Below are 72,089 nucleotides of genomic sequence, written 5' to 3' on the forward strand. Positions count from 1 at the left end.
CCCTAATCGTGTTGTGAAGATCTAAAGGCCTTTTTGGCGATTCTTGGTGGTTTGTGGTGGCAAGAAGGAAGGAAAAGCTTGAGGAACCAAGAGGTTGTCCAGAGGATTCAAGCTTGTGCATCATCTACAGTTCTTGAAAGGTATAAAGTAGACACCTTGCTCATTCTTGTATTAGATCCCCTTTTGGGGAGATTTAGGGCTTTTATAAGCCATTCTTGGTGACCAACCATGATTGCAAGCATGGTTGGGGGTTGAGGCTTCAGATCTAGGATCCTTAAGGAGTTAGAAGGCAGAAAGGGACCGCCTTTGCACCTATGGAAAGCCTCATGCAACTCAAGAGCTTCTTTTAGGGTCTTTTTAACTCTTAGTCCCATGCATGCACGTAAAGTTCATAACTTTACGTGCTAGATCGATCTTAGGAGCCTAGATCTATCATTTGGACAAGTGTTGTACATTAGAAATCGAGAAATGAGACTTGGACAACTTCGACTCGACGAGTTGTTCTTGGGACTTGGCGAGTCCGAGGCTCGACTCCCCTTTTCTTTTAGGGTTCAAAGGAACCCAGTTGAGTGTTAGAAGGGTTTTAGAGGGTCCAAGGGAGTGACCCAACGTATTGGACTTAGCCATAGACCTAGAGTTCATAGGACTCGACGAGTGCATGAGCAGACTCGGCGAGTGCAATGTAATCTACCAATTTTTGAAGACGAACTCGATGACTTGTTCATACAACTCTGTGAGTCAAGGACAGGACTTGTTTGTAGGACGAGGATGAACTCTACGAGTTGTCCGTACAACTTGGCGAGTCGGATGAAGGTTCATTCGAGGTTGTTTTAGAAGGAGAACTCATCGAGTCATTGCTAAACTCGACGACTGGAAGCGTGAAGAAGGGCATATGAAGGGTAAGGACTCGACGAGTTAGAGGCCTAACTCGACGAGTCAGGTCAACTGGAAGTTAACTTTGACTTTGACTTTAACTTTAACTTGGTTAGGGGGTAAAATAGTCATTTTACCCTAAGAACAGTTATCCATGTCTGACTAAGTGTTTTATGGGAATTATAGCCGGAGGATCACCGGAGTAGCAGTCGGACATCTGTCGATTAGCGTTTCAGCAGCCAACCTTACAAGGTGAGTTACCTTCCAGTAGTGGTGGGTCTACGACCACAATGTCGGCCCACCAGTAAGAGTTATATGTTAGATGATTGTCTTTGTGATATTCATCTAGGTTTGCTACTAGCTGATATGTTTATATGCTGGCATGATATGTTATATGTTACAACGGTAGTAGGAGGGGAATAGTCCCCAAGTTTGGTTGTTAGGACCGAAGGGTAGGTCGGACACCCCAGATATGTCTAACAGTATGTTTATGTTATGATATATGTGATAGTAGTAGCAGGGGGATGAATAGCCCCCCCCCCTCGGAATTCAGTTGTTAGGACCGAAGGGTAGGTCAGCACCCCAAAATGGTTGACATGGGTAGGTAAGCACCCCAGAATGGCTTGACATGGGTAGGTCAGCACCCCAAAATGGTTGACATGGGTAGGTCGGCACCCCAGAATGGTCGTACCGGGTAGGTCGGGCACCCTATAATTACCCGACAATATGTATGCTACGTGATTGTATGGTATGTGGTACGACGGGGGAGCTCACTAAGCTTCGTGCTTACAGTTTTTAGTTTTGTTTCAGGTACCTCTTCAGCGAAGGGGAAGGAGTCGGCGCGGTAGCTGCACATCATACACACATTGGATTCCACACTATGAGATGTCTTGGGATTGTACTCTGACATTATTACTACTTTTATGATATGATTTTCAGACATGAGTTTATGGTTTTATTAAATGATATGACATGGTGATATTTTCATATAAATGTTTTTCTGAATCGTTATATATAAAAATTGAAAATTTTGAATGTGAAAATTGGGTTGTTACAATTTCTCATCATCATCATTTGTGAATAAAACAAAAAACATCTCATTGCCACAAAGGTGACCCATGGTTCACTACGGGATCACCCACTAGTATTATATTAATAAACATGGTCACTAGTAATATTATATTTTATATGTTTTAAATTTTTGCCACAATGCTTTTTATACATATTTTATATGTTTCATGATTTTGCCACAATACTTTGTATAATTTGATAATTTAGTCCCTAACATGTTGTAATTAGAGATTGACCCATGTCTTTTAATATTTTCCACTTTAAGTCCCATTATTTTGTATGTTTCAAGACTTTGCCACAATATTTTCTATAGTTTGACAATTTTAATCTTTGGTATGTTGTAATTAGAAACTGGCTACATATCTATTAATATTTGTCACTTTTAGTCACTTTGGCCTTCTTTTTGTCCATTTTTTCGTCTTGCTACTAATATTTCATTACGAATTTGCCACACGTGTTTTAATATTTCCCACTTTCAATCGCTTTGACCATTTTTATCTTCATTTTGTCCATTTTCCATCTATCGATTTGTGCTTCTGTTTTGGGCTTCATTTTGTCATCTTTTTCTCATCGACATCATTTCTGAATAAAACAAAACTTATCTCATTACCACAAAGATGACCTGTGAATAAAACAAAACGTATCTCATTGGCACAAATGTGACTCGTGATTCACCACAGGCTTACCCACTAGTTTGGATTATGTAACTACTGATCCCAAAGTATTTTACATCTTTTACGCCTATTAAAAATCCATAAAAAAGAAATTAGAAACTATAATTCCACACGATCCAAAAAGTCGTGATGACCATTGCAATCCGCATCAGACATCTTTTTATTAGACTGCGGCAACGAGCTCCTTTCAGCTTATTATTATTATTATTATTATTATTATTATTATTATTATTATTATTATTATTATTATTATTATTACTACTATTATTGTTGTTATTATTATTATTATTAGTAGTAGTAGTAGTAATAGGCGAATGTACGCGTATTGCGCAGAAACACAAATATAGTCGAAGTATTTACAAATATATATATATATATATATATATATATATATATATATATATATATATATATACCAATAGCATTGTTGTAAAATCTGATATAATAATTCGTATACTAAACTGATATAATATATTGATTATTTTGAATTATATGATAATATATACATCTATTATAACTACATAATCTCAATCGCTTGAATTACTTCTATCCGCGAGTTACACATGAATAAAATTAAATATAATATATGATTTAATGTTATTTATAGTTGTTGTTATTGTTAATTATTATTTTTTAAATTTATTTGCTTAAAGTTTTTATTTTTATCATTATAATTATTTAAAACATCAAACATTTGTTTTTTGATTTTAAAAGAAATAATATAATCATTTATATAGAGTTAGTTTTAACTATTGTTATTATAATTTATTTTAAGCTACTTATTTGAAAACTTTTAATGATTATAAAAATATCTTTATGAAATGTTTTAGTTAAATTGAGATTACAATTTAGTTTTTGCATTTATCACTTTTAACTATTTACATAATATTCTTTGGTTTTTTAAGAGGAACTGAAATTTATATTCAAGTTGATATTGTAATGTTATATTTAAATTAGCAATTTTAAATATTTTGTCCAAACTGTTCAAAAATTGTAGCTTTAATTGGTAATGGTTTACATAGAACAACACATTAAATGTAATAAATTAAGTATAATATGTTAAAAGTTAAAGACATAACTTTATAAGTAGAGGTAAATATATTATTTTAAAACTGAAATTTAGTATATTTATAATTACACTTTAGGTTTGATATTGCACGTAGTTTGATGCATCATACATACTTATAAAGTTAACATTTTTTCTTGAATTTTATGCATTTGAAATCCTATTTTTTAACTTCCTCAAACAATATTCATTTGAAACTCCATTTTTTAATTAATGCAACTCAAAAGTTTTCTTAATTATGATTTAACACTGATAAGTTTTATAACTTATATTATGTTTAATTAACATTTGGTGAAAAGTTTACTATAAAAGACCAATCTTTAGTGTCTTTTGAGTTATATAAAATCTTACATGTATAAAGGATTTGAAGATATTGTGATTCAAAAGTTTTCATATAATTGAGACATTTATGATCAAAATATGATGATTTGAAAAAATGGTTTATGTCGCATCGATGATAATTGTAATACGATTTTTTCTTTCAACCAAAACAAATGAATCTTTTATATTCTTTCTTTATATTCAGGTTCTCATTTAATCTTTATATGTCATTTATGTGTATTACTCAATCTTAAATGTTTTGTTTGAAATATCTTTTTGATTCTTGTTTTTCAAAGAAAATATTTTGATTGCAGGTTAGTGAAGAATTATCATCAAGTTTTTATGGTTGAATGGTGCTAAATGAAGAAAGAAGATTCATAAAATGGATATAGTTTTTTTTTTTTTTTTTTTTTTTTTTTTTGAACAAAGTTAACGAATGTTAGTTTTTTTATTTTGATTTAGATGTATGCATATGTAACATCTTTATATTCAACCACCTAATTCTCTTATTTATTTATTTGTAGTTTTTCTATTTGATTATGTTTATTTTATATTTTTTTTGTTGGGTTATCCTACACAACATATTTAAAAGATAACATAATTTTGAACATTTGATATGTAATTATGATAGACTTATCATGATATGTTCTTTATATAAAAGTAACTTATCCATATTACTACGACAAGAATTACATATGACATTTACGAATATATATATATATATATATATATATATATATATATATATATATATATATATATATATATATATATTATATGTGATTTGTTTAACATGTATATGCACCTATGTATGTTATAAATTTATAATTAAATACTTTTATGTTTAATAACTGAAAGGATTACAATGATGCATCAAAACCAATTATTTAAACGAATATAATAATAATAATAATAATAATAATAATAATAATAATAATAATAATAATAATAATAATAATAATAATACATTTCCAAGTACAACATTCATTTGAAACTCACGCTATAACTCAAGAATTTTCTAATTTATGTATATTTATTAGTTACAACTCAAGAGTTTTTAACTTATGATTATTAATTAGTAATGACTAATAACTTTTTATTTTCCTTTCTTTTATAAGGTTGTAAAGTTTTGTTCTCTAAAAACATTAATGTATTTGAAGATATTTGTGATTCAAATATGAAGAGTTAATATAAATGCTATAATAGATGTTTTAGTGTTTTTATGTTATTAAAAGTTATAGTGTTTATTTTTCATATTTTTTTATTATTCGTTGTATATATATCTTTTTTAATACAAATGTTATAATAAATGTTTTTCTATTTTTATGTTATTAAAAATTGCAGTTTATATATTTTTTTCATACGTTTTGTTACCCGTTATATTATCATTCATTTGATATATAATTAAACAATTTTAAACGGTTTATAAAATTATCATATAATTGTATATATCACAACGACTTAAAAATAAAACTATAATGTTTAATAAAATTAATATGTTAACTATATGTTTGCTTTACTACTAACATTTTATTTCAAAGTAGAAATATTAAATAATAATTTGGTAAAAATTATTATTTTAACTATATAATTTTATTCTCGTGGAACGCGTGAGAATTCGCCTAGTCAATATAAATGTGTCTGGTCATACAAGTTATTCGTAACGACAAGAGGGATCAATAATTTTATCTAATTTTAGATGGCCAAATTATTGTCAGGAGAGTACATAAGATTTAAGACAAGGCTTATATAATAATAGAAAAAATAAAAATATTGAAAATTTTCAAAAAAATTTTCATTGCGAAAATCAGAGGTTGCCGGTGACACCCGACTCCCTAAATTCGCCCCTGATTATTGTACTTGACTCGTTTTGTCATTGTTCATATTACAAGCAACTATTTTATAAATGCATGTAGTTAAAACTTCACTTTCTCATCGCTTGTCCACAAGTATCAATATACATTTTTAATTATAACAATTATCATTTGTAAGTAACATTAGGTTATCTGCATTTGTGTAATTGTACTTTTTCTTTACGAAAGCCACACATATTATTTTCTTTAAATTTACCTTTTACATCTGTATCCTCTCTTTTAGTTTGATTGGCCCAAAATTTGAACTCTGACTCATATATGTTTTATAATATAAGTTTTATAGACTTGTATATAGTCTAATATAAGTTTATGTTGGATATATATATATATATATATATATATATATATATATATATATATATATATATATATATATATATATATATATATATATATATATATATATATATATGACGACTTAGTTCTCATAAATTTCTTTTATTAATAAAAAAAGGAAATCCAATATATTTACCAATTTGACTAGATTCTAACCCTTAATACACATCATATATTAAGAACACGTGAAATTATCAAATTGAAAGTGTGGATGCCTATAAATTTATGGTTGTTCACGGAATATATAAACTTATGGTCCCAACTCCCAAACAAACAGGATTAGGGAGGAAGACTTGAAATATAAGGATGTGGAGGTTGAGAATCGGGCAAGGGGACAAAGATGATCCGTATTTATTCAGCACAAACAATTTCTTAGGAAGACAAACATGGGAGTTTGATGAAAACTATGTTGCGACTCCTGAAGAGTTGGAACAGGTTAAGCAAGCTCGTTGTTTTTTCTTCAACAACCGTTACAAACAAAAACCATGCGGAGATTATCTTTGGCGCTTTCAGGTACTATGGTGTTACACATAGAAAAAAAAATTAAAAAGTATTTACAGTTTTACATATTGTGATTTAAGGTTTTTTATGACAGAATTTTAACATTTATAAACATATATTTCTTAATTCATTTCTTATTTGTTACCGTGAAATAATTAATATAATTATATAATATGATTAGAAAGCTATAGATGGGGTGATTTTAACAAGACTTCAAGTTTATAGCACTATGTTTTTAACAGCTTTGTAGCAATAGCGAGTTCGATGTTTTGTTTAAATCGGTCCTTGATCTGTTACACATGGTACGGCATCATAACATCCTATCTCATATTGTGCTTGATTTATGGTTATAAACTCATGTGTTCATAGGGTGTGTATATATATATATATATATATATATATATATATATATATATATATATATATATATATATATATATATATATATATATATATATATACACACACTCTGTTAATTTAACAACATAAAAATATAAAAATACAAAACCATAAATATATACCTAATTAATTAACAAAATTTTAAATATTTAGTGATTATAATTTGAGACTTAAGCACCTCCTATGTATACTTGTCCTAAATTCAAATCACACAAACCACCTAAATTCAAATCCAACGAAATTCAACATTTGGCTGATCCACAAAGTATTGATATAGGATTATTATCTTCATGGTAGTTTTTTAGAGTTCAAAATTGCTTCTTATGATTGAATATCACTGAATTGTTTTTTGATTCAATAGTAAAAAGTTACTACATTTTAACCCATTTTTTTTTAATAACGTTTCTTCTTATTTACTTATATTATTTAACCTTTAAACGTTTATTATTTTTTAACTATTTGTTATATTTCATTTTAAATTCAATATTAACTGCTAAATATTTCATTTTAAATTCAATATTAACTGCTAAATCATAATGATCGTACATATTTTTATAATTATAAACATAATAACTTTATCATGTTTTTTAGACAAAATTTCACAAATGATCTTTATTATTTTGATTTTGTCATCAAAACAGTCATTATGAAACATTTTTTTGCATTAGTGGTTCATTTGGACATCCATCTTAAAACACTTGCATATAGATGTTCGTTAAATGAATCTGTTAAATCGATTTTTTTTTAGATAAGGATAATTTCTGATATTTTGTGAAACTTTTTAAATGGACCATTTGTGAATAAAGATAATTAGTGAAATTCAAAATAAGTCTATTGAATCTTCTATTAATTACCATAAATCAAATAAAAATACAAAAAAACTAAAACATAGAAAAAATAATATTTATAATAAATAAAATAAAACTTACTAATTTTAATCATAATGCAAATATATTTTATTTAATATATAAATATTTTTTGTGTCTAAACATTATTTAAAATATTCAAACTATAATACATCATTAAAAAATTTCGTTTTTTTTAATATATTTTTTATCTAAAAAAATTGAAGTATAAAAACATCATTTTATCTATTTCTAATATATGTAATATTATTTTCGATATTTATCTTTATTTTTCTTAAATAAATATATTTATTTAAAAAAATATGATATGTTATTATTTTAAAAACACAAACCTTTTAAACATATAACATATTTTTATTTTCTTTTAAAAAAATAAATTGAATGGAATTAATGTCATATTATTCATATGGTTAATTATTTTAGTATGTGTAGTAGCATAGTTAAAAAGAGGATAAAGTAATTTTAAATATTTTATTATTTTATTATTAACTAACAAAAGTTTTTTTTTTTTATTTTTTTATTTTTAGTTTTGCTTTGAAAAATTCATGTATTTATTAAGAAATATGTTCAAATTTCGATAAAATAAAATAATATTTTTTAAATTAGATATCAAAAGTTTATATTGAACCAATATAAAATTTACCATATTTATATTTTGAAACTAAAATCGAAACATATTTTTACCTTTTGACTCGAAACCACATGCATATATATTTTGAAAGTAAAATCGAAACATATTTTTACCTTTTGACTCAAAACCACATTCTTATATTTTTAAAATAAAATAGCATCATATTATTATTTTTATAATAATATATTTTTTGATAATAACACATCATATTTTTTTGATAAAAATAAATATATTTGTATAAGAAAAATAAAGATAAATATCGAAATATAATATCACATAAAAATTAAAAATAGATAAAATGATATTTTTACACTTCAACATTTTTAGATAAAAAATAAAAATAAAAATATTTAATGATGTATTGTAATTTAAATATTTAGATAAAGTTTAGACAACAAAAATTAATTAGATATTAAATAAAATATATTTGCATTATGATTAAAATTAGTAAGTATATATTTTTTATTTATATTTTATGTGTTCTAGTTTTTTTGCCATATTTGATTTATGATAATCAAGACAAGGATTACTCGACTTATTTTAAATTTCACAAATGGCACTTAGGCAAAATTTTACAAATGTTCTTTAGGTAAAGTTTCAAAAACTATCAAAAATAGTTCTTATTGAAAATTCTTTAAACTTAACAGATACATTTAATAGACATCCATTGTAGGGACGAGTGGAATGCAATTTTTTCCAAAAGAACCATTCATGCAAAAAAAGATTTCACGAGGACTATTTTGGGGACAAAATCTAAACCATAATGACTATTTATGAAATTTTGTCTTTTTCTTATTTAAAAAAGGACTGGATATTATAATATATTGTTTTAATTTTATGTATTGTAATATATTGTTTTTATTTAATATTAATGTGAAATATTGTTTATTTTTATAAATATTATGTATGTTAATATGAAAAAATTAGATGAGGGATTTTATAAAATATTTCGTTAGATTGGGTAAATTAGTTGATTTCCTTAAAAAAATATTTAAAAATATTTAATGATTAGAGATGAATTAATTTAATAATATTATTGTTTAATACAGTTACTGAAAATATAATTTATAAAAAAACTATACAAGGGATCTATTACTATAGATGCTCAGATAGAATAAGGTTATTTTATTATGTTGTTGTATGTGTAATGGCATAGCATACACATATATACATGTGTATATGTGTATGTGTGTATTCAAATAAAAGCACTAAATATAATGAGAACTTGATAATATTATTTTTATATTATTATTCTACTATGAATTTTATATATATATATGTAATATTATAGTAATTTTAATATAAATCTTAAAATATGATTATCTATATATTCATTTTTATATTATTATTCTACTATAAATTTATGTATGTATAGCATTATAGTAAATTACAATGTTAATATTAACATATGATTATTCATATATTCATTATGTAATAATGACATAAAATTAATAACAAAATAATAACATAAAAAATAGTGTTCTCACGTTTTCATTGTATTTAGTGTTTATATATATATATATATATATATATATATATATATATATATATATATATATATATATATATATATATATATATATATATATATATATATATATTACATGTTAGACCTAGAAATTTGATACACCACGTGACTAACATGATACGAGTTTTTCATGTATATGTTTTAAAATTTTGTTTTTCATGTCTATTTGTGTCGATATGAATTCTAAATTTACGTTTTTTGTTTTTACACGTGTTAAACACGAATTTACATGTTAAACATGTATAAGAGACGAATTAAATTTGTATGACATGCGACACGATATACATGAGATGCGACACGTATATGCACAAATTTAAAGCATGTTTTCCTAGCTTAAAAATGTTATTAGACAATGCGTGTATATATTCTTTTAAATTTGTGTTTTCGTGTAACACAGTTAAAAACATGTGGATTATTTCATGTCACGTGTCACATATATTAATTACGTATCGTGTTCGTGTTTAATAACAATAACATTTTACAATTCTTGTCATGTAAATTCATGTTTCACATGTATACCCGACACTGAAGCAAGAATCGTGAGGTTTATATTTAGGTATTTCTAATTGATATTTTAAAATATAACTTAACATCTTAGATTGTAAACAAGTTTTATAAACATATATAATATTTGTTAACTCACCGATCATCATGGACAATTTAGTAATTTTAAACTTTAGTGGGGTCGTTTACCAGTGCTACTAAACGGACAATTTGGTTATAAACACAGGCAGCCTAAATAACTCATTAACTTGTATAATATGCAACTTGTTTGGTAGCGTTTCTATGTTTGTTGATTGCTTGTTTACGTTTAATAATAAAGCCAAAATCTTGTTACAGTTTAAAAGAAAAAAAAAAAACTATATTTTTTTGAACGGTAGCAAATTATTATTAAACCCTAAACAAAAATCTAGCAATGAGCAAGATAACAAAACATGTCAAGGCATGATAGGATTTTGAAACCATGTAAACGGAAAGAAGTTTCAACAATGGAATCAAATAAGAAATGTTTCTTAGGTTTAGAGTTACGAAAAAGAACTGCATTCCGATATGTCCAAAGGACCTAAATGACCACCAATGACACTGTCTCTACTATCACCCGCTCCATTCTCGCAGGAGGTCTAGCATCCATCCAATGCACCAACTTCACCATGAAATTAAACAATGGAAGGTCCAACTCGAGCCATAAAGAGACTCTTTTCAAAATTTGGGTTGCAATGGAACTCTACATAAACAAGTGAAAAACATTCTCTTAGGAATCCAAACAAACTGGACACAAAACCGAATCCAAATCAATGTCCCTCTCTTTGTTCTAAAGGGGATTCAATCTAACAAAACAAACCAAAAAAACATTAATCTTTATATAGGGGCAAAACGGTTCCACCTAGTCGGACGGATACCCGAAGGTAACCTGTAATCATCAATCCATCTCCTAGTCGAGCTGACAGGAAAAAACACCCGACAGATCCAAAATCAAGAAAAAAAGTGTATAACTTTGATTTTGACAAATACGAAATGTTTATCCTCTTTTAGTTTTTCATATTATTCTTTTGGAAGAGGAAATATTATACAACTTTAAAAATTATAAAAACACAACAATAATTACAAACAAGATAATTGTGCGACAACAAAAGAGTTATTTTTAACATCCATTTCCATTTTGTACTACTTCTATGAAATACTGTACACACATGTAGTCGTGCCATTTGACAAACATGGGGTGGCCTAAATGAAGTACTTACGTTTGCATAAATAACTAGGGTAATTATAATATGCCATTCTAGATCTTGTTAAGACAAAGTTTTTGTGTTTGTTGATTTATTGTTTAATGTTCTTAAAATAGTGCAACCACGATAGCGGTATATAATCTATTTTATCTTGTAGAGAAGTAGGATCAAAGTATCAAAAATATATTGGATAATTTTAAGGATCGTGTATCAAAACATTTTTCATAATTTTTAATTTCAACCATTTTGCTTGAGCTAACATGAAATCAGAGTTAGAATAAACCAAGAAAAATACAATATGGATTTTAGGCAAGATCCAAGATCAAAACACAAAATACATTGTGTGCTTGTTTTCCCAACAAACACAACCGTTAGGTTTTTGTAGAAAAGTAACGAACATATACATCCATTGCAACTAGATCTTTTTTCGGGTTAGGTAGATGCCCCATATCCCGCAATGGATCCCCAAGGGTTTTATCCATTGGACCCCTCCAGAGGAGATGACCCTTAGAACCTTACAAGGCGCGTTCCCCCACCCCCACCCCGATGTTCCCCAAGATCATATTACCTTATGTGTGGATTCACCACAAACATAACTTCAAATTGTCTCGACCAATCTCGGTTATACTAAAAGGCTTGATACCAAAATCACCAACATTTTTTCCACTTTTTAGTGTAATCCATGATTAACTTAAAATAACAAACATAAAACCAAATTCATGCGTAAATAAAAATGTCTAGAATATTGAATATCCATATTAGTATGATGCACATTTCAAATACTTGAAAATTTTGGTGTCCTAAAGTTTAAACTCATCACCTCGTTTGAGTAACTAAAACTATCATACACACAAGTTTATATAGAAAATCTAATGTTATACTTAACATTGTTATAAACCATGTACCCCATCCATGCATGAGTGCATAAAATCCAAGTCCAAACTTCCTAAACCAGAATAGTTTCACACTTACATAAGTAGTCATTTTAATTCGTTCTTTAAAAGAACCGTTAAGAAAATATATTCATCCTTACTTTAATATGCATGTCTAGGCACATACCATGGGATGATGTAAAAAAATATGCTTCAATCTCCAAGAGAATATTGGATTCCATATTATGATGGAATTAGGTATTTTACCATGAGATATAATAAACGAGCCTCTAGGTCCATCCTGATAGCTGACTTATTTACCAAATCTCTAGCTAACCCTTTCGTCAAGTGATTAGCTAGATTATGTTGATATTAAATAAACTCGATATAAATTATCCCATTAGCGATTTTGTGGGTTTTATTAGTATCAAAACACTATCTAAAGGCATCAGAAATAATCAAAATATATACCTAAGTGTATATGTACCATAGATCTAGGTACTACTAGTTATAGAAACAAACTTTAAAATCAACTAGAAATAACATACTAACCTCTTGATTATTTGCTTGAGATCTTATGAATGCTAGTGATTACAGTGGATAAAGGATCCAAAGTAGAATCCCTCTAATGAAGTTAGAACCACAAACTCCAAAAGCAAATAGGAAGAACCGTATTAGGGTTTAGTTGAAATTCTCTAACCCTTGAAGAGAGATTAGAAGTTTCGTGTGAAGGATAGAGAGACATGTATATATATATATATATACATATATATATATATATATATATATATATATATATATATATAGAGAGAGAGAGAGAGTATGGTCACAATTATGAGAAAAATCATCACCTAGGGTTTGAGCCCTAGTAGTCAATTTATAGGTTGCAGATAGAATCCTAAAAAGATTCAAACTCTTAAGGTCAATCATTATCTGATTCAAACATGCCTTATCCTTATTAGAGAGCTAGCCATAAATATAACTTTAACCCGTAAATATCCCTGATAACGTAGATGCAAAACAGTTACAAACAACTCATGGTTTTGCTTTCATATAGCCCAAGATGTATCGGGAAGAGTTTTGGGTTAAAGTCGAAAGGGTCAAAATTTTACCTTAGAACTCAAACGCAAGTAATATATCAACTTCATGATAGCAATTTAACACCTAAATATACCAACCTTCTTATCATGTATATGCAGAACAATCATAATTTGTGGGTTTGCATTTTCTGTAGCCCAAAATGTATTAGGAGTGCAACGTCAAAGTCATAATGGTCAAAATTCACCTTTGAACTTAAACTCTAGTAATGTATCACCTTTCTGGCAACACTTTAGTCCCTAAATATCCCAACCTTCTTATCACGTATATGCTGAATAGTCAAAAATAATTCATGGATTTACATTTTTTGTAGCCCAAGATGTATCAGGAGTGTAGAGTCAAAGTCAAAATGGTCAAAATTCACATTTAAACTCAAACTCCAGTAATATATTTGTTGGGTTTTGTACGCATAAATACACTCTAACAATGCAGCGGAAACAATACAAATTTACCTAAGTATACATGCACCCTGGGATCTAGGTTTACTAATTATAGCAACTTACTTTAATAAATTGTGAAACTAATAAGAAAGACGGAATTACTAAACTCTTGTGTAACTCAATATTGATCTTTTTAACCCATTCTTGAAGCTTCATAATCCCTTTTTAATCCAACTATGTTTCCTGGATGAGAGGACCCAAAGTAGAGTCACTCAAATGGAATCACACTTAATGACTCCAAAGAGAGAACCAATAGAAAAGATAGGAGATGGTTAAGAAATTCATCCGATAAAGAGAAATAGAAGAAATTGACAAAAATTCAAGACAAGGTGCAAAGGTGCAAAGAGGAATGAAACCACTAACACCCTATATATAGTCTTAAATCCCTTTCCAAGTTTATCTCATATCCCATGTGGGATAGAGACATAATTTGAAATATTCTCTCATCTAATATGGGATGTAAAATTTCAAATTCTTTCCTTATTCCCCAAGGATTCCAAAATATTCCAATTAATCAATTTGTTAAATGATTAATATTCAACCCCTTTGAATTAATTAATTCATAATTAATTTCAAAATAGTTTTAGATTAATTTATTAAACATAACAAATTAATAAACTTATTTTCTCCTTATGTCTATTTCTTTTAATTCCTCATTTTTTTTTATCTTGAATACAACCTAAAAGACCTTCTAATTATTTAGAATTATTACTAATAGGTAATCACTTTAGACTCTATTTCCAATAATATCACCTACCTAATAGTACCCACTGTGAAAAAAATAAAGAAAATAGGTTAAAACTTGTGATATGAAGTCAAATTTACCAACTAAAAACTTACATAGGATTAGTGGTTATTTGAGCATCAACAGGTTTATATTGGGAGAAAACCAAAAAACAAAAGCTTAATATCCCCATAATTAGGCAATGAAAAAGTCTTGCTTCATGTTTATATATTGTAAAGATGAGTATAATGTTTAATGATCAAAGTAAAATTGTGAGAAACATAAAAGTCGAGACTACAAAATTAGCTATGATGTGAAAACAACAAGTAGTAAACACATGGAAATTAAGGAGTGTGAACCTTTTTTTTTAATATTGAAATATAAAACTAGGTAAAGGGTAGTTGAAGACAAATTGAAAAAAATATAGCTTAGAGTAATATGGTCAAGTGTACATCGTAATTGTCTTTTCTTTGATAGGTATGATATGAAAACAAGTGGGAAACACATGGGGATTCAGGAGTGTGAACCTTTTGTTTGAATCCTAAAATATAAAATTAGGTAAAGGGTAATTAAAGACAAATTGACAAAAAAAAAGGTAATGGTATGGTCAAATATATATATATATATATATATATATATATATATATATATATATATATATATATATATATATATATATAAAGTTAGTATAAATTATTATTATTTTTTTAAAATAACATGGATAAATACGATATTTTAAATGTTACAAAAGATAAATATGATTTTAGATTTTAAATTAAACAAATACGATATTTTGAAACTTAACAAGGTATGTATGAAATTCACCTACTCATCCTTCTTATAAAATAAAATACTTTATAATATTTTCTTATATACTTTGTTATTGACTAAAAATATATGTAATACTTATAAAAACAAATAGTAAGTAACATTAATATGAAAAATCAATTTATTATGATATCAAAATTTTAATAAATACTATAAATCTAAAATAAAAAAAAAAATTAAATTTTCAAAGTTAGATATAAATAGGGGTTAAGCTCAAAGTTATCTATTTAATATCTATTTGACATTCAATTATCGCTACATTATGAGAGTGTTTGGCAAAAATAGTTGGTAGCATTTTGTTAAACGCTACTTGAAGTAACATTTGAATTTGTAGCGTTTTTGTTTAAAGTAACGCTAGAACCTTGTAGAGCCAAACAAGACTTCTTGTTCAAAACGAAACGTTTTGTCAAACACTAGAAGTTAAAAACTTTCAAACGCCTCAAACGTTCAGGGTCAAACACATCCTACATGTCATCTAGACATGATTCAACTATTCAATTCTATCATGCATGATTTTAGTAGAAGGGACCGCATTTTGAAAATTGGATGCATGACCCCATTTAAAAGTGGGTCCCAACTCAAAATTTTGGTAGAAAATGATTTTTTTTAAAAGTGTATAATTGGTCCTTATTTAATTATTTTTGGCACCTATATATACTAAAGGTACCCATAAAAACTTAAAATTCAGAACTTTAATATATGATGGACACTTGTTAGTTGTTGTGGCTCCACCATTGATTGCATTATGAATGTTATAAGGACAAAATGAGTTCACAAAGTTTCAAAATTTTGAATTCGTAAGCTTTACTTGAAGTAATTAATGTTCTAAAACTAAACCGTATGATGATTGTGTATTTGTCTAATTTCAAATATAGTTTTTGAGGGAGAAAAACTTCAAACAAACGATACCACGAGAGATAGTCGTGGAGGAGAGCGAGATAAGTTATGGCATTGTAACCAACACATTAAAAAGGGCCGTTCGTTACTGGGCAGCTCTACAAGCAAGCGACGGCCACTGGCCATCTGCAAACAATGGCTGCCATTATTTTATGCCACCTATCGTTAGTAATAATTTCTGTTTCCACATTACTTTTTGCTATTTGGATGCATTCTTATATTAATCGATATCTTGTTTTTGTAGATCATGTGTTTGTATATAACAGGCCATCTTGATACATTCTTCTTAGCAGAAGATCGAAAAGAAATCCTACGGTATATATATTATCACCAGGTATCTTATGTGCCAACTTAAGCTTTCTTTAGTGACCAGTTTCATAAAATTCCAAGAGATTGAACATAACCAAATTATACAATATGTGCATGTAGAATGAAGACGGGGGATGGGGATTTCACATAGAAGGTCACAGCATCATGTTTTGCACGACACTCAATTATATATGCATGCGAATGCTCGGAGAAGGACCTGATGGTGGCCATGATAATGCATGTTATAGAGCTCGTAAATGGATTATTGATCATGGAAGTGTCACTGCCATCCCTTCATGGGGAAAGACTTGGTTATCGGTGTGTTCCTCGTGAAACTAATTTGTCCAACATATTATGCCTTTTTGGCACGATCATCCCTTCTATTGTTGATAAACTGATGTTTTAACTTAATTTAGATACTTGGGCTATATGAGTGGTCAGGAAGCAATCCAATGCCTCCGGAGTTTTGGCTTCTCCCATCATTTCTTCCCTTCTCTCCAGGTTTCCCTCTTTCTAGTTTTCATGCCTTTGATTGTTCATGGTTCAATTCATTTATAACTGTTGGAATCTTTTTACTACTGAGAGTTTTACTTCTTTATTTGGCGATATATATATCCAGGAAACATATGGTGTTATTGTCGGATGGTTTATATGCCAATGTCTTATTTATATGGGAAGAGATTTATTGGTCCGATCACTCCTCTAATTCTGCAGTTGAGAAAAGAGCTTTATTCTATACCATATCATGAAGTCAAATGGACAAAAGTAAGACATGCTTGTGCAAAGGTATACATTTGATATATTGTTCTTATTAGATGGCTCGATAATAAATCAACACATGCATTGATATCCAATAAAAAGTGATAATGTATATCATCTTTATCCTTTGAATAATGAACATATACTTCACATATATACATACCAAGATGGACCTGGGTGGAAAACTAATAAAATTGGCTAAGCTAATATGCAATCTAACACCCCTTCATAATTTTAACATGAGTAGAAAAACGAACATTCGCTTGTGGTGACCTAATTTTTGGCGAAGTGAATGTCTATCTAGATCTTCGATCTTTGATGACAAAATGGATTTGAGGACATGTACATGCCATGATATTCACATTATACTAAAGTCACCTTGCCTGGTAGAGGACAAAGCTCACATGGTATGTTACAGACCCTACATGTTTTAGCAATAACATTAGTTAGACCCTAATATTTGGCCTCACCACTCAAACAAGAAATAACACATTGGCATTTAGACGAACAAGATACAAGGTTTTCCTTAAAAGTATATAGTAGCCTTATGTAGATCATCGGGTAAATGGAAACCCCCCGCTTGGCATTCGAATATGCAATAAGGCAAGTAGATGGTGAAGCATGTAAACATAACATGCGATCCATTAGTACCCCATATGCATCAAGAATATGTTTGAGATCATGTAAGTATGGCCCCATGGATCATGCATAAATAGATAGGTCTGTGGACAACAATATATATGCTAGGTCTCATGAATGTTAAGTACTTTAACGCCCGACTAGATTGAAAAATAGTGTAGGATGTGCTACCGGAGTACTACATGCATCAATTTTATGAATAACCTTAATGGTATTATCAATGGGTTGAAATTCATCAAGTTAGCACATTCCCAGAAATTCAGTGGCATATTTTGGTTGAGATAAGAAAAGGCCACATGGTAGGTGAACAACGTAGATACCCAAAATATAGCTCATATCCTCGATATTTATCATCTATAATTTTTGACCAATCTATGTGTTAAAGTAGATCAGTGGAGGAAAAAATAAGAATAATGACATACATGCATAAGAGCATGTAATTTGTAGCTTGAGGGCAGTGATAGATGAAGAGAGATGAGTGATTATGACTATGTTGAAACTCAAGTCGTGCATCATGCTCATCAAATTATGGGCACTGGAATGCGGGCCATGTTTAAGGCTATATAAGGAATGTTGAAGGTGACACACATGATTGGGAAATTATATGTCTAGATGCAAGGGGTTGATGCATGTAAACCTTTTCTTGATTGTGGTAGTCAGAAAGGAATTCATCACATCAATTTGATGGGTAGATGAATGTTGGGATACCACAAGAGCGAGAAGCATGCAAATGGTAACTAGTTTGACTATTTTACCGAAGGTCTCATCATAGTTGCCTTGTTGTTAAATTTGGATGTTCACAACAAGCCTTACTTTGTAGAGGGTAAGTGAACTATCTCTATTGATTATTATTATTATTTTTGAAAAACCACATTTATCTCACCATATCAGCTCCATGGGATTAGGAAACAATCACCCATGTACCATTAGAAATACGAGCCTAGAATTATTCAGTTACTGTTTTATGTTAGTGTAGGTCTTTTAAGTCCTATAAGTACGAGCATGTGATGGGTAAGAGAGAGAGTAGGTGTTGATGTTGAAATAATTTTGAGGTTTGGTAAAAACGCTTTTGGATTAGGAATATATATGTGGGTGATTGTGGCGTGATGTGTTATTTTTGGTGGATGATGGGAGGAGCAGAATGGGCATGGTGGTGTTCGATGTTAACCGATAGTGGGAATATGGATTATTTCAGTGAGAGAAATGGAAGGAGTGATCGGTTGTTGAGCATCAACAACGAGTGGTAGAAAACGATGAAGGGTCAAGGAGTTGTTAATTATTGTCACATGATTATTGACTAATCATGGATATCATCCTAGAAGTCCTAGGATTAGGGGTTTATTATGAATATGGAGTCATACAGGAATATTGGCTCGTCGAATATGACATGAAGAGATACAATGACTTTTTAGGTGGATAGGTCAAGACATTGGTAGTTGTGGTGAAGGGTGGATATCCTAGGAATTTGCAGGGCGTTGAACATGGTTGAAATTAGTGAGAGGTGGTGAGGTGAGAGAAACATAGAAAACTAAATACTCGTAGATAAGAGTAAGTTGGATGATTTTTTATTAAGCAAAAGTAAGGTGTGTTGTTGTTTATCACAGATGAGGGAAGGATAATGAGAAAATGGGTTGCCTTGTTGAATCCTTCATTCCAAAAAGTTGTTGGGAGGTGAGAGTGAAAGAGAAGCTTTGAAATTTGAACCATATTGTTTAATGTTTGAAGCATGCATTTGTATCTTCTATTTTGTTGGAAAGTGCAGGTGATGCCATACAATCGGATTGAATGGCCAATTACAAACAATAGGAACACAAAGAACAAAGATGACTCCAAAGCTGGATTATTTTATTAGTTATTAATACAAAAAACGTCCTCAAACAATGAATAAAGGAGATCCTTATAAGGAGGATCAGATAAGCACAACTTCTTAACCCTAAAAGATTGTAATTGATGAGGGAAAAAATTTGCAATCATTTATCTAAACCAAAACTCAAAACAAAAAGTTTTCATAATTAGAATAAACGGAAAAAACGCGTTTTGAGGCCCTAAACGATCATGGATAGCCAGAAGACACCAGATGTCATGGCGAAGTGATGATTTTTCTTAATTGACACGTTTTACATGTTGTGCGCGAATTTCGTCCAATTCTGAGCTTTTGGATCACTTTGGCAGATTTAGTGCTGATGTTATCTTTGTTCCAATCCTACTAGTGTTGACATCATCAATCCATGCATCAACACTTGTACCACTTGCCTCAGTAGGGACACTAGAATTGAAATTGGATTCCATGAGTTGGAAAATAACCATGAAATAGTTTGCTGTTGTACTCCCCCCTTTATCACTTTGGGAAGATTGAATTGAACATCTGGATTGATTTTTAACAATAAAAATAGGAATAAAAAGTGGGTGAAGTGATCTAAAAAAGGATGACATAATATTGTAAACCATTCAAACTAGAAGTTAGGGAAGTTTGAATAGCAGAGTGTACAATTTAAAATCACTAGAAACATGAAAGACAGATAATTAAACGAAAAATGAATGTGTTTTCCAAGTTGACTAGCAAATTACATTGGTATTGTCGTTATTACATTAAATAAAACTATTTGAAATGAGAATGTATACACTTGATCGCCGGGATGACCGAGCCATTGGTGCCAAAGATATTGAATTGAGGATAAGAGGAGCATGATCATAAATTTGTCCTTTGCTGTCACATCAGATTAATGTTTGTTGGATCTGCTAATTCTTAATAGTAAAATCGTCGATACAATAACATATTTTTTTTAATGTTGGGTGTAATGAGATTATTATCGAGGTGAAGAGTGTCGTGTGTATTTTTTATAGGAATGTCCTTGTGTTCGGTTATGCTTACAAGAATTCGATACCCATTAGCAACATAAACATAACTTGGATCATGAATTTTAGACAAAATTTGAAATGTATCTCTATTCGTATGAACATAATCGGTTTCTCATACATCAATAATCCAGGCAATATTTTTGGGGTTATTTGATGAAAAAGAGTTGTACAAGTGATGGAGATAGGTGGGGTGTTCATTGTTATTGACCCATAGATATGATTAGGCCACTAGCGATATTTGGGCCATAGCATTGGATTGTGTGATAGCAACCATGTGAGCCTGATAACCAATATTGAAGGTGGTTAGTGGCTAGATTGGAGTTGGGTCAGCATGTCAGCAATAGGTCGAGTCGACCACTAGGATAAATACCCATACTGAGGTGGTGGCATTCCTTGCTGTCGTTGGAGGTTTGGCTACTTTTGACGGTCATTCCACCGTCCTTGTCCATGGAAATTATTGTCGCTAGTTTAAAGAATATTACTAATGAAGAGAAAGATGGATAGGAGGCATGAGTAACGTGAAAAGTAGGAGGGGCGATTTGAGTCTAATTCTTCTAGCAACATAATCAAACCTTGAGGAGCGAACATTGATTGCGTAGATCACTAGATTTTTGTTCAGCATCGACGATCTGATGTTTTCAAGTAGGTCGCATTGGTTTTGATGTTGGTGAAGTAGTCGGTGATAGATTGATCTCCATTGGTTTCACGTATTTGTTCACTGGGAAGAGGTTTTTAAGACTCACCCACACATTACGAGCCAACAAATCCTTCTTAGAAATCATTTGAAGAAAAGATTGGGAGATGGTCCTGTTAAGATCAAGAAGGCTCTTTGTAGTTGTTATTTAAGTGATTGGTAACGTCAAATTCAATATAGTGAATCGAGAAAAGTTCCCTCCACACATCATAGTTGATCCAGTTAAGATCAAGAAGGAGAGAGATATAATATTTGACATCCCTAATGTTAAATACATTGGGATAGAGTTGAGGAGAGAGTGAAGGGTCAAATAGTAATAATAGATTTTATGAGTGGAAAAGGAAGGTTTATCATATTTGCTACGATACCATCATAATTTTTATCTTCTCATTCCCTTGAATAATGATCATACATAACACATATATACATACTGAGATGGACATGGGTTGAGAAGTAATGTAATGGGCTAAGCTAATATATAGTCTCACAAAAGAACAAAGTTATCGGCACAATCATATTGATTTGTGTTAGAAATATGAGTTTAATGGCACTTGGAAACCTGGGAATCGTGATTATTACTTTTAAATCGAAGTATTTGGGTGGTACTCCCAAATCCCAATTGGATAAAACTCAGAAAAACCAGAGAAAAAGAAAGAGAATGAGAGGGTATATTTTCGTGAGTACCAGAAAAACATACCAAAACGGAATTTAGATCATTGTTTGAAAATTGTCGTATGACAGTTTAAAACTGTCACAAAACCACCAAAATGGTCAAAAAACGGGTATTTTGAATAAAAATCAAAATGGGTCAATTCTCTAAAAAACCGGATTTCGATCCTAGCCAGGGGCTCTGTCCCTTGGACCCCGCCAGGGGCTGCCACCCCTTGGACCCTGCTCCCAGGGGCACTGCCCCCGGACCCACGTTTGTTCAGGGGTTTCGCCCCTAAATGACAATGTACTTTGATACTTGATCAAACTTAAACAAGTGTGTACTCCACATCTTCATTCCTAATTTAATATTTATCAATATCACTTTTCGTCAACAAAATAATCTCATTATACTTAAATAACATTGATGATAACAAATCACCAACAATTTGCTCACACTCTCGTACTCTACATGATAAAAAAAATTCACCTCTCAACATTAGATCTTGATACATTATATCAAAAGAAACATATATTCCATTCGTTTGAATTTGTGAAACTAAAACTCACGATTAAATTGATAGATTTGTAGGCTATAGATATAGCCAATACAAAGAACATAAGGTACTAGAAAGAAGGAACTTACAACTAACTAATTCTAACTTAAAAGAAATCTTTCTGAGGACTAGAAAGTCTATTATTAATGGTAACAAGGTAACACTCAAAGAAACCTACACGTGCAATAATTAACAACTCCCCCCTTAAATAAAACATGCTTATGGCATTTGATGTACTCAACACTTTGAACTCCAAGTAGTCTCATTAGCTTCACAAATTAATCTAATTTTAGTTGCTTAGTCATTATATCTTCAAGCTGATCCTATGCAAATGCTCTATAGTAAAAACTTCACTATTTGTAAGATCTCTCAAGAGATTAAATATCACATCAATATGCTTCCTTCTTCCATGGAGATAGTGGCACGGCTATGTTGAAGTCTTGACCCACCTATATATATATATATATATATATATATATATATATATATATATATATATATTAATTTTATAACAATGCATATACAATTAAAATTATTGACCTACCTTAAATAATTTTAGTAAACTACCTGAGTATTTTAGACAACTCAAATACATGTATTTTTATAGTTCATACTTTATATTTTAACAGTCCAATCCAATATAAATAATCTAATACAACTTGAATTAAAAAAGAAAATTAAAATAATAATCGTACGAGGGCAAAATGACATTTTCTATCCAAACCTGACACTTATCGAGCGATCACCATTAGGCATCACTCATAAGCCCGTTGACCATCTCAATTGCAAATCAACATCACCTTCAGGTGCATCGGTACCACCATTGGCAGTCGTCATTCACCCCTCTGTCATTAGTAATGATATAATTTTAAAAATATATCAAAATATAAGACCTCGTTGGATACAGTTGTAAGAACTTTAAATCTTCTTTTGTTTATACGATTCGACCCGAAACCGCAACTAGTATTGTTTCATTTTTTTCTATCGGTTTCATTTAAATTGTGAATCATGTAGTTTTACGTTCTAGACTCGCCACTCCATGGAGAATACGATTTTGTAAGCTTTATAGTAGAAATATTATCATTTGATACGTTAGCTCCTTTGGCTTATGAACTTCCAATATTCTTGATAAATTATTGCATCCAAACACACTGGCTTGCATAAAAGGCTATAGCCATGTATTATGCCTCTATAGTAGATAGACTTGTTAGGATTAAGGATTTGAAAAACAAAAACGTGATAATAAAAATGTGAAGAATAATAAGGAACATAAGGATTTAACATGGTTAAATTAAATATAGTAACCAATCTACATCCATAAATAAACAAGATAAAAAAAATTATTGATAATCTTGAGGATACATTTTCTGCATTATAATTACAATTAATACAAAGAGTTTTACTTATAAAAGACATTTGACCTAATTTATTATGAATCAAGGCCTATAGGCCTATTACATCACATACATATATTGGTTCATGATGGAATAATTAGTTCCCACGTTATGAGGCCAAATTGAAGTCCAAATAGTGGGGTTGATTCTGATCACCAAAGGTAAAGATGTGCTTTCGTGTTTGGGTTCGCTACCAAGTCTTCATACTTTGGTTGTAAGCTAGAGCTCTACTTCATGGTTGTGATTCACATATTTCTCATATCCTTGATCCTGAAGCTTTATTCAGGAGAAATATTCAACAACCTTTTCCAATCAGCTTCTCTCTCACTATAAACTTCATCTTACACCTTTTGTCTTAGTCGAAGATTGTATTGACAACTTCTCCTTGATACCTATCTCTTGGTTGAAGCCTTTGTTCCAAAAAAATTCTCTATAAGCCTTGGATCATGGTATATAATCTTAACCCTATGCTTGATCTCTGTAGAGTTAAACTCCACAACTCAACAATCATCCACTTGTAGGTCAATCAACCAATATGTTGTTGTGACAAAAGTAATCAAAACATGAAATCTAACAAAAAGACACAATTAAATCAAATTTATATACAAGAATCATCATCAAAAAACATACTTGAATGTTGATGTTTACAACAGAAACACAAATACAAAATTCTGTAGATTGAGGCTAGCATATTGTAGTGTCCTAAGATAGAAATTTCCCTGGTAGGGATCTGTCTAGAGGATACAACAATCAATCCAAGAAGTGATCTTGAATCTGTCGAAAATTTCTATGTTCCCTTCATCTTTAGAAAAAACGAATTTGCAAGAGAATTTGTGGTGTGATATGATTTTTGTAACCTTCCACAAATGACTGAAACATGTATTTATAGGTATTCATTATGAAACTGTCAAAAACCAAAAATAACTACCATAATACCTGTCATTCAGTAATTATGAATGTAATTAAAAATAAAAATTAATCTCGTAATTAAAAAATATTTTTAATGAATCAGAAAGACCTCAAGAGCCCCAAGACCCAAGGCCCATCTTTTGACCATTAAATATTCTCTTGATATTATCTTATTTTGAGTCCAATTAGGCTAGTCCAACACCACAAACCAAACACATCAATCTTAGCCCAATGTTTTATCCATATTGATAAACTAATGAGGCTTAGACTTATAAGGAGGAGCTTTTTCTTTCTCGCTTCCAATGTGGGACAAGTCCCACAAAGTAAATTAGTAAATAAAGTTCCAACAATACCCCACATTTTCTATTCAAACTCTAAAAATACCCTACATTTGAATAGAAAATAAGAGAACATTGATACTCAAATAAGGGAAGTAAGATATCAAATAAGGGAAGTAAGATATGACACGCATTTGAATACATGTTGTAAAACTCGAAGCTTTCATAGTGAGTACTACTTGGATCTACTGTGTGGGTAGTGAACTAGAGTCTTGAACTAACCACTTTTTATAGTAGCATCAAAACAAGAAATATCACACATAACATATCTAAACATAGATAATTTCTCACCGTTGTGTTCATTTCGGTCGTGAACAATCCTTTCTTCATGAGACTTTTAGAGAGCTTATCCATATCAGCTCCTAAAGATGCGACCTCACATCCATCTCACATAGGTAATGCTAATCTGGAATAATTCGTACTATTCCACTATAAAAACTATCAATATTATTAAGAATAAAGAATTCATCCCTATATCACCAACTGAAAACATAAAATAAATATCATAAGAGTGAGCATACCTTTGTGTTAGTGCTTCTTTGAATCTTCCCCAACTAGTTATCCCATTGAACCTAGACCATGGGATCTCCAATGTTGCTAGGTTAGGTTTCTGCCAGGTGGTGACTCATGGTGTTGTCTTTAAGCCCATTCCCCTCGATGTGAAGAGAACTTGCACTCTGATAAGGCCTTTTATCAAAGGATCAACTATATTTTCCTTTGACTTTATGTAACTAATGGAAATTATTCCATTCTTCAGCAATCCACTTATTGTAATGTTTATGCACCTATTGTGTCTTGAATTTCAGTTGTATATCTTACTTTGTGCTCTGGAAAGAGCAGCGATGCTATCACAATGTATACCAATGACAGTAACAGGTTTAGGCCACACAGGAATACCTTATAGGAAGCTTTTAAGCCATTTAGCTTCTTCAATAGCTTTATCTAAAACAACAAACTCTACTTCCACCATAGAGCGAGTATTCACATTTTTCTTAGATGATTTCCAAGAGATAGCGGCTCCACCAATAGTGAACATATATCCAATTGTGGATTTTGCCTCATAAGTATTGGAAATCCAATTTTCATCACAATATCCTTCAAGAATAATAGGATATCTCGTGTAATGCAATCCATACTTCATTGTATGCTTTCAATATCTAAGCACTCTGACTAATTCATACTAATGATCTTTCCCAGGATTGTGGGAGTAACGGCTCAGTCTACTTACACTGTATGCCAAGTACGGTCTAGTACAATTCATAATATACATTAAGCTACCAAGAACTTGAGTATATTCTAACTGAGCTACACTATCACCTTTATTCTTCTTAAGATGACTTGAAGGATCAAAAGGGGTGACTATGGGCTTATCATCATAATGTCCAAACTTCTTGAGTAAACTTTCAATATAATGAGACTGAGTAAGAGTATATCCATCTGGTCTTCTTTGAACTCTTACACCAAGGATCACATCTACTACTCCCAAGTCCTTCATGGAAAAGGAGGAGTGTAGCATTTTCTTGTTTTGATTGATCACATCCAAACAAGTACCCATTATAAGCATAGCATCCACATATAAGCATATGATGACACAAGCATTCTTGTACTATTTGGAATAAACACATCGATCACATTCATTAATTCTAAATCCATTAGAGAGTAATGTGTTGTCAACATTATCATGACATTACTTGGGAGCCAGTTTAAGTCCATAAAGTGATCTAACTAACTTACAAACTTTGTTTTCTTGACCTATAACTACAAACCCTTTAGGCTGATTCATATATATATATATATATATATATATATATATATATATATATATATATATATATATATATCTTCATCTAGTTCACCATACAAGAAAGCAGTTTTCACATCCATTTGGTGTATTTCCAAATTGTGAATGGCTGCAATTGCTACTAATGTATGAATTGATGTAATTGTTGTAACAATTGAGTAGGTGTTAAAGAAGTCTTGACCTTCCTTTCGACGACACCCTTTAGCTACTAACCGAGCTTTGTACTTCTCAACGGTACCATCAGATCTAAACTTCTTCTTGAATATCCATTTGTGCCCAATTGGGTTTTTCCTAGGTGGCAAATCTACCAATTTGCAAGTGTTATTTTGCATAATGGAGCCAATCTCACTTTTGATTGTCTCTTTCCAAAATGGAGCTTCAGAAGAATCCATAACATCCTTGTAAGTTTGTGGTTCTTTATTCACTACATAGGTCATGTAATCAGGTTCAAAATCATTGGCTATTTTGCCACGTTTTCTTCTTCTAGGTTCTAAGTTCTTCTTGAACCTTTGAAGAACTCTCTTCATTTGACTACAAACTTTTGTCAAGAATGGTTTAATTAAGTCCATCATCTAGAGGTCTTTCCCTAGAGTAGGCAACCTTTTTCCCTTTATCCTTAAAAGGAAAAATATTTTCAAAGAATTCAGCCTCTTTTGATTCCATGATGATTTGGTTATAGATATCATTAACATGTGATTTATAAACAAGAAACCTATAGGCTGCACTATTCATGGTAGAGCCAAGATATATGCAATCTATGGTTTTTGGTCCAAGTTTAGTCCTCAAGGGAAAAGGTACTTGTATCTTAGCAAGGAAACCCCACACTTTCATCCTCTTGTAAGAGGGTAACCTCCCTTTTCTACAGATGATCGGGTAATTTATCACTCTTTTTATGAGGAATTCTATTAAGAATTGAATTTTCTGCAAGACATGCTTCTCCCCACAGATTATGTGGTGCTCCAGAAGTAATTAACATTAAATTAATCATGTTTTTAAATGTTCTATTCTTTCTTTCTGCCACTCAATTTTGTTGATGAGTATATGGAGCAATTGTTTAATGTATAGTACCATTTAAAGAACAAAATTCAACAAAGTCTTTGGATTCATATTCTCCTCCTCGATCAGACATTAGAATTTTGATCTTTTTGTCAAGTTAATTTTCAACTTCATCCTTGTAATTCTTATAAGAATTCAAGGCTTCATCCTTGGTATTTAATAAATAAATATAGTAATACTTGTTATAATCATCAATAAAAGATATATAATAATTCTTTCCTCCTCTTGTAGGTGTTGCTCTAAAATCACATAAATCAGAGTGGATTAAGCCAAGTATTTCATTAGATTTTTCAGTTGATTTGTGAGGATGTTGTGAAAATTTAGATTCTACACAAACCTCACATTTCATATTTTTATCTAATGAACATTTTGGTAACATGCCAAGTTTTGCCATTCTTTGAATAGAACAAAAGCTAACATGTCCCAATCGAGAATGCCACAAAAATGAAGGATCATGCATATACATAGAAAAGGGACTAGTAGTGCCCATTATTACATTAGCATGAAGATTGGTTACATCATTGTTTGGTGTTTCAACACCATAGTACAAAGGTAAGACACTAACTTTGAAGAGACCCTCACTAAGGTATCCCTTTCTAACATACATCCCACCCTTGGTGAGAACAAACTTATCATAATCAAATACAAGTTTGAATCCTTTGTTACTAAGAATAGGACCAGAAATTAGATTCTTAGTAATTTCAAGAACATGCAATACATCACATAAAACAAGTTCTTTTTTAGAAGTCAGTTGTAGCTTCACTTTTCCCTTTCCTTTAATTTTTGCAGTAGAGCCATTACCCATAAACCTTGGTTCAAAATTAGAGATTTTTTAGTATGTAGAGAACATGGTTCGGGAGTTGCAAATGTACCTTGTGGCTCTAGTATCAATCCACTAATCCACACAATTGCTAACCATGTTGGTTAGAATCACAACAACAAACTGATTTGGTGATTTAACCATGTTCGTTTGACTAGAAGTTCCTCCACCAGAATTACTACCATTGTTTCCATTGTTTCATCCTTGACCCCTCCTAAATCTGTAATTTTTAGCCTTGTGTCCAGTTTTTCCACAGACATAGCATGGACCAGAATTCTTCTTGAAATTCTTCGTATTTGGGCCATGATTTTTGCCATTTTTGGAAGAGTTTTTGGAGCCTTGCTTCCCTTTCTTATTGTTGTGCTTTGTCCTTGAAGTACTTGCTTCTCCAAAAAAGTTTGTACTTGGTTCCAAGGAATTTGCATCTGCCTTCTCATTCAATTTTTAATCTTCTTCCACGCGAATTCTCAACACAAGTTGCTCAAAACTCATATCATCAGTTAAGTGCTTAAGATATAGTTTTAAATTCTTCCAAGAAGGAGGAAGTTTTTCAATGATTGAAGCAATGATAAAATTTTAGTTAATTCCCATACCTTCAACTTCAAGATCATGTGCAATAACTTGAAGTTACTCCACTTGCTTGAGGACAGGTTTGGTATCCACCATCTTGAAATTTATGAACTTTCCAATCACGAATTTCTTGGAACATGACACTTCTATTTTGTAATTCTTTTCCAATGATTCCCACATCTCTTTTGCAGTAGTCATGGTAGAGTAGATATCATAGTGGGAATCATCCGAGGCATTCATAATATAATTTCTGCAATTACACTTATTTTTGTTCCAGGTTTCCACAACCCTTTGATGTTCTGCCAATTAGGTTGCAGTGAGTGGTTTTGTTCCTTCTGTAATGGTTACACCAGTAGGAGAAGAGGGAGAATCATCAGTGAGAACATTAGAAACATGAAGAGTTGTTAGATAAAACATCTTTTGTTGCCATCTCCGAAAATCTGAGCCTTTGAACTTCTCAAGCCTTTCCACATGTGTTTTGATGATGGAAATTTGATCCATTCTTCACTTTTTGATTTTTGTCTTAGATTGCTATGAAAAAATTAATCAAAACACAAAATCTAACAAACAGACACAATTAAATCAAATTTATATACAAAAATCATAATCAGAAAACATACTTAAATGTTGATGTTTCCAACAGAAATGCAAATACGAAATTATGTAGATTGAGGCTTACAAATTGTAGTGTTCTAAGACAGAAATTTCCCTGATATGGATCTGTCTAGAGGATAAAACAATCAATCCAAGAAGTGATCTTGAATCTGTCTAAAATTTCTATGTGCCCTTCAACTTCAGAAAAAACAAATTTACCCGAGAATTTGTGGTGTGATAGATTTCTATAACCTTCCACAAATGACTGAAAATAGGTATTTATACGTGTTCATTATGACAATTGGAAACTGTCAAAAACCAAAAATAACTGCCATAATACATGGCATTCAGTAATTACGAATGTAATTAAAAATAAACATTAATTTCGCAATTTAAAAAAATATTTAATTAATCAGGAAGACCTCAAGAGCCCCAAGTCCCATCTTCTGACCATTAAATTTTCTCTTGATATTAGCCTATTTTGAGTCCAATTAGGCAAGTCCAACACCACATACCAAGCCCATCAATCTTAGCCCAATGCTTTATCCATATTGATAAGCTAATGAGGCTTAGACTTATAAGGATGAGCTTTTTCTTTCTTACTTCCAATGTGGGACAAGTTCCACAAAGTAAATTAGAAAAAAATGTTCCAAGATATGTTTCCTTCCAATTTGTGTAACCCCCATCTCTCTTGTACCTACCTTTGCTTTAAGTCTTCAGTGTGACAATTGAATCCATGCTTAGCTTTAAGTGTTATGTTGTAGTAAGGACAAAGAGTTCAAAGGGAAAGGGAGAATTAAACTTCATAACTCAACAAGAGTTACCACATGTTGCTTCTTAGAGGCATAGGATACAGTTCCTCCATTTAGCATAAATACATAACATGAAGTGCTTTTACAAGCATTAATATTTCATCATGTGTGATTCCTTTCGACTATGCATGAATCTGCTTATAAGGCATAAATTATACATCAAATCAAGCATCTAGATATCATATACATCAAACTCCCTAATATTTGTTAATAAATGGTTTTATGCACTTTCTCAAGTGGTTTTTTATTTGACAGCTTGATAATATCAAGAACCATTGGATTTTAAACTCCATTGCAATCACCTAAACCAAATATTTCCATAATTTCTCTAACATATTTCTTTTGACTTATCTAAATTCCCTTATCATATTGATGAATTTCAACTCCTAAGAAATACTTCATTTATCCCAAATTCGACATTTCAAACTACTTTTTTCATAGAAGTTTTGAAAGTTTGCAACATTAACAAATTGTTAGTGATAAACACAAGATCGTCAACAAAGATATTTACATATAGTAGTTTTTTCTTCTCCTTTTTTATTAATAGGGTGTGCTCAAACTGACTTATCTCAAATCCCTTTGTAATGAAATAGTGTTATATTCTACTAAATTAGGTTTTGGGAAATGATTTATCCCCATATGGTGGTTACACTAGCTGCCATGTTTCATTTTTTTTCTATGGCTTCTAGTTCTATTTTCATGGCATCTATCTATTTCTTTAGAAATATTTCATCATTATAACAAACTAGATAATCATTTGTTATAAACATTAAGAAATTTAGTACTTCTTCAACTTAAATACCTTTCTTGATCTACTAATCCGTAGGATAAACATGTGCTTTTCTTTCTCTTTTGTTGGACAGTTGGCATGTTGTTTCTTTATTGGATGATAGATTTCCATCTTCTTTATATTCTTTTTGAGATATATCTCTAACATTAGTGTTGTTTTCAAGGATGTCATCATCATTAATTTCACTAATTGCTGGATTATCATCATCAATTTCTTTTTATACCTATCCTCAATCAAGAGTAACATCTATCATTTTGTTTGTTGTCCTTTCCCAATTCCATATTTTTTTAAATACAAAATCATGAATTAATTGTGATATTCATGTTTATCGTGTTTATCATTTTCTACCCTTTAGATTATTCATTTTATCCAATCATCACTAATATTTGACTTTTGGCTTCTAGTTTAACTATGTTTTCAACAAAAATATCCATACTTCCCAAACAACCCAAAAACCAAAAAATAACGTTGAACATTGGATTTTATACCACGCAAACTCCCTTATGGACATTTATCTTTCAATATTGTTATAGGGATTCTAATGATAACATGGTAGGTCCACGTTGCTACTTTTGGTCATAGTATTGTGGGTATCTTTTTTCTTCAAGAAAGTAGTGTCCAGTATCATAATTGTACTATTTTTGTGTTTATTTACCTCATTTTGTTATGAGATATATTTATGTCATACGTAATGTGGAAAGCTAAAAGTTCTTACGAATTAAATTCTCCCCTGTCAGTTCTTAAACGATACAATTATGACCTATATTTCATTTCTACCATAGTTTTGATGACTTTAAAGCTAAAAATTCTTCACGATTTTCTGTATGAAAGTAAACACATACGTATTGACTACATCATCTATTAGTGTCAACATGTATATTTTATTTCCATGAGATTCTAGAGAAATTGAGCCACATAAATTTGAATTTACCAATGTAGTGGTCTTTTTTATCCATATGATCTTGTTTGTAATTTGTGCTCAAATTTACTTTACAACTATGTAGGTAGAACATACTTTTGTAGTTTTTTTATTTTTAGCCATCTACAAACCATATTTCTATATAAATAAGTGAGAAATTCTTATAACTTAGATGTCTAAGCCCTATATACTAGAAATCACTTGCTTCCTCATCATTGGCATTGAAACATGATGCTTCATTTTTTAGAATGTTTGGTATTCAAAATATACATCTTGTTGGTTTCCATTTCACTTTTTATAATTATGTATCATCTTGGATGAAATAACTTTCAAACCCTTCTATTAATAAGAATGGTTATGTATTTGTCTTGAAGTTGATACATACTAAGTAAATTTTTGTGTAAATCAAGAACAAAGAATACATTAGAGATAGTTTGAAAGCTTGTACTTATGATTTATACACTCTCATATCTACTTTATTTGAGGCCTCATCATTAAAAAAATGTTTTCATTATTTCTTTATCAATGGCTTGATAAATATAATTCTTGAACTTCTTATCCTTAAACTATTTATTTGTAATTACTTTTACCTCTCCTTTTCTCATATCCCTTCCTTGTGGAACAACAACGACTTCGTCTTCAACTAATCCCAACGTTATTTAGCCCATAGATAATTCTCCATCCACTTTTTGCAATGCTTATGCAATCCATAAAATATTGGGATGTAAAGTTGAACAAACGTACTACTATTACTATTCTCAACCATACACACTTTTATGTTTTGATCATACTGTTCCTACCTCTTTCTCTCATTTTAGTTTTAGGAATTACAATTATTTAAAACTAAAACTCATGATTGAATTGATAAATTTAGGGGCTATATATAGTTAATAGAAACAACATAAAGTACTAAAAAGAGGGAACAAACAATCAAATAATTCTATTTTATGGGAAAGATTCCATAGGACTACAAAGTTTGTTATTAATGTTTACAAAGAAACATTGTACTCAATGTGAATACCTTCAAACCAAAATAAAATTAGTTAACAAGTGTTAACATGATAAGTTAACCAAGATAAACAAACTTGAAATTTGCTAACAAATTGTATTTTTTTTTGTTGATATATGTAGGAGGACATTTATTATCCCCACCCTTGGCTACAAGATCTAGCTTGGGACGCTATATATGTAGCAGTGGAACCTATCCTAACTCGTTGGCCATTTAAGAACTTGATTCGAGAAAAAGCGCTTACAACAACAATGAAACACATTCATTATGAAGATGATAATAGTCGTTACATTACTATTGGTTGTGTTGAAAAGGTATTGATTATTATTATATATATTTATATCTATGGAAAACAAAAATAAACCTATGTAGGCACATCCTATTAATTCTCAATCTATGTAGGCATTATGTATGCTTGCTTGTTGGGTGGAGGATCCTAATGGGGACTATTTCAAGAAGCATCTTAGTAGAATCCGTGATATGATTTGGGTACAAGAAGATGGCATGACAGTTCAAAGTTTTGGTAGCCAACTTTGGGATTCTGTTTTGAGTATCCATGCATTAATAGATTGCAATATGGTTGATGAAACTGGAACAACACTAGAGAAAGGACATGAATTCATAAAACATTCTCAGGTCTTTTTCTACTCATTCTTCATTGATTTTGGGTACAAGTTAAAAAAACATTGGTATGATATAATGATTCATAATTAATTTAATTTTAAGATTAAAGACAACCCATCTGGCAACTTCAAAAGCATGTATCGTCACATTTCCAAAGGAGGTTGGACTTATTCTGACCAAGATCATGGATGGCAACTTTCAGATTGCACGGCTCATGGGTTAATGGTAAACTTTAATATTTTTAAGATATCTCTACATATGAACAATATTGTTCAAAAAATTAATTTATTTACCACATTAAAAAGAATAATATTAGATACCTTGACTTTTTAATTTCAAAAATTAGTGGATTTTATGAAATAATCATGCTCATATTTTGTTATTAACATATGAATAACCTCTTTCCTATTTCAGTGTTGCCTCCTTTTGGAAAAGATACCTCGAGAAATTGTTGGAGATAAGATAAAACCCGAGCATTTATTTGACTCCATAAATTTACTACTTTCATTACAGGTCGTCTATATAGTCCTCTTAAAATTTCTAAGGATTACTCCTTATTAGAAACAAAGGAATAATATTATGCTAATTTAAATTTAAAAGCGTTGATATGCTTATATATTAAATAAAGCATATCCAATAAAAAGATAAATTTTGTTTCTCATGTACAGTATAAAAATGGAGGTTTTTCAGGGTGGGAACCTGCAGGCTCTCCAAAATGGTTGGAGGTACTAAGTTATTTTACGAAGTTAGAGCTTTTATGTTTTAGTTTTAAGAGTGTTATACAAGACTTATCTCTTGTTGTCTTCTATGGTAAATAGATGCTCAATCCTTCTGAAATGTTTGCAGACATTATGATTGAATATCAGTAAGACCTCATTATATTAACTATTTGATCTTGATTACTATTTTTTTTATAACATTGATTCCTTTTGTATTAATTTCACTGAACACTAACAAAATATTTTGAACTAGATACGTTGAGTGTACATCGTCGGTGTTACAGGCAATGATATTGTTTCAAAAGTTATATCCTGATCATAGGACTCAAGAAGTTGCAAAATGTATTTCTAATGCTGTTCGATTTCTTGAAGATACACAATGGCCGAATGGATCATGGTACGTATGCTTTTGTGTGGATATATATATATATATATATATATATATATATATATATATATATATATATATATATATATATATATATATATATAAGTAGAGAAAGAGAGGAAAAATGAAAATACCTTATAACAATGTATAAGCTTAGGTACCCAACCCATCACACAATGTTGTTTTTTTATGATATTTTCATTTTAATTATAGAAGATTCTTAAACTTCAACCCATAACTTGATTTACTTACAAGATTTTTAAATTTTCAACAGTATCATCCTCATATATCACATATTTTTTCTCGAATACATGGTTGTTTATATGTAATATAGTTGCAAATGAAAATGATGTATAGAGGTTAGAGGAAGATAATGGTGAAAGTACGAAAATTTTAGAAGTGTATATCAATTTATGGGTTGAAGTTTAAGAAACTTGGACAATTACAATGTGTATATGATACAAAATTATTTAGTATGTTATATATATATATATATATATATATATATATATATATATATATATATATATATATATATATATATATATATATAACCAAATTGCGCTATAGCGGTGCTATAGCATTTTGCGGAGGTCAAGAACCGCTATTTTCAATTTAGCGTTTTCATTTCGCGGTACCGCTATTAGCGGTGCTATTCACCGCTATAGCGGTGCTACGAGCGTTATCCCATTTTCGTTCACTTTTTGGGCCATTTGGTTACTTTGTCAATGAGAAGCTAGTTTTAATGATCTCACTACAATTTCATTTTAAAAAACCCGAACAACTAACATAATTAAAAACATTTAAAGCAACTACGTCTACCGATAACTCTCTTTCTCACCTCTTTCTGTACTCACGAAGACTTGAGGTGCTATGGTCGGACTCCATTAATGCTTTTTGTAAATCGACCAACACCTATACGACTTGGGACTTAACTCCTTAAATAAACCAAGACCTACTAATACGATATTGAACCCATGAAATGCATTTAAACTCTATTTTGATACTTTGAAACTACCTAGTTTCCATGTTACTATAATAGAATATTATGTTATGTTTTTATGAGTTTTGTACATGAGGCTAGTGTTTTAGAAAATTATTTACCAATGTATTGTATTTTAAAAGTATTTACTTAAACATAGAAAATTGGCTTTTTATTGTGGACCCCATTTAATCTATACAAACTAAAGAAAATAACAAATTATATTGCAACCCCCTTTCCTAACTATTCGACCATTGGCTTACGGTTTCCCACCTTGAAAATTGAAATTTTCCAGTGTGTATGCAACCAAGTCCATCACTGTCCCCTTCTTCTCGAACATCAACCTCCCGTGACCATTATAGGAAAGCTCACGTCAAAAGCATGAAATCCAAACACTCTTAAAATACTGGAAAAACTTCAAACCTATGAATTTCCATATCCAAATCAGCTTCTTCTTCCACGTCGGTGGTTCATGGCGAAGGATGGAATAGAAATGAGACAACGATTTCTGGTTTCGTCAAATTTAATATCTCTTGTTCGAGTAGCAATTGATGCAACAGTCCCAATTCATCATCCATGATCGGTGGTGCATTTCCGTCTTTAAACCAACCAGAGGAAGCACCAGAGAAAATGATTGGCGTTTATGTTCTAGTATTTGCTTCAATCTACTTCCTCTTTTTTAAGCTTTTTCCTATGTTTCTCCCCTAGTTTTCCTCCACACCCGGTCGGATCAATTTGAGTTGTATTTAATAAGAGAAAGAATCATAATCTGCATATTGCATTCACTTCATCAAATCATCGTCACGAAGAATTGCGAATGGAGGAGAGAGTTGTATATCTATCGAAGGGGATGGTAGTATTTTTTTTTGAAGTATGATTGGTTTTCTGTGAACAAGTGGCCTTTTCTTCTCGTTTCTCTCCTCGCCGGAGACTGACATAGGAAAAAAAACCTATAACTGGCCAGGTTACTAGTTCTTCCAGAAACGCAAGGTTGATCGTTTCAGTCACAACCTTATATCCTCTCCATCGTGTAACAGTTCAAGTCGGAACTCGAAAATGAAGATTGAAGAATTAGTTAATGGAATCGACATCATTTGCTTCCTTTATGTGATGTAAATCGAATCGACATCTCCAGTTTCTCTTACCTTATGCCATGAACATGAAGATGGACACGAGAGTGAAGAAACCTAAATTCATTTGAAAGTGGCATTGATGGTTATAAAAGTAATTAATGGAGAAATGATATCAATTGAGGGTGGAATGGTGGATGCTTGGTTATGGACCAACTTTGCAACTACACCTCTAAACAAAGAAAAGAAAACAGTAAATGAATTAATTAAAAAACTATATTTATCTAAACTACCATCTTGTGGTAAATAAATATAAAACTACATCCATATGGTAAATAACTCATGTTTTTATATGACTTTTTAGGTTTGATGATATTAATTCTATATAAACTTATAATATTACTACTCAAATATATAAATTCTTATAAACAAATCTCACTATTTTAGGAATATTTTTGATTTTATTTAGAATCATAAAAGTATTGAATCTTTCAATCTAATGCTTTAAGTGTTTTCCTAAATTGATCATATGAACCTAAATCTCTCTCTCTCTCACTCTACATATATATATATATATATATATATATATATATATATATATATATATATATATATATATATATATACTATTTTAGGAATATTTTTGATTTTATTTAGAATCATAGAGGTGTTGAATCTTTCAATCTAATACTTTAAGTGTTTTCTTAAAATGATCATATGAACCTAAATCTCTCTTTATATATATATATATATATATATATATATATATATATATATATATATTGATGTGCTTAAAAGAAGTTTTAAATTTATAAAAGTTTTTATTAGAACTAGGGACTGTTAGGTAAGTATACCTAATTGTCTAGTAGTTTAGCTAAGCTAAGATGATAATGTCGAACTCAAGAGGAAAGAGTATGATTTAGGCTCATAAAATTTAAGTATTAGTTAAATTAATGACAGTGAAAAAAATAAGAGTTTTAATTCTAAAACTTCAAAAAAAATCTTAAAACAAAACTAATCAAAAGAAATTAGAAATTTGATTATTAAAGTATTTTCACTTGTATTCGATCCCCCTCAATTGTGGTTAATTTCTCGAAAGTGGAATTGATTTACTTTATTGTGTAAAGACCTATTTTCACAACCAAAAAATTTCATTTTTATTAAATTAAAGCTTACCAATTGTAATCCATTATGAAGAAAACCGTTTATTCCAAATACATTTATTAAAAATCAGAGTAATATTTAAAACGTGGAATCTTCATTGCTACTAATGAATGTTTAGAGTCATGCATTTGCCTTCCCATGTTAACCGATGATAGCTTAAAAGATAAACAACTGGGTAAGCACAAAGCTTAGTGAGTTTCCCCCAAAATACCTTATACGATAAACATACAAGCATGTATAACGACCCACACCCTCCCGATTGGGATGCCTAGCCCCAATCAGTCATTGGACCGGAATGCCAACATGCAATGGGTCCAATCAACCATCGGGCTAGAATACCCAGGGTTTGTTGGCCTACCGCCTCAACCCAACTGCTTTTCCCAAGCCTTCGTGTCTACGGATTACAGCCGACCTGGACCAGGTATCTTGGCCTACAACACAAAGCAGGACCACCTCAACCCACTACTGCCATATGTCGACATATAAATAATCAAGATCAAGTAAGCATATAATACAGGCAAACAAAAATCATACAGCTCAGTACCGCCTACTAGTCATCACGCTGCACACTCTCTCACTACCAACTATCCTCCATGAAATCCGTAACCATAAGTTACAAAATATGATGTAGCCACCCGAGCAGATGATTCTACTCTAGAGCCACAACCAAACAAGGATCAAGCAAGAAAGCCTAGATCAAGAGTTCTTAGGCTATCTTACATGACCACATATAGTCCCTAGGTCACTCCACTAGATGATAACCAGCAATTACAGGTAAACATACTGATCTACAAATCACTACCGCATAGTAGCATCATATATACCGGGATATAGATCTGATAGATCACTACAACATAGCAACATACTAAAAACCAACAATCTAAGGAATGCATAACCGTATATACTCAGAGGTGCGATAGACACCAAGACATGTGTTCCCACTCTAGAACCAAAACCAAATAAGGAGAATGTAAAAGAGCCTAGATAAAGGGTCCTCAATCTATCCTACATGACTACATATAGTCCCTAGGCATCCATCTACTAATAGATAACCAAAAGTAGTGGGTCACCATTGGTGCCTTCGATCCATGGTACAATGAGGCGAAATTCACCTTAATCGAAGACCTCTAAACATTGTGATACGATCTCTTTTTTAGCACTACTTTCTCTAATGAATCCACTAACACCAGAACCAGGTAGAATCTCAATCAATGGCCCAAAATCCTCATGTTTGACCCAAAGTCAAACTTAGTCAAAAAGCCAAAGGTCAACGAAGGTCAACAAATAGACCCTCATGATGTGACCATCTATGGCCTTACGTTGTGATTTACTACAAGAAAAATTATTCAGGTCTTAAAATCCTTACAACGTGACATGCATCTTCCTCGCATCGTGAGAATTCATCTGTACGCCCTTTTGATCCAAAAACCTCTTGATCCATTAATCCATCAGTCCATCTTTTCCATGAGGCTTCCTAATACTCCTTGGATCATAAAAATTGATGCTTTAAGGTATTCTATGTCCAATTCAAGAATTGAGCTTAAACTAGGTCATTCATGAAGAAAAAGGAGGTAATTTCTTAAGCATGGACTCAAACATCCTCCAAACTTTAGATCTATGACATATAAGCACCAAGGGAGCCAAAGGACCGATAAAGTTGCCAACTTTATGGAGTTCTAACACTCTAAATCTTAATATCTTGGATAAATATGCATAAAACCTTAGATCTAGCAACAAGGAAACATAAAGCTTGGATCTTGATTACTCATATTGGTCCAGAATTGTAGCTAAGGGTTGCAAATGAAACTATGCTTCCATGGTAATCTCTTTTTCTTCAAACCACCAAAACTCCACCAAAAGCTCAAGAATCACAAAGAGATAATAGGATTAGGGTTTTATTAAGTTTAGGGACGAAGGAGGTTATTTAGAAACCCTAAAAGATCATGGGCTTGGGCTGCAACGTATCTCACATCGTGAGCTTCTTACTGCTCATGTCGTGAGCTCAACATGATTTGACTTCTTTGTTTAATTACTCCTCATGTCATGACCCTACTATGGTTCACGTTGTGAGCCTTGTTTTTACCCAAAAACCATGCTTTGATTCCTTGAAACCCTAAATTGATCCAATCTGGCAAAGAGGGTGTTACATGTTGGCTATCAATTACTAGTACTTTGTTAATATTGTGAAAGACTTGATCTAGTAATTAATCTCAATGGTCATGAGAATTAATTGGGTGCATAGAATGGACAATTATTGCAATCTTACACTTTAAAGTTTGGTTACTTTATAACTTAACCCTATGATTTGGTTCATTACTAGTCATACAACCTTATAAGTCATAAAGCAGGTATGATTCAAGTCAAAATAGTTAGAATTACCAAAACAAAAAGTATGTAAAACTCGACAATGAGCAATAAAGACAGAAACTTAAACATGTTAGGATCTTTGATAAAGCAAACATAATATTATATCTAACTAATAAATCCAAATATTTTGAAATACAACCATAATATAGTGGTTTATCTACTCTAAACGAGAGCTAAGGGGATTAGCCCACATAATCCCAGATAGAAAAAACAGTAAGAAATCATAACAAAGTTTCTAGACATGATAACTAAAAGAAAACCAAATGATTTACACTTGATTTCACTCTTATATCTTTAAAATCATGCTCCAATGTTGATCTCCAGCTTTGATTGAAACAAAATGGAGGGTTATCATCAACAATGGCATTATGGTAATTAAAAGAGATTTTTTTTTAACTAGTTTCAATTTTGAAACAAAAATAAGGATAAATTATAATTTTTGGTTTAATAAAAAAATTAAAAATGGTGGATTTTAAGTGAAATAAAAACAATTTACGATATCATTCCTCACAAAGTCGGGATATAGGATGTATTCAATCATAATATGAGAATACTTTAGAGAGCGAAGTCTATAAGAATTGAATTGTATTACATAATTAACATTTTTTTATAAATAGATACAATTTATAGTACTTGAATAAAAATCAAACAAAAAACACTAATGCATTCTAAAAGTATATGGTTGCTGATGTGTTTTGAAAGAGTATGCTTATTGATGCATTCTAAATGAATATGTTTTCTATGAAAAAAAACATTCTAAAAGAATATGTATTCTAAAAGAATGAGAAAATTGCAATCTATTTGAAATCTATTTTATTGGTATGATCAAGAAAGAAAGATGAGCATGGTTGAGAGCTCTTGTTATATATGTGTTCTAGTTATATCTTGACATGATGATGGTGACGATGTGTGAATTAGGTGGTGTTTGATGGTTTGTTATAGTGAGATGTTGTTCCGGTGATGACAATAGCTATAATAAAGAGCTAGTGGTGATGTTGGTTGTTGATGATGGTGGTTGTCTGGATGATGATGATAATGGTAGTTGCATAAAGATGGTCTTGTGATTGTGTACGGTTGTTTGAAAATTATGAGATGATGTGGAAATGGTGATGTAAGGTGTATCTTCATATGATAGATAGATGATAGTGTGTAAAGGTGTTGTGGGGATGGTGATTGTGAAAAGACAGTGTTGGTGGTGATTCAGACATGGTTTCAATCAATAAATGTAATAATTTAATTTAGATAATAATTAATTTAACTAACCAAATTACTATAACACCTTATTAGATGAATGTGCTAGATTGGTTCATACATTCATACAAAAAATATGACTCACAAATATATATATATATATATATATATATATATATATATATATATATATATCCTAGTAAAAAATAAAACAAAATTATAAGACTTAACAATAAAACCAAATGAAAATGACCTATTTTCATAAATGCATATGGGTCATTTACATCTTCGAACATGAACATGTATGTTCAATTATGAACATGCGCCTTGGTCTTTATGGTTAGGTAATATGTATGCATGCATGTGTTAGTATATATATATATATATATATATATATATATATATATATATATATATATATATATATATATATGATATACGATTATGATCTTTTGAGATCTCAAAGATTTCTAACAGTTCTTTTACTAATGACATTTTTTTATTCAAATATACATAGTAATGCAAAATATTCACCAACAACCCAGTTGATTCTCAACATGGTTCGTCGCTGATATTTTAGTATAATATTATGTTTATACTAGTCCTACTGATTCGCATAAGAGTGTTGAGATTTGGGCGGAGCAAACGATCAATCGAGGAAATATCCAAACCTAGACAATCAACACTTTTGTGAAGCATTATTTTATCAACTTCGTGAGGTTTTTCATATCAATCTTGTTCTATCATTGGTGATATGACTCAGAGGGTTATTATAATTTTTGGTAGGTATCTTAATGCTTATAGTGTGGTTTCCTATGCTTTCTAGGTTGCCAAGCAAACTGAAAATTATCACGAGTCATTATTTATACTAAGGAAATTTCCACTTTTGATTTTGAAAAGTGGATGACTTCAATAGAAGAATATATAAGATCTTTAGAAAACAAATTGGACCTGGGAGCTTGTCCTGATATCTAAGGAGAAAAAGTTAATTGTGTGGAAAACGTTGTACAAAATCGGAGGGTGTTATATTCGGACCACGATACGTTATTTAGAATCGTTGTGATGCAAGATTTGGAGCTTTAACAACTTGATGTGAATGATGTTTTTACATGGTGATTCGTAATAAAATAATTACATGGAACGATCAACTCTGAGGGGTTTGCTATTCCTAAGAAATAAGATATCATTTGTCTATTGAGGATTCACTGTATTACTTAAAGTAATCACCCATCAAGAATTGAACAAGTATTTAATAACTTTATGATATCTCATATTTCAAGAGATGTATTTTGATTCATGTATTGACCTAAATTCAATCAACACCATCCTACCTACTTACTACTTTATGTTGATGATCTACTCATAGCTACAAAAGACAAGAATGCAATCACCAAAATAAAAAAACAACACATTTAGGAGTTCGATATGAAATATTTGGGTAATGCAAATGAAATAATGGTGTAGAATTTCAAGGAATCAAGCCACATGCAAGTTATACCTCAGCCAAAGTTGCTACATCAACAAAGTTCTACACATTCAACACGCAAAATGCTAAAGTTGTAAGTACACTACTAGTCGACCATTTATAACATTCTTCCCAACTTTCTCCGTAAAGAAATTGTGAAATTGATAATATGTCAAAGGGTATTTATTCAAGTGTGGTTGGATCATTAATGTATGATATGGTGTGTTTCGAAGACAACTTATCACATAATTTAAGTGTTGTAAATCATTTTATGGCTAACCTGAAAAACAATGATTTGAAAGTCAGTCCAATGGATCTTCGTGTACCATAAAGGTATTTCTTAGGCCCGTTTGGAGTTTGGAATAAACATAAGGATTATATTTATACGTTGATTTTGATTATATAGGAGGTGTTGACAAAAGAAGATCACACATGGGTTATGTCTTTACTATTACTGGTGGTGGTGTGAGTTGGAAATCTACATTTTAACCTATCTTTGTTTTATCTAACATGGAAGTTAAGTATATTGTTGTTTTGGAAGTGTGTAAAGAGGCTATGTTTCATAGTTGCAGTGAGATATGTGGTGCTTTAATCATGCACATGATTTACAACGACAGTCAAAGCGCGATATACCTCAAATAGGATTTAGTTTTCCACGAGCGAATGGAGCACATTAGAATACGACACCACTACATCACATATTTTTATGTTGGTAAAAAGTTTCTTTCTAGAAAATTGGTTTTTTCCCAATGTGTATTCAGTTATATATATATATATATATATATATATATATATATATATATATATATATATATATATATATATATATATATATATATATATATATATATATATATATATATATATATATGCTCCAAAAAAATGTGCACATATGGTATTTCTACAACTATTCTTGATGTTGCATTGTTTTTCCTAACTATTAAGAGTTTTTAATTTTCGTGCCTTATATATATATATATATATATATATATATATATATATATATATATATATATATATATATATATATATATATATATATATATATATATATATATATATATATATATGGAAAAAGTGAATATACCTTACAATAGTATATACGCTTAGGTACCCTAACCGTAACATAGTATGTCGTTGTGTAACATATATGCATTGTAATATGGTTCTTAAAATTTAACTACTAACTTTATTTACTTAGAATATTTTCAGCAATTTCACTATTATTTCCTTACAAAATTTGCATTTACAACTAATATATATATATATATATATATATATATATATATATATATATATATATATATATATATATATATATATATATATATTCATTATGTCTTTCTTCTCTATTATCCAACATAAAGCTTTTGTAACCGTTCTTTATGGTGGTTTTCTCTTTTATTGGGTTTCCACTGTACATCTAGCATCTAGTGTTTGTATGTCTATTATTTGTCTCTTGATTGTCTACCAGGACTAGTCATCCATTTAGATCTAAACCTAAAACATCTTGTTGTGATAATGTGTAACTCATGTATGACAAGTTTACCATACTTTGGTTTTTTATCATTCAATCATCTATAAATTGTGAAGATATTTTCACGGTAATAAAAGTTGAGATGTTATATTTGAATTGTGTAATTTTTGTAAAAAAACATTATTGTAAAATAAATATCAAATAAATATTCAGATGTTATCACTTTGATACAGTCATGAATGTTTTGTTAGGTATGGAGAATGGGGTGTGTGCTTCACATATGCTACATGGTTTGCTACCAAAGGGTTATTTGAGGCCGGAAAGACATATGATGAATCTCCGACTATCCGTAAGGCAACTGAGTTTTTACTAAAAATTCAACAAGAAGATGGTGGTTGGGGGGAAAGTTACCGTTCTTGCCCTAACTTGGTAAGTTCATGTGTGATATTTTATAGTATCTAGAATAATTTACATCAATGTTTCAATTTATGGTGAGCTATACCACATCGGTACAACACTGTCATATATGTTTCTATATACGTTGGAGTCACATTTATCCCCTTAATGGCTCTTTCAGATAGAAAACTATGGACTACACATATATCTTACTTGGTATCAGAGACGACGTCTAACACCTTTGTGGCTTAACACACATCCATGTCTATCCTCCTCTCTTTTAGAGGGGTGTTATGTGTCTCTCATTGATGCAACACGCTCCTATAAGTATATATATATATATATATATATATATATATATATATATATATATATATATATATATATATATATATATATATATATATATATAATGGCATCCCCCTCTCTCCGTAAGGATTTTTTTAGAGTAAACCATGAGCTCCATGTATATCTTACATGGTATCAGAGCTTACATTTGCATCCCATGGCTTAGCACATCCTTTTATATATATATATATATATATATATATATATATATATATATATATATATATATATATTATAGTCTCTCATATCTCCATAAAGTCTTTTTTGGAGACTAAACTGATGACTAAACATGTAAATAAAATATAGAAATTCTAGTTAAAACATTTTCTATAAAGAAAAATAAGTGATAAATTGGTATTACTTCATGTATTTTAGTTTTAAGTCTTATACAAAATATTAATACTTGGGTAACAAGTTAATTTCTTTATAATAAAATTTTATAAAGCAACTACTTATCATCATTTTCTTAATTTTCTAGAACGCATAGTTTGTCGTAAAACTTAACTTACAGTTCAACCAAATAATATGCATGAGATGTATCTAATTTCAAAATATCCGTTTCTTGAGAAGAAATAATAGTTTAATACTTTATTAGTGTAATTATCACAAAATAGTTGATTATATTGATATAGATATGCAATATGTTTCTATATTGTCATAAATTAATAATACTTTAAAAATGGGGTGAATAGTGCTAAACGATTTAAATTCGTGGTGTTAATCATTTTGTGGTAATATTATTGATATGTGTAGTAAATTCAATCATTTGATAACCATCATTTTGTAACAGGAATTTACACCTTTAGAAGGAAATCGGTCGCATTCGGTGCAAACATCATGGTGCTTGATGAGTCTAATCTATTGTGGACAGGTTCCTAAATGTTTATTCCTTATGTTTACTTAACAAACATAAGAATTGTCTTTCATATTTAGTATATTTTTCTAGTAAAATTAATCAAATTTGAATTGTGAAAATGTGTTGGGTTTTTGTAGGCAGAGAGGGACCCGACACCGATTCATCGTGGAGCAAAATTTCTTATTAACTCCCAAATGGAAGATGGTGACTATCCCCAAGAGGTATCTTAAATTTTTGCAAAAAAATTACGCATTTTGACATTTATAGCATCTAATGTTTTTAATTGTTGGTAATAATTATAGGAAATCACAGGGTCTTTCCGCAAGAATTGTATGTTACATTATGCGTCTCACAGAAATGTATTTCCAATATGGGCTTTATCAGAATATCGAAATCGGGTGTCATTGTCTTCTAGAAGTATCTAATAATGAGTATGTGATAAAGCATATGCATATATATGTATGTATGTATACATGCTTAACCATGTGAAATGTGGGAAAAATAGTCGTACATAATACAAAAATTTGTTACACGATGAAATTTGTTGTTTTGTTTTTGGGATTTTATTTGTAGCAGTTGTGTCTAAGCAATGAAGTATGACTTATATAATCATATATAAATTCATGTATCTTTAACAAGTGTATTAATTTTGGATGATATTATGAATAGTAAACCTATGATACTTCAGAATTTGGCCACATTATTTTGAGTGGTTCACAAGTTAGTCCCTTTTGGTCAATGGCTTGGTGCGTGTATTTCCCTCTATTTTTGCCACTTACCCATCCTGATCCTATATGTATAATTTTGGTCCCGATGTTTGTCACATTTATCCATGTCCGTTCACTTCTTTTCTTCCAACAGCATTCCCGATTCTTCCATCGCTATATGACCTCCTCCTAAGAGGGTCTTTCTTCCATACCCACCAACATGGCCCTTCCAAAATGGTGTAATTTAGCTTTTCATTAGCTAGAGCTCTTCATCAACGTCTGCTACAGGTAAATACCAGAACCCTTTATCCATCTTTCATCTCCGTCCACTGTCGTTATTTTGCTTCCACAACTTCTCCACCTAAAAAGGTTAGGGTTACCGAGGAGACAAGTATTGATATTCCGATGACATATTGCACAAACCTTAATCACTTTCAACCATCACCTCCTTAATTCAACATGGATCAATCGGTGTTTCTTAGTCGTCAATTTTAGATCATTATGAGCATCGGGAGGAGCAACAGCCACCATCAGAGTTTTCTCTACTTGAGAATTTCAAATTTACCTAGGGTGTGTAAGAGTTTCGATAGTATGTTGATATAATCTGTAAATACAAAGATCCATAGGTGTATGTGCCCATAATTAGATTATGTATTAATTCCGTTGTGCAAACATGTTTAATGTAACATATAAAACTCATCAAACATGACAGGTTTGATCAGATTAATTTGGAAAGAATCAACGAAACAAAGTCAAGTATAATCCTTAGTGCCTTAGGAGGACAGAGGAAATGATCTTATTATGGAAAGGATCAGTTTAAAGGTTACATCGATGCTAAGTTTCACACTAATAAAGATGATTATATTCATAGTTGGGATTCGTGCCTTTTCAAAACGATGAAGTATTAGCTTGGAAGAGTATCAAGTAATACACCATAATGGATTTGAGATTAAACTTACATTATATTGCAACCAGTTAGAATGAAAAGAAAGTTGTGTGACTAAAAGAGATTCAGTAGTGACATCATTAGTGAAATTCAATCATTGATGGTCCTTTTGATGGTTCTTGTGATTGTAAATGTGAACTTACCTCGTGTATGGATCCCAAAGTCATGCAAGCTCACATGACTTATACTCAATAAGTACCATCACATTTGATTGAAGAGATCATAGTCAACATCGGAAGAAAATATTGTCGATCTATTCACTAAGTCACTATCACTAAACAAGTCTAGTAATACGACTTGGTCGTGAGGCATTTGATTTACAAATGATATGGCTTAAGCATACTTGGAATAGTTTGTTTTAAATCTAAGAACTTAAGCAATATAATACTTTATCTGATGTTGCAATTATTGAGTGGAGAACTTAATATATGATATAGATAAGTTATTTCATTAGCTTATCATTGTGTTCTCATTTTTTATGTTTTGAACCCACTTCTCAGATCTTAATTTATTCAAAACTCAATAGTCGATCGAATTCTTGGGAGTGATTATAGGAATTAAGACTCTCGTGAGATTGGTGGATTGTCCATAGAGATTGGACATAGTATATAGATTACGCTAAGTATAACGTCCCAAAATTTAAGACTAAAAATTTTGATTTTTAAATTAATAAAAACCAATATCCAAAACAACATCATCAAAACCATATTGAATCAAAGTGTATCACAAAGATTACATATTTATGGACAAGGGACCTCAATGGAGCTAAAATCTAACATCCATGGCTTTTATAGTAGATCATAAAGTTAACTTTAACTGAAAAGACCCAACAATGCATAAATAACATCCTACGTTACATATAGCATAAAGAATCATTAAGATGGGAGCCTTTTACCTCAAATGACTTGCTAAGATGAAGATGACTCTGGATCTACAAGCTCAAGCTACTCCCAAACAACCTCCAAGTGTTCTTCTTCTTCTTTCACTGAAAGACCACTAAATCTCACATTGAAGCTCAAAACTCCTCAAAAGGCACTTACGATTTCGTTCTTAGGGTATAGGGTGATGGAGGTTGATCAATAAAATGTCCAAAGGTGATATAAGTTGCTTAAATAGGGTTCAAACACTAAAAATTAGGGTTTTCCCATGCCATGTGTATTCTGTGCATACTCCCACGTGCGCCCAGCATACGTGGGTGCATGCGCTATCCAAAAACAAGCTTGTACGCTAAGCGTACTCATTGAGTACACCCCGCGTACTAGCTAGGGACTATAACAAGATGATTTTATTAATAAGGGGGCTAAAGGAAACATAACAAATTCTTGAGTGTTACAATTCTCCCCCACTTGAATCAGAATTCGTTCTCAAAGTCCGCTGCCCCAAATAAATTGGGTAGTGCTCAATCATATTGTCCTCTGGTTCCCACTTCTATTCTGACCCCTTGTGGTCCTGCCACTGAACTTTCACCAACTCAACAAACTTATTCGTCAAGGTTTTCGTCTTCCAGTTAAGAATCGCAACCAGTGTCTCAATATAATTCAGGCGATCATCCACCTGAATATCTTCCAATGAAACCACTGTGGAATCATGTACTAAACATTTCCAAAAATAAGAGACATGGAATGTGATATGGATATGACTAAGCTCCTCGGGAAGATCCAAGCGATAAGCAACTTGACCCTCCTGGGCCAAAACCCTGAAAGGTCCGATGTACCTGGGGCCCGACTTGCCCTTCTTCCTGAATCAGATGACACCTTTCCAAGGTGATGCCTTCAGGAGAACCATATCCCCAAATTGGAACTCTAGATCTGATTGGTGCTTGTCGGTATAGCTCTTCTACTGACTCTGAGCTGTCTGGAGTCTACTCCGAACCTGTTGGATCAACTCGGTAGCCTTGAGTACCACTTCAGTACTCCCTATGACTCTCTGACCAACCTCACCCCAATATATCAAGGTCCTGCATTTTCTCCCATAGAGCATCTCAAAAGGAGGTCGATCAATGTTGGCGTGATAACTGTTGTTATAAGAAAATTCCGCTAACAAAAGATATATATCCCAACTCCCATTGAAATCCAATACATAGGCCCAAAGCATATACTCCAAGGTCTGGATAGTCTGCTTAATATGACCATCACTCTACGAGTGGAAGGTCGTGCTGAAATGTAGACGAGTACCCAACTCGTCATGGAACCTCTTCCAAAATCTGGAAGTAAACCGGACGTCCCTGTCTGAAACCACAAAAACTGGCACCCCATGTCATGCCACAACCTCCCTTATGTATACCTCGGCCAACTTCTCCACAAAGATACTCTTCTAAATCGGGATAAAATGTGCACTCTTGGTCAATCAATCCACGATAACCCAAATCAAATCCAATATGTGCATAGTCTGAGGCAACTTCGTAATGAAAACCATGGTAATATCCTTTCATTTCCAAACGGGGATATCTAACGACTGCATCTTGTCGTGAGGCCGTTGATGCTCGGCCTTGATTTTCCTACATGTCAAGCACCTCTCCACATACCAAGCTACATCTCGCTGCATGCAGGTCCACCAACAATCATGACGAAGATCTATATACATCTTAGTCGCCCTAGGATAAATGGAGAATCTCAATTTGTGTGCTTCCTCCATCAGAACCTGATGCGCCCTAGCTTAATACGAAACCCACACTCTCTGATGGAGAGTCAATAACCCTCATCTATCATAATCGAAGGAAGCAACCTGACCCACTATGCCCTCACTCTTCTAGTGCTCTTCTTTCATAGCCTCAACCTGAGCCTCCCAGATCTACTCCAGGAATAGAGTAATCACTATAATCCTCATGAAAATTGTTGGATTAGTGTCTAAGTCCATAACTATTTTGGTATGTACTTGGCGTGATGGTGCATGGTCCTTTTGGGTTGCCTTCACCAAAGCAACTTGATAGGATGAATTATGGAGAGAAAGGATTAAATATGATTTATTAATATATTATGGGAATAATATATTAAAGGATAAATCATATTGTTTAATTAATATTAGTCAAGAATTAATAAGATTTAAGTTTGTGACTAAAAGAGATTAATTAAACTTAAGGGACTGGAATTGTAATTATATGATAATTGCAATTGGGCGATGGATTGCCTTATTATATAAGGTTGGACGAATTCTATGGGGAAACCCATAAGAAATCATTCAAGACCTTTAAGGAAAGGAGTCCATGGGTTGCTTAGGGCTTAAGCATCCAAATTAAGGTTTCCTTATTAGATAACCCTAATAGCCTCAATATATATAGAATCCTTAAGCCCCAAAAACATGGTGAACTAGTCGTCTAGGGTTTCCACACATTTTGGGCAGCCTCCTTCTCTTCTATTCTTCATCCTATTGCTCTTGGTGTTTGTGAACCATTAGAGGAGTGACATTTGTGACTCTAAGCTTTCTAAAGTCAATACAAGAAGGATTTGGGATTGTTATTGCTACATAACAATCAAGGTATGATCTAAACCCTAATTATATGTTATATTGATTATCATATGCTAGATCTAGGGTTTATAGTCTTGGATAAATTGCATGTACAATAGAGAAACCTAGATCCAAGCATTAGGGTTTGTATGAGCACATAGGATGTTCTTATGACTAAAACCCATCAAAAATATCCTTGATCGAAGTCGCGGCCACCTTGCGGGTAAGAGCATCAGCCACCACATTAACCTTTCCCATATGGTAAAGGACATCACAATCATAATCCTTCAGCACATCCTACCACCAACACCGTCTCATGTTTAGATTCGACTGATCTATCAGATACCGCAGGCTCTTGTAATCTATATAAATAGTACAATGGACCCCATAGAGGTAATGTGGCCAAATCTTGAGGGTGAAAACTACTGCTTCCAGCTCTAAATCGTGCATCGGCTAATTCGCCTCATGAGACATCAACTACCTTGGAGTGTAAGCAATCACGCGACCCCTCTACATCATAACTGCACCCAAACATGTGATCTACACATCACAATAAACCATGAAATCCTTAACACCCTTTGGCATGGTCAAAATCAGCGCCTCACACAGTCTCTATCTCAAGGTCTCAAAAGTTTCCTGCTGCTCAGGCCTCCAGTGAAAAGTGACAATCTTCTTTGTCAATTGAGTCAGTAGGACTACTATCTTTAAGAAATCTTGAATGAGCCTCCGATAGTAACCTTCCAAACCATGGAAACTCTGAATCTCAGATGGAGACCTCTGAAATTCTCATCCCATCACAACCTTGATTTTGGTTGGATGAACCAAAATACCATTCTGGCTTACAAGGTACCCAGGAACTACAGCATGTGCAACTAGAACTCACACTTGAAGAACTTCACATAAAGTCTCTCTCTCTCTCTCTCTCTCTCTCTCTCTCTCTCTCTCTCTCTTCAGAGTCTCTAATACCTCCCTCAAATTCTCCTCATGTAGCTCCTGAGTCTTGGAATAAACCAGGATATCATTAATGAATACAATTACAAACCGATCCAGCATCGACATGCATACACGGTTCATGAGGTCCATGAACACGGATGGAGCATTAGTGAGCCCGAAGGGCATCACCACGAACTCGTAATGACCATAGTGAGTCCTAAAGGCCGTCTTCTGCACATCCCCCTCTTTGGCCCTCATCTGAAGATAACTCGATCGAATATTAATAATGGAAAGCCAATATGCACCCTGAAGTTGGTCAAACAAGTCATCAATCCTATGGAATGGATAACGGTTCTTCACCGTTAGCTTATTCAGCTCCTGGTAGTCAATACGCATCTGATGAGACCCATCCATCTTCTTCACAAACATGATCGGTGCTCCCCATGGCGAACTGATCGATTGAATGAAACCCTTGTCTGACAGCTTTACAGCTGTGTAAACAACTCATGCGTCTTTGGAAGAGCTAACTGATACGGTTCTTTGGCTATCGGAGCAGCACCTGGAACCAAGTCAATCCTAAACTCCACCTGCCTCTTCGGAGGCACCCAAAACAAATCCTCCTGGAACACATCATGGTATTCCCGAACGACTAGTACATCATCCATAATTTCCTTACCCTTTTCTCGGGTATCCATAACATAGGCGAGATACACAGAACAACCCTGATAAAGATAGCATCTGGACCTAGCTGTTGAACATAGGATCAACCCACATTGATCTCTCTCTCCCTAAACCAATAAATTTCCCCCACTTGGGGTCCAAATACGTACCATCAGATGCTTGCAACCAATCACTGTCCCATTAGGGCTCATTTAGTACATCCCTACAATAACCTTGTTCCCGTGCAAAGGAATGGGAACAAAATCAGTTAGATACTGCTCGTTGAACATCTCAAGAACACAACTTCAATGCACCCTCGATACCCAGACAAATCAATCATCCACAATCTCAACCTCTAAAGGACAATGCATCTCCCCAGGAGCTCCAATAAAGCTCTTGCTAAGTGCAAGCTGTACAAAAGATCGGGTATCCCCTAAGTCAAACGATACCAACGCAGAGATAACATTCACAAGGAATGATCCTAAAATAAAATACACAATTGTAAGTAGGTAATTCAATATAAATAAATAAATAAAGAGAAAATAGATACCCATCACCACATCAGGTGTTGTTCAAGCCTCCTCAGCCGTCAGTTGAAAATCCATGTTCCTCATCATAGGCGTATCCGCCTTGCCCTAGCGAGCATCAGTAATCCATAAATTCGATGGAGCAGGTGCTACCACTAGTACTGATGCGGCCAAACTTAGACAAGTGGCCTTCTTGTAGCCCCTCTTATAGCAATGGAAGAAAATCAGATCAGTTACTGGGGCGGTGGTGGTAGTACTATTACAATCCTTGCTGATATGACCCATTCGGATGCACTTGAAATAGCCAGAACCACCCATCCTGCACGCCCCATCGTGCGTAAACCATGAAATCCTTAACACCCTTGGAGTGTAAGCAATCACGCGACCCCTCTACATCATAACTGCACCCAAACATGTGATCTACACATCACAATAAACCATGAAATCCTTAACACCCTTTGGCATGGTCAAAATCAGCGCCTCACACAGTCTCTATCTCAAGGTCTCAAAAGTTTCCTGCTGCTCAGGCCTCCAGTGAAAAGTGACAATCTTCTTTGTCAATTGAGTCAGTAGGACTACTATCTTTAAGAAATCTTGAATGAGCCTCCGATAGTAACCTTCCAAACCATGGAAACTCTGAATCTCAGATGGAGACCTCTGAAATTCCCATCCCATCACAACCTTGATTTTGGTTGGATGAACCAAAATACCATTCTGGCTTACAAGGTACCCAGGAACTACAGCATGTGCAACTAGAACTCACACTTGAAGAACTTCACATAAAGTCTCTCTCTCTCTCTCTCTCTCTCTCTCTCTTCAGAGTCTCTAATACCTCCCTCAAATTCTCCTCATGTAGCTCCTGAGTCTTGGAATAAACCAGGATATCATTAATGAATACAATTACAAACCGATCCAGCATCGACATGCATACACGGTTCATGAGGTCCATGAACACGGATGGAGCATTAGTGAGCCCGAAGGGCATCACCACGAACTCGTAATGACCATAGTGAGTCCTAAAGGCCGTCTTCTGCATATCCCCCTCTTTGGCCCTCATCTGAAGATAACTCGATCGAATATTAATAATGGAAAGCCAATATGCACCCTGAAGTTGGTCAAACAAGTCATCAATCCTATGGAATGGATAACGGTTCTTCACCGTTAGCTTATTCAGCTCCTGGTAGTCAATACGCATCTGATGAGACCCATCCATCTTCTTCACAAACATGATCGGTGCTCCCCATGGCGAACTGATCGATTGAATGAAACCCTTGTCTGACAGCTTTACAGCTGTGTAAACAACTCATGCGTCTTTGGAAGAGCTAACCGATACGGTTCTTTGGCTATCGGAGCAGCACCTGGAACCAAGTTAATCCTAAACTCCACCTGCCTCTTCGGAGGCACCCAAAACAAATCCTCCTGGAACACATCATGGTATTCCCGAACGACTAGTACATCATCCATAATTTCCTTACCCTTTTCCCGGGTATCCATAACATAGGCGAGATACACAGAACAACACTGATAAAGATAGCATCTGGACCTAGCTGTTGAACATAGGATCAACCCACATTGATCTCTCTCTCCCTAAACCAATAAATTTCCCCCACTTGGGGTCCAAATACGTACCATCAGATGCTTGCAACCAATCACTGTCCCATTAGGGCTCATTTAGTACATCCCTACAATAACCTTGTTCCCGTGCAAAGGAATGGGAACAAAATCAGTTAGATACTGCTCGTTGAACATCTCAAGAACACAACTTCAATGCACCCTCGATACCCAGACAGATCAATCATCCACAATCTCAACCTCTAAAGGACAATGCATCTCCCCAGGAGCTCCAATAAAGCTCTTGCTAAGTGCAAGCTGTACAAAAGATCGGGTGTCCCCTAAGTCAAACGATACCAACGCAGAGATAACATTCACAAGGAATGATCCTAAAATAAAATACACAATTGTAAGTAGGTAATTCAATATAAATAAATAAATAAAGAGAAAATAGATACCCATCACCACATCAGGTGTTGTTCAAGCCTCCTCAGCCGTCAGTTGAAAATCCATGTTCCTCATCATAGGCGTATCCGCCTTGCCCTAGCGAGCATCAGTAATCCGTAAATTCGATGGAGCAGGTGCTACCACTAGTACTGATGCAGCCAAACTTAGACAAGTGGCCTTCTTGTAGCCCCTCTTATAGCAATGGAAGAAAATCAGATCAGTTACTGGGGCGGTGGTGGTAGTACTATTACAATCCTTGCTGATATGACCCATTCGGATGCACTTGAAATAGCCAGAACCACCCATCCTTCAAATCAATCTCTCTCTTTCTCTCTCTCTCTCTCTGTCTGTCTCTCTCTCTATCTGGCCCTCGTTATCATATCATCCAGTATCTTGCAACTAGATTGGCTCACAAACTGTCGGATATCACTCCTTAACATCTCATGGTATCTTGCCTTCTTCATATCCTCATCCGCTACATATTGTGGAACCAACAACGCCCTCTCTCAAAACATAGTGGTGATCTCATCCACCGTCACAATAGTTTGACGAAGGTCCTGAAACTCTTGGACCAACTGTTGGACCTCAATCAAATGTGCAAACTCAGCCTGGAATCTCGTCACAAAATCCTACCAAGTCATGGACACAATCACCTCGTCTCCCAAGGCATGTCCTACCCCCTTCCATGAGTCTCAAGCTCTATCTTTTAGAAAACGGGAAGCAAGTCTGACCTTTGCCTCATCGGGAATAGCTACTAGTGCGGAAGGCATTAGCGACATCCACTAACCAACTTCTGCTCACAATCAGGTCCTTCTTCCCACAGAACTTCAAGGCTCTACATGCCCAAAACTCACAGAAAGTCCAGTGCGATCTCCCATCATCGCTACCATCTCAGAATGGAACGAGCCCAAATGCTCCTCTAAAACATCCATAATACCCTCCTTGATCGTACCAAAGATCACAGATGTCTGCTCAAGTATGATGCGGGTAATATAAAAAAATGAAATCATGCATCTGCTCATCCAACTCTCCGGCTCTAGAGCCCAAACCTGAACCGTTGCCAGATCTTCCTCGTGTGGCCACCATACTGATTTCTAGAAGTCTGGTTGATTTCCGGATACATGTCAAAACTAGTGGGAGCATAATCGGAACTCTAAAGCATTCTAGTAGTGATAAGAATCTAAAATTGTGAAATAAGCATCATTGAACAGTGTCCAATCAATTTGTTCACAAAGGAAGGACCGTAGAGAGACATAGTATGCATGTTTATAACATGACATGACTGATGTTTAATTCAATTTTTTAGTTGATTAATCAAAAAATTATACAATGAATAAAGTCTTATTAATATGGTGATTACATAATAAGAGTTTTATTTATATTCAATAGTTTTGAGACCATAGTTAATTAGGTTATCATTGTGTTTCACTTCGCATGTTTTACTTCCCGAATAATTAGATTCTTCAAACATCCATAGTCGCTCGTACTTTTGGAAGTAAGTAGCGAATTAAGACTGTCATGAATTGAATTGTAGATTGTATATGGGGATTAGACATATCAATGGTTTTGCTATAATGTTCATGAATACTTGAAAATTGGGGTTTTAAGTGTTGGATAAACCCAATCTTAAAGAATTACTTCATGGATTTTATCACGAGTAATTTTTAGACGATAATATATTATATTCTTGAAATGGAGATATATGAGTTGTTGTTTACGAGTTAATTATGCATTGATAATACATAAACACATCAGTAACTTGATGTTATAAAACATATTGTTGTGTGAGATTTGAGGAGTGACTAGTGCAAGCATATAAGTCGAAGTTTATCCGTTCCTTTTTCCCTAACGGGAAAAGCGATATTTGTGGGCCCCTCGATGATTTAATGATGACATCTAAAGTGCTTGGCCAAGCCTGGACTGAATTGATGTGTTCAATTGGTAGTCTGTATCAAACGTCATAAATCAGAAATCGGGAAAAAAAATATTGGACAATGAGATTGATTGTAATCCATGTCTCATGTCTATATGATATCTTGTAGAACGGATAAATATTTGATCACTTATCTAAGGACACATTACTGAATGGGTCAGAGTTTGACATTGATTTTTGGTAGCTACAATTTGCTAGTCAATTTGGTAGTTATACTAGCAATTATAGTTATTAGACTTATCTAAGTGGGAGACTGTTGGATTAGGTGTCTAAGCCATAACTATAATTGGCATAAACTTGAATTGATAGCAGCACGGTCTTTTTAGTTTGCCTTCAAACCAGGCAATTGAATAGGATGATTGTTAGAGAGAGAAGAATGATTTATTAATTTATTACTTGGTTAATAAATTAATTATAAATCAAAATAAATGATTTATTAATGTACTATGGAAATAATATATTAATTAGAAATCATATTGTTTAATTAATATTTAATTAGAAATTAATTTGGAATTAAAGGAATTAATGAAAAATACAGGGACTAAAGGCAACAGTGTTCAATTATTAAGCATTGGGTAATTCTAGAACCTCCCTAACAAGGGGGGAATGAAATATAAAGTGCTCCTAGGGTTTCCTTGGGATCTAAGGGTGCCTTGGATGCCTTAGGTAGGAAGTTAAAGGACTAGGGTTATTTTGGATATAACCACCTTATCCAAGTGGGAGACTATTGGATTAGGTTTCTAAGCCCATAACTATAATTGGTATAAACTTGAATTAATAGTAGCACATTCATTTTGGGTTGCCTTCAAACTTGGCAATTGAATAGGATGATTGTTAGATAGAGAAGAATGATTTATTAATTTATTACTTGGTTAATAAACTAATTAGAAAACTAAATAAATGATTTACTAATGTATTATGGAAATAATATATTAATTATAAATCATATTATCTAATTAATATTTAATCAAAAATTAATTTGGAATTAATTTTGAGGTTAAAGGTATTAATTAAAAATACAGGGACTAAAGGTGACAATGTTTAATAATTGAGCACTAGACAATTTTAGAACCTCCCTAAAGAGGGGGAACAAAATCTAGAGTGCTCCTAGGGTTTTCTTGGGCTTTAAGGGTGCCTTGGATGCCTTAGGGATAAATTTAAGGGATTATGGTTATTTTGGATATATTTGTCTTATCCAATACCTTCCTAACACTTATATAAACCCTCATTAGGGTTGAATTTCGTCTAAGCCTTCATTCTAAGAGCCTTGGATGGAATTTTTGCCCCTCCCCCCCCCCCTTTTTTTCTCTCTCTCTCTCTCTCTCTCTCTATATATATATATATATATATATATATATATATATATATATATATATATATAGTTTTCCTTGGTTGTTAGGTTTGTTTGTGAACCATTATAGGCGCAACACTTGTGGCGCTTGCTACCAAAGGTCTTTCAAGGAAGGATTCAAGATTGTTTACAATAGCAATCTTAAAGGTATGATTTTAACCCTAGCTCTTGTGTATTTCAAAAATCGTAGTTACCTTCTAGGGTTTCTAGTTTTGTGTTCAATGTTTGTATGTCTAATAGGGAAAACATAGATCAACCAATTAGTGTAGCATGCATACATAGGATTGTTTGCTATGCTCAAAACCCATCAATAAATACATCTCTTCTAGCATTCTAGCATTCAAATCTTGAGCAGATCCTTAGCCCTAACTAGCATGTGATTCACAGATTCACAAATCAAAGCATATAATAAAACATGTACGGGTATTTTGTGAAAACTTACTTGATCTCGGTTGATTGCATGCACCACACCATTTTTCTTTTATTAGAAAAACCCTTTTATAAAACATTTATTCTTGAAATTCTACCAAACCCTCAGTTTGATTTTAGACACACCCTAAGGTATGTCTGGATCCCTCAAACTAAGTCTCTGATACCAACTTGTAACGACCCAAAATTTAAACTAATAAAACCATTATCCAAAACAAAATCATCAAAACCATAGTGAATCAAAGTGTATCAATAACATACAGATACATCAGAGTAATATAAAATGCAGAGCGATGTGGTGTGTGTACTAAAATCATCCTGGGCTCTTCCCTTTCGAACCAGAAGTACCTAAAATCATCCACTAAAAACAGTGAGGAAACTCACCTCAAGCTACATAATTGCTCAAATAAAATCTCAGTCTGATGGTATGGAAAATCCCCATGCCAACATCATCAAATAAATATCCAATTAATTGTTGGATCTCGATCCATAATCAAGAATCTAAATTACTTTTCCAATATCCATGGTAAAAGGCCATTTTACCGTTTCTATTACGTGGCTCATAACTAAGGCTCAACCCATTTGCTCAAAAGGCTCAATTTCTTAAATGGCATCCCAAGGCCCAATAAGGCCCAACTTCCAATTTAGGTTCAAAAACCATCATGGACCTAAGCCCAAGAAATTCCATAGTCTATCGGTGGCCCCACGCCAGAATCTTAATGGTCCAACAAGTCCTAAACCCTAGAAGCCTAAAATATGGCCCAAACTCGTGAAATTCAAACTAAAAGTCAATCTACTGAGTATGCAGGGCGCACTTAGCTCTTTCACTTAGCGTAATCCTTATGGGGCCAATACGTGCAACGTACTAGCTAGGTACGCCCCACATACTCTCCATATTACCAACCCAACTCATTAAACACTTAATCGGTTAAGCCTGTTGGATTAGTATCTAAGTCCATAACTATTTTGGTATGTACTTGACCCGATGGTGCATGGTCCTTTTGGGTTGCCTTCACCAAAGCAACTTGATTGGAGAAATAAATAAAGAGAGAGAGGATATTATGATTTATTAATATGTTATAAGAATAATATATTAAAGGAGAAATCATATTTGTTTAATTAATATTGGTCAATAATTAATTAGGAATTAATTTTGTGATCAAGTGTAATTAATTAAACTAGAGGGGCATATTTGTAATTATGTGATAGTTACAAAATAAGGTAAGGATTATCTTATTATTAGGTTGGACGAATTTAAGGTGATAAGACCTTAGAATTCGACTATGATAAGGATTCAAGGATTATCTAATGGGTTGCTTTGTGGATAAGCAACTAGATAAGGATAATGACTGAAACCCTATCTCTACACCTATATAAAGACCCTAAGGCTCATGAATTCGTGTATCCCTTCCCAAGAAGTATTAAGGACGAATTCTAACCTCTCTCCTCTCTCTTTATACCTTCTCTATTTGCTCTTGGTATTTGTAAGCCATTAGAGGAGTGACACTTGTGACTCTAAGCATTCCAAAGTCAAATCAAGGAGATTTGGGATTGTTATTGCTACATAACAATCAAGGTAATATCTTAAACCTAATTATATGTTAATATCGATTTCCATATACTAGAATTAGGGTTTATAGTCTTGTATTCAAATCATGTACAATAGAGAAACCTAGATCCAAGCATTAGGGTTTATATGAGCACATAGGATGTCTTATGACCAAAACCCATCAGTGGTATCAGAGCCCAGGATGGTTTCAATTGTATTGATGCATTGCATATCTAAAAAATTCGATTTTTGGTGTTTTAGAGGCTGGACTTGCCAAGTCCATAGCTGAACTCGCCGAGTCCAGGGTGACTCGACGAGTCCAGGCTTGACTTGACGAGTCAACTCGTCAGATAGTGCTTATCTCGGGATTTCTTGCTATTTTTGCATATGGATAGTTACCTTATCATGTTAGATCAATATTAATCCGATTATATGATATATTTGACTATATTTTTGATCTAATTGAAGATATTTATCAATTAATAAGATAATTGTTTCCTTATAAGATGATTGATTAATTATTTTGAGTAAATTGATAAATTGTTTTGCAAGAAATCATTAAATAAATCAAATATGGATAATTATGTGATTAAATGTTAATTTGAATTATTTGTTATTTGATCCTTGTTGTTATGAAAAGTTTCATATTTTCCCCTTTAGGTTTTATAGTTTAAATTTGAACCCAAAAGTTTTGAAGTTTTGAAATTTAAATAGTTAAAACCCTAATGTTTTGAAAAGGGTTTCAAAACTTGCCCTCAAGTTTTAGAATTTAAAAGTTGATTAAAAGTTAATTAGGAATGTTAAATTCTAAAACCCTAGTAATGTTTTGAAAAAGTTCAAATACACCCTTATGGTTTTATTAATTAATTAAGGAGTATAATTAAAAGAGATTTAATAAATCCATAAAAGTTTAGGTTAACCATTTAATTGAATTAAAAGTGTAATTGTTAAAGTTAACCACATAGTATTTTAAAAGTATAAAATACACCCTATACTATATATAACATTAAAAGTCTAACATTATATATATGTATGAGTAAAAGTCAGTCTTACCGTTAGTAGGCCTCATTCACGAAGCTGGTCTATAAGGGGTGTTTAAGGAAATTGCCTATAAAATGGCGATTGAATGGGTATCCACTCTTACCCACCGCACTCTTGACTAGTGGAGGGTCGTTAGCCTAACGGGTAGGATAGGACGAAACCTTCCATTATAAGTATAATGAAATACAAAGTAACTAAATGTTTTTCAAATTCCCAATCTTAGTTACTTAGGTAAAAGTGAATTGATGCAATCCCATGAAATTACACTTTGTGCCCTTGCGAAGACATTAGTGGAGCGTGTGTGGTTTACCAGCACACTAAATGGTTCTAAGCAAAGGTAGCAAAGGGTGACTCAATGTTTGTCATAGTTCGGTGGAGCGTGTGTGGTTTACCGGCACATCGAATAGGTGATTGTAACAAGTGAGGGCACCATTTAAGTTTGCATGGTTATTCACACCCGCTTTGTGATCCTCGGCATCCTAGTCACAAACAAGAGGGGCATATCGAGATTTAAACATGCCATTGAAATGGTCAATGAATCTCAAAGGATCTAGGAGTTTTCATAGATTTAAAACTTAAATTTCTTTTTCGTTTTTCATGGTGGAAATTAGTGAATCATCATTCACTTACCTTCAAATATTCTGCAACTAGATTACGGCATCCCTTTTCTAGGTTGTAGCGTATTGTGTTGGGTCCTAGCCTTAGTATCTCATTTGGGTGATTTACTAAGGACTCAATCGATCAACTAACTTGAATTTGTTTTCTCCCGTTTTGTAGATGTCAAAGTTCAACAACTATGGTCTTCCCAAATCCCGTGGAACAAGCATTCCACATGAAGATGATATTCCACGATTCGATCGAGGAACAAGAAATCATGCTTCACTTCCTCCTCCTCCTCCAATTGTTCTCCCTAACCCACAAGATCGAAGAATTGAAAGGTTCAATATCACTAAAGCCCTATTGGAAATGAAACATGAAGATGGTAAGCCCGTGTGTGCCCATGTTCTAGGAATAAAATCACACATTGATAGGTTGATAATTTTGGGTGTGTCATTCCCGGATAAGTTGGCTGTGAACTGGGTTCTGCAGTCACTTCCTGAATCATATAATGAGTTCAAAACGAAGTATTATATGATGGATCATGATGACAACCTCATTGACCTAACATACATGCTCATTGCTGCTGAATCAGAAATGATTTGGCGAAGCAATGGAGCATATTTGTTGGGAAAGTCAACCGACCATGCTTCCGAGGACGTTCTAGGAGAACCGACATGCGTTTGCTTCCAAGAGAAAGGGCGTTGGATAGAAGTCTGCCCCAAGAGCCTGAAAATTCCAAAGATGGGAGAGTCAAAGAGTATGACTGCGCTTCAGGTAAAATCTACTATTTAACTTCGTTAAATTCCTATTCATTGATTCAAATACATGATGTGATAAGATTGCATTTGAATGTTTTTGTAGAATCGGTGAAAAAGAAAGGAAGCTTGGTGAAAGAGCAAGATGAATCTAATCACAAGAAATGGATCTTGATCGCATGGACTTGAAGATTAGATTTTGAGCTTAGATAGTTATGATAGAGTTGTTAGAAATTTTCCTTTTGAAATACATAGTTTTCAATAGGATTTTGCATTGTAAGGACAAATGTTTTTCCGCTGTTTTTATAAATAAAATAAATTTTGTTTGACTTATTTATTTATTTGTTTACTTCCTTGCAATGAAATCGTTATGAAAATTGATGTTTGCATATTTCTACAACGAATGGATATGATTCTTAGTTATGTTATTTATGGAAATGTCGAGAATTTACCAAATAGGGAGAGTTTCTCATCGCCCAAATTTCAATTGGACTGAAATTTGGAATCATGCAACGTAGATGCACGATGAATGAGAAATTTCGTATTTGGAAATTAGACTAATTCATTGACAAAGTGTCAAGTGAAGGACTAGGAGATCGAGTATACAAAGTTGTGTGTTGATCAAGTCCACCATAAGAGTAACAATGATATTCATCATAATTTACTAAAGGTTTAGTAAATACGATTATACTTATAAGATTAAGTGTAATTCTGAATTGATTGAAAATGTTTCAATCAATAGCAGAACGAATAAGAAGAATCAAGTAGGCAGAAAGATAAAAGTTTCTCCATTCTAAGAAGAAGGGAGAGTACCTTTTATGCTTTATGATAGGTCTTAATGATTAAGAACCATATCTCAATTGATCCTCTAAGTGAGTCTTAGCACAATTGTATGTCTAAGAAGAGGAATCAAAATTGAAGAAATGGTTAAATCAAAAGGTCAATCGTACTTCGTTCCAATAACAAGTCTTAAAGTTAAGATTGTGACAATGAGTGAAAAGTATTAAAGGTTTATAACATTCATCAAATGTGGAAAGTTGTGATGTCTTGAATAAGACAAATACCGACTAGGATCAATTTATGAAGTGTTTTGATAAAAGCTACACTAACTCTTGAATATTTGTTGTCAAGAAATAATTATTGACAAAAGAATCTTATATGTCAATGAGTCAGTGGGAGTCTTATTGGTCTTGAAAGGCTTTAAGAACAAATCAAATAGACCTTATCGATCATCACTAGCACACGAGTTGAGGTTAACAACCTATCGTGATGACATTATTTTGTTTATGTGCCAATCCAATCGAGTTAATTATGCATATGAGTCCTATGAGTTCTCATTTGAATGCATAAAGGGCAAGGACCTTGATCAATGGAAAGTACATTGATAAGGAAAGGTGAGCTTCTTAACTACTTGGAAGACGTGGTGGGCAGTTGCGCTACCATAAGGCAAGAAATCAAGATTAAGAAAGTTCGGTCCATATGAATTTGAATTTGTCGTAAACTTTGGTTTTAACAAATTCACATGGATAGAAACACATACACCATTTAAAATCTAAGTGTCATAAGATTTCCTCCTTCATGAAAATGATTGTGAGGAAATGCTTTCACTGAGAAAGATTTTAAGAAGATAGTGATTGTAAAATTGCATTCTCGAATTCGATCATGGTTATGGTATCCCTTTCCATAATTTGAATTGTGAGGTTTGGCAATCAGTCTTAATTGTTAAGACACACATATGAACTATCTAAGGCAAAGGTGTATAAGTTCAAGTAGCCTTGATAAAAGATTATCAACGCATTAAGTATTAGAAACATGGAAATTCAATAGGTATTGTTTTTCTGAAAGTTAAGATGTTTATGAATACATGTCGAAGCTAGTGGGAGCATAAGTGTTATGTTTTATAGTAATCATCATGATAGTGGGAGCATAAAAGTTATGATTGTATGAGTATTATGGAAAGTTTTGCAAGTTGGCAATATTAATTATAGAAAAACAAGAGTTATACCTTGCAAAGTCGTAAGGGTTGTATAGTTGTTTTGCTATAATTAAGGGAGAGAATATTATGCTTCATTTCAAATCTAAAGGCTTAGGTTGAGAAATGTTAATAAATTTAGTCAAAGGTACATAGTGTGTTCTTAAAATTTCGATTATGATTACGGAATTCCTTTTCACAATTCGAAATTTGAGAACATAGCAAATAAAACATTGTGCATCGTGTCCCATACGCTTCGGGTATAGGATCTATTGCAAATGCTTTAATGTTTGACCATTCTAAAATTTTCCAAATGTCTAGCGCATTTAGAGGGAAAAGGGACTAGAATTGGTTTTGACTAAAATAATTAAACAACTATCAAAGGACAATCCAAAGTTCGACGAGGATTGGTCGCTTGTGAGTAATTGGAAGTATAGTATTGGAAAATATGGAAATGTTTCCATATTGGATGGACCATATCGACATTATTGTGAATAGATAAGATTCTATTAAGAAATGAGTCGTCATATGGAACATATGGAAGCGTGTCCATACTGGGAAGTAAATATTGAAAATTTATGACTAGATTAGAAACTTTTATGCAAAAGGATGTTGTAACAATCTCCGATAGAGGACTTTGTAATATCATTGGTAATAGTCTTTGTGACTTTGGTGCAGTGACATTACGAAAGAATCATTGCATAGGATGTTAGAATCTAGCATATTCTATAAGTAGCAAGAATTTTGATATTCTTTCACTTATGAAAAAGGATTCGGAGTTGTGAAATGAGAATGATTGGAAATGTGTCCAATGTGATCTATTTCACAAAGAAAGAACCATAGGTAAACATTGTGTGCATGCTAGGAGCATGGGATAAGTGTAATAATTCAAGTAAGAAGTTGATTACCCAAAACGACAAATAATGAGTAATCGATATGGTGATAAATAAAAGGGGTTTTATTTATACTCAAAGGTTTGAGGCCATATGAGATTAGTATTATTCTTGTGTTTCACCTTGCATGTTTTGACTTCCAGAATAATTGAGTTTATTAAGAATAATCGAATTATTCAAACGGGCCAAAGTCGTTCATATGTTGGAAGTAGATATGAATGAAGACTGTCATGAATTGGTGTGTGGATTTTCTAAAAGAGTATTAGACATAAGAAAATGTTTGTTGCAACGTTCATGAGTGCTTATGAATATGAATTTGAGCATTGGATTAAACCCACGCTCACTTGGATCACTCCATGAATTATATCACGAGTGATTGGTGAGACGATAACATCTTATATTCTTGAAACCGAGATGTGTGAGTTGTATCTTGCGAATCGGTTGCACATTGATAATATGTAAACGCACTAGTAACTTGGTGTTATAAAACATATTGTTGTGTGTGATTCGGTGAGTGAGTGCAAGCAAGCATTGTATGAAAGTTTATCCGTTCCTTTTATTCAAAGAATAAAAGCGATATCTTTTGGGCCCCTCGATGGTTTAGTGATGATAAACGTAAATGCTCGGCCGGGCTAGGGCTAATTTGATTTGTTCAATTAGTCTGTCGTCATAAATCGGAAATCGAGATATAGTACAAAGAGAATGATTAAAAATCATATCTCATACGATATCTAGAATGGAGGAATATATGATCCCTTATCTAAGGACACGCGTATCTGATAGGATCAGAGTTAACAGCGGCTTTGGAAAGCTACGATTGCAGATCGGGATCCGAAGTCATACGCAGAATAGTTGTTAGACTTATCCAAGTGGGAGACTGTTGGATTAGTGTCTAAGTCCATAACTATTTTGGTATGTACTTGACCTGATGGTGCATGGTCCTTTTGGGTTGCCTTCACCAAAGCAACTTGATTGGAGAAATAAATAAAGAGAGAGAGGATATTATGATTTATGAATATGTTATAAGAATAATATATTAAAGGAGAAATCATATTTGTTTAATTAATATTGGTCAATAATTAATTAGGAATTAATTTTGTGATCAAGTGTAATTAATTAAACTAGAGGGGCTGATTTGTAATTATGTGATAGTTACAAAATAAGGTAAGGATTATCTTATTATTAGGTTGGACGAATTTAAGGTGATAAGGCCTTAGAATTCGACTATGATAAGGATTCAAGGATTATCTTATGGGTTGCTTTGTGGATAAGCAACTAGATAAGGATAATGACTGAAACCCTATCTCTACACCTATATAAAGACCCTAAGGCTCATGAATTCGTGTATCCCTTCCCAAGAAGTCTTAAGGACGAATTCTAACCTCTCTCCTCTCTCTTTATACCTTCTCCATTTGCTCTTGGTGTTTGTAAGCCATTAGAGGAGTGACACTTGTGACTCTAAGCATTCCAAAGTCAAATCAAGGAGATTTAGGATTGTTATTGCTACATAACAATCAAGGTAATATCTTAAACCTAATTATATGTTAATATCGATTTCCATATACTAGAATTAGGGTTTATAGTCTTGGATTCAAAGCATGTACAATAGAGAAACCTAGATCCAAGCATTAGGGTTTGTATGAGCACATAGGATGTCTTATGACCAAAACCCATCAAAGCTAACATGCCAAACTCTAATATCCAATTCTAGAAGGTAACTTTGTTGGGTTTTAAGTATTATAACACTCCTATGGTGCACATATAACCCTAATAGCTTTGGATCTAAGTTTTCTCAAGTTATACATGCAATAATATTTTCAAACTTTAATATGCTATGGTTTTCATTCAGGTGTTAACCTACATTTAACAAAAACTGGTCCCACAAAAACACTTAAATTTTTAAAACAGTGGGTGTTACCATTAAACATCAATACAACCATAGCAAGCAAATAAGAATTAACTTAATACAATTATTAAGGAACTTAACAAGTTCTATTGGATTCTCCATCACTTGACTTCTAACTTCCTTCTATCATTCTCTCTCCTTAAGTATAAACTGAGATACATGGCATTAAAAAGAGATACGTAAGACAATAATGTCTTGTGATCTATGTGGGTTTGAGACCCAAAACATTTATCACTTTTTCATCAAAAACATTTCATCTTTACAAAACATAGTTTAAGACCATAAAATATTTTCAAGCATTTTGAAGGAAAACTCATTTCATACATGTCATAAATATCATTTCATTTCATTTCAAAAGCCATATTTCCATATTTCATTTTCTTATATCATTAAGGGCTAATTCTAGTGTTATATCGTTGCCATTTTACATCCAATACAGGAACCAATCCCACATCTAGACCAAGGTGGAAAGAACAAATCAATCCACCAAAGCATCATTTACATTAGGACATCTATCTCGCGAAGAGGAGGCGCCACCTCGATAGATTCCTCCAGTGTTTCTCACGAGGTATCATGGACCGGACAGTTTTCATTTCATTACTTTCCATTCTTTTTCATTACTTTACATTTCTTGTCATTAATTTCCATTATTTACATATACCAAACATTAGTATCATAATACTTGTTTCAAAACATTTCAAACACATTATCAAAATATTTGTTCTTCTAAAACGTTCTTTACTTTCAAAAACATTTTTGCCTTCAAGGAATTCTTTCAAAACATTATCTACAAAAGCATTTAACACTTTTACTTCAAAGCATTTCATATATCAAAACATTAGTATTTCATTATTATAAAAATCATTTTTCCATGTACCCCAAAGTGGGGAAAATGCCAACACGTACTTACCTCAATTACACGTAGGTTAGCTAATGCTCTTCTAATTCCTTTCCCTAGATTAATCCTCTTCAAACACTACCTACACCATATATGGACATAAGTCATTAAATTGACCAAAATACCGCTCAAGATTCAATACTAAATTTTATTGTTTCAAATCATTCCTCATGCAAAAACATGAATGCAGGCGAAAACCATGTGTAAATCCAAGAAAATCTCCAAATCAGGGGATTACACGGGCCGTGTCAGTTAAACCTGAATTAACACCGGTCGTGTTTCCCTGTTTGTACACACACAAAACTCATTTTTTCTCAAAATAACACCATACTTTGCATAGTTCTTGAAGACCCTTTTCCAAATCACTTTATACCATTTGTATAGGTTCTCACACATGATTAGGAGGTGTTTTATCATCTTAAAACACTCCACTTAATCCATTAAGTGTTCATTGAAACCTTAAGATCATGATGATCCTCAAGTGTTTAAAAGAAGTATAAACTATTCCATTTTTCACTTGAACATCCCAAGTATCACAAGGCTTTTTCACAACTTATTGAACACTCAAATAAATGTTGTCAAGCACATAAAAACCCCATTAATCTCATTGAAAATGTCTAATCTAACTATGGAATTCTCAATTCAATTCCATGTTCCAAAATTGCCCTTGGGTCTTAACAATCACTAGGGATGCATTTTTGCTAACATTCCTTCATGTTTAAGTTTCACTATCATCTCTTGTATGTCAATTCATGTTCATGGATATCATTCACTTCTTATATGAGGTTCATTATGTACTTATCAATAGATTTCCGAAAATGCCCTTATGGCCAGTTAGTCCACAAATTCAACTATATATCACTCAACCCTTCATGTAACTACATTCAAATCATATTGTTAGTATCAAATCATGATTATGAGTATCATATACTCATCAAATACTCAAACTCAAAGGATTCCATTATTTCATCACCTTTTCCCCAAAACCATATAAATTCCATGTTTATGTAACATTCTACCATCATAGATGTGTTTGAGCATTCCAATTGGATTTATTTCTTCTAAACATCATCTAGGTCATTGAACATCTCTCAATCGTAACATAACAACATGATATCTCCAAGTTGGGTTTCTAGGGTTCATAAGGGTTTTCACCCAAATCCTCAAATCCATCAATAGGATGATTAAATTGAGGTTGGGATCATCAAAACAACTAAAGGGAGGTTCAAAAACCAAGCCCTAGTCAAAGAATCATACTAATTTCTACATTGGGAGTTAGAACCACTCTACAAATTCGAATTCTAAGCTAAAGGATGTGAAGATTTTTACCTTTCAAGCCTCGATTCCTTCTCTCCTTTGTTTGATTGCTTCATTCTTCACTTGGATTGAACCCTAGATGGAAAATAGAAGAAAATAGTCATTTGAAGCTTATAGCATGCCCAATACATAATTGGAAGAGAAAGAAGGGAGTGTTCATCTTATTTCTCACTTGTTCACATTTGGCCCCTCAAGTTTACTTATTTCGGCCAAAACCCACCAAACTTCATTATTTATGATTTTAACTTAAGTTTTGGCATACTAAGAACTTCCCCATCCATTATATAACCTTTATAGCCCTTTCCAATAACTAAGCCAACCCTTTTGGTCAACTCACTTTGCTAATTTGACACTTTTGCTCCTTTAACTTCTAAAATGTTATTATTTTCCCTTCTAAACTTCCAAACTTCATATGATATTATTATCCCTTGATGATTTAACTATATATTTCATTTTTAATTTACTTACTTTATTATTTTAAGAACCCTGTCTTAAATTTTCGAATGTTACATATAGTGACTTTGCTAATTACAAAACTTTCCATTGGAGATTGTTACAAGACAATTCCATAGATATGAAGTCTCATATTCAAAGCACATTCCTTTGAACATCCTTCTTGCATAAAAGTTTCTAACTTACCCATAGATTCTTGATGTCCAACTCCCATTATGGAAACTTTACCATAATTTCCATATGACTATCCGTTATGGAAACTTTACCATAATTTTCATATGACTATCCATTCTTAATAGAATCCTATCTATTTAGAATTATATCAATATGGTTCATTCATTGCAATACTTCCAACTGCCCACATGTGACTAATCCTTAGCGAACCTTGGATTGTCCTTAGCAATTGTTTAACAACTTTAGTTATATACATTTCTGGTCCATTTTCCTTCTTAACGCCCTAGGCATTTGGAAAATTCAGAACACATAAATATTATAGTATATGCAACCGATCCTATACCAGAATCATA

The 72,089-nt window shown here is 32.5% G+C and overlaps 1 protein-coding gene across 3 annotated transcripts; it reads left to right on the forward strand.

Moving 5' to 3' along the window:
• Nucleotides 1-6,414: 6,414 nt before the first annotated feature.
• LOC145042424 (beta-amyrin synthase 1-like) lies at nt 6,415-47,790 on the forward strand. Of its 3 annotated transcripts, none has more exons than XM_078990838.1 (17): nt 6,415-6,728; nt 16,705-16,890; nt 16,971-17,060; nt 17,156-17,353; nt 17,452-17,536; nt 17,655-17,821; nt 34,326-34,517; nt 34,606-34,839; nt 34,930-35,052; nt 35,242-35,340; nt 35,496-35,552; nt 35,646-35,692; nt 35,800-35,943; nt 45,884-46,079; nt 47,185-47,265; nt 47,388-47,471; nt 47,553-47,790. In XM_078990838.1, exons 1-17 carry the CDS (start codon nt 6,522-6,524, stop codon nt 47,673-47,675), a joined length of 2,313 nt encoding a protein of 770 aa, XP_078846964.1. In that variant the 5' UTR covers nt 6,415-6,521; the 3' UTR covers nt 47,676-47,790. The 3 variants fall into 3 exon arrangements, with proteins under 3 accessions (XP_078846964.1, XP_078846966.1, XP_078846967.1); XM_078990840.1 differs by having other exon boundaries at nt 45,902-46,079; XM_078990841.1 differs by lacking the exon at nt 6,415-6,728 and having other exon boundaries at nt 16,744-16,894.
• Nucleotides 47,791-72,089: the final 24,299 nt, after the last annotated feature.

The sequence above is a fragment of the Lactuca saligna genome, chromosome 4, assembly GCF_052625555.1.
Source record: "Lactuca saligna cultivar CGN05327 chromosome 4, ASM5262555v1, whole genome shotgun sequence".
Taxonomy (NCBI): domain Eukaryota; kingdom Viridiplantae; phylum Streptophyta; class Magnoliopsida; order Asterales; family Asteraceae; genus Lactuca; species Lactuca saligna.

Excerpts from the sequence above, each read along its gene's own strand:
- LOC145042424 (XM_078990838.1), top strand. The coding sequence starts at position 6,522 with ATGTGGAGGTTGAGAATCGGGCAAGGGGACAAAGATGATCCGTATTTA. Across the intron at positions 35,944-45,883 it reads CAATGGCCGAATGGATCATG|TCATGAATGTTTTGTTAGGT; the intron begins GTACGTATGCTT and ends ACTTTGATACAG. Across the intron at positions 46,080-47,184 it reads ACCGTTCTTGCCCTAACTTG|GAATTTACACCTTTAGAAGG; the intron begins GTAAGTTCATGT and ends ATTTTGTAACAG.